At 39.0% G+C, this 60948-nt stretch overlaps 1 protein-coding gene and 1 pseudogene across 1 annotated transcript; one reads left to right on the top strand and one right to left on the bottom strand.

The window, feature by feature from the left end:
- Positions 1 to 2187: 2187 nt before the first annotated feature.
- Positions 2188 to 28013, bottom strand: LOC110300628 (shugoshin 2A-like). Its single transcript, XM_021170878.2, has 7 exons — positions 27890 to 28013; positions 25787 to 25962; positions 24812 to 24889; positions 23195 to 23280; positions 15148 to 15383; positions 10456 to 13062; positions 2188 to 2360 (listed from the first exon to the last, which is right to left on the bottom strand). The coding sequence occupies exons 1-7, from the start codon at positions 28011 to 28013 to the stop codon at positions 2188 to 2190; spliced, it is 3480 nt and encodes a 1159-aa protein (XP_021026537.1).
- LOC110300049 (DNA-directed RNA polymerases I, II, and III subunit RPABC5 pseudogene) lies at positions 16015 to 17349 on the top strand (annotated as a pseudogene).
- Positions 28014 to 60948: the final 32935 nt, after the last annotated feature.

Below are 60948 nucleotides of genomic sequence, written 5' to 3'. Positions count from 1 at the left end.
CCAGAACTGGCTTTGGGCAAGTGGCCTTGTTGGGAAAGAAGCCCATGTATCGTGGAGGTGAAAACAGTCAACAGTCACTATCAAGATGCTTAAGTCCTCTTCTACCCTCATGAGGAGAGTCTACCAATAGTGCTTATGAGCAGAACCCCCAGATAAAAACTCTTGAACTCTGATCACAGTATTAAGAGATGCTATCTTGAACACCAATTAGGCCATGCCTACACTCTGAAAAAAGAATAAACAGTACTATTTTCTAAGCTGCTAGATTTATGGCAATGCTATGCAGCAGTAGACAGGTAGTACTATAATGTCAGCTATGCGCAGATGTAGGACACAGAATCTGGTTGCTAAACACAATTTTACAATAAAAAAAATCAGAATTCCTAAGAAGTGTCTGATTCTAGGACCAAGATAGGGAAAGTATGATGATGGACCTGGAACATCGGTGGTTTCAGAAAGTAATGAAATGGTCAAGAGTATGATGTCTTGTTAAAGGAAATCAGAAGCTATTCTGAAGAAGCTTATACTACCAAAGGTGGAATCACTTGAATAATGAAATAAACATGGGCAATACTGGATTTCAAGGAGACTATAATGTAGGACTATTAGCTCCATAAGTGAGTATATCCTCACAAAATCAGAACATCAGCAATGGTGCCACACATCACACCGGTATTGGTTTCAAGCAAAATCTACTAATAAATACAAAAATCAGTAAACAAAATTTTGACACACAGGATGCCCAGACTCAAATAATCTCCTTCAATCCTTAAGGAAAAGATAAATTTCACATTGCAGAAACCCAGCAGATTTCAACAGTAGCTACGAAATCAAAGCTAGTCCTACCACGATAAAGGAACAGAATAACATAATAAATCCTTGGTATGATGCTAGGACATATCTTTCATCTGGAATTCATTCAGAAATGCATAACTACAGTATGATCATGGGGTGGGGGGAAGGTAAAAAAAAAAAAAAAGCCCAAATCTCAATTTGTGGATATCCTACAAATGAACTGCCTGGTAATCTTCAAGATGCCATGGGAGAGAAAGGAGTGGGAAATGACACAGGTATGATGAGGTTAAAGAGAACCAAAAGCTAAACACAATACAGGGCTCTGCCTAGTACACTAAAGCAGAAAACTGTATACCCATATGTGTTATACAGGTGGCCAGTTAGAAGAAATCAATGTAAATAGTCATCAGGGTGACTTTATGGCAATTAAGAAACTTTGAATAGATTAGTCATTAAAGGACAATAAGTATTTATTGATAGTTTTGTGAACTAGAGCCTCATGTGTGTGGGGCAAACTACTACACCTTGAGCTATAATCCCAGTCCTGCCTAATTCTAATGTGGTAAACATTGTTAAGATGTGTGTGTGTGTGTGTGTGTGTGTGTGTGTGTGTGTGTGTGTAGAGTAGAGGCCAAATGTCAATGTCCAGATGTGTTCAACTGATTCTCTTTGAGCTAGGGTCTCTCACTGAATGAAACTTTCAGATATGACTAGACTGACTGAACAGCGAGCTCTGGAGACCCCACTGTCTCTCCCTTCCCAGTGATGGGTTTACAGGCCCATTCTGCTGTGCCTGACTTTTATATGACTTAAGGGTCTACACGCAGGGCTTCTTCAAGTGCTTTACTGATGCAGCTATCTTTCCAGCATCAGAAAAATCGGATTCTTTATTTATCAATGAAATCACTCAGTATCTCTGAGTGCTTGTGCTTTAAAAGTACAACATCTGAATCAAATGGAGCACAATGCTGATAATTATACAACATGAGGAGTGGGTAAACTGGGAGAAGGCTAGAAGTCTTTCTTCACTACTGTAGTTAAAATTTTTTTTTAATTGTTATTCTTTGGGACCAAAGGAAATATAAAGTACACTGACTTCTAGGGAGCAACAAGAGAAATAAATGTATGTGATAGCTATGAAAACAGTGGTTGTTGAATACTATTTACCAAATTAAAAGAAATTATAGCTACCAATTAAAGTTTTTAAAATGACAGTAGTAAGATAGAAATTAAACAAAACTGAATTAATTTAAAACTAGAGAAAAATGCAGAAAAAGGGTTCATTTTGACTTAATCTCTACCAGGTTCACACTGTGCAGCAGATTCATCTGAGTCAGTGATATTCGGGAGTGTTCAAGTACTAATCCAGGCAAAATGTTCCTCCAAAGTACATTAACAACACTGCAAAACTTGCCTTTTAAGGCTTGGCTCTGTCAGGTTGAGAGGGACGCACTGTCTTTTCCTTCTCCTCGGGGGTGAAGACTGCTCTTCTGACTCATTCTCAGGGTTAGCAGTGTTACTCGAAACAGAACTGGTATCCACCAAGACCAGGGACGTTCTGCTACCTAAAAATAATATTTTCACAAATATCTGTACAAGCATATGTAAAGATATGGAAAAAGTATGAGATCAATAGAGTTTACCATTAAAAGTGATCAAATTTTAAAACTTAAAAAATTCAATTTTGAGAGAAAGAGGAGCTGAAATGTAAAATAAACCAATTGTAAGACATTACTTAGGTTTTCATTGCTGTGATAATGTCCATGATGGAAAGCAACTAGGAGAGGAAAGGGTTTTCTTCACTCTCAGTTCCAAAGCGCAGTCCATCACAGAAGGAAATCAAGGCAGGAACCTAGAGGCAGCAGCCTATGCAGGGGCCATGGAGGGTGCTGCTTACTGACCAGTTTGCTTTCTTATAGATTCCAGAACCAGCAGCCAAAGGACAGCTCCACTCACAGTGGGCTGGGCCCTTCCACATCAATCACTAATCTGGAAAATGCTTTACAGGATTTGCCTACAAGAGGCATTTTTCAACAGACAGTCCTTCACTGAAATTGACTCTACCTTGTGTCAAGCTGGCATAAAACTATCTAGGACACCAACAAAAAGATCTTGAATGTTTTGTCTCTGAAATCACAAAAGCTCTTTATGGCTCAAGTCTTCATCACCTACACAAATCTCTGCACACTCACTTCAAAACATACAGAACTGTGTGAACACTCATGTGTTACACCATGAGACAAGCAAAGATATCCTTATTCCTCTAACATACCTACTACTCAGACTCTTGGGATTCTTCTGCTTTGGGTCCCTTTTATCTAGATTAGCCTTAGCATCAAAATTCTAGTGTTCTATAGACACAGTGAAATGTTGGTTCCAAGAAGAAACACTTCTACATAAGAATGTCTCATGTTATAAAATCTCTGATGAAATCCTCATGACTGAACATTGAGGATAAGTGGGAGAATTAGTAGTATAGAAATATGATTTCAAGAATGTGTTTAAAGATTCACAAATTCGGGGTCACCTTGGGTGTGGAGTCAGCCAACACCCCCAAGGCCCCCTAGAGGACTCTCCACGTGATCTTAGGACCACTGGAGAGGGGAACACAACTTCTGTTCCAATCCAATCTCGCAGGACCTGAGACAGCATTAGGGAAGCAGGAAACCTGGCCTGACCAAAGTCACAAGTCCCTTCCGGTCGGTGCCAGCACTGGATCACCTTTGCCGCAGAGTCCACGGACACCCCCAAGGCCCCCTAGAGGACACTCCATGCGACCTTAGGATCACCGGTGAGTGGAACACAACTTTTGTTCCAATCCAATCCTGAGGGACTTGAGACACCATTAGAGAAGCAGGAAACCTGGCCTGATCAGGGTCACAAGTCTCTTCTGGTCTGCGCCAGCACTTGGTCACCTGGGAGCAGAGTCGGCAGACACCCATAAGGTACCTAGAGGACAGCTTCTGAGACAGACCCTGTTTCAGGCTCCAGACATCCAGGCTTCTTCCCTGCCAAAGGAGAGGTGTCCGATCTACCAGGGAGGGCTTTGCTAGAGCTCCTGGGGGAGCCATCTTGGTGCCCAGATCCTTCTGAGATTAGTCTGTGCAGATGAGAGTGTGGACTACAGAAGCTAACAGCTTCTGTGACAGGCCGAAGCAACACAGCTTCTGGGACAGGTCCTCTTTTGGGCCTTCATCTTCGGCAGGAGGGAGGTCCAAACGCCACGTATCTGTGCACCTTCCCTGTAAGAGGAGAGCTTGCCTGCAGAGAGTGCTCTGACCACTGAAACTCAGGGGAGAGATCTAGTCTCCCATGTCTGCTGATAGAGGCTAACAAAATCACGAGAGGAACAATCTCTAACTAGAGACAACTATAACAACTAACTCCAGAGATTATCAGATGCTGAAATGCATACATAAGAATCTTACTAACAGAAACCAAGACCACTCACCGTCATCAGAATGCAGCACTCTCCCCTCACCCAGTACTGGACACCTCAACACACCCGAAAAGCTAGACCCAGATTTAAAAGCATATCTCATGATGATGGTAGAGGACATCAAAAAGGACTTTAATAACTCACTTAAAGAAATACAGGAGAATACTACTAAAGAGTTACAAGTCCTTATAGAAAAACAGAAAAACACATCTAAACAGGTAATGGAAATGAACAAAACAATAGTAGACCTAAAAAGGGAAATAGACACAATAAAGAAAACCCAAAGTGATGCAACGATGGAGAGAGAAAACCTAGGAAAGAAATCTGGAACCATAGATGCCACAATCAGCAACAAAATACAAGAGATGGAAGAGAGAATCAAAAGTGCAGAAGATTCCATAGAGAACATCAGCACAACAATCAAAGAAAATGCAAAATGCAAAAAGATCCTAACTCAAAACATCCAGGAAATCCAGGACACAATGAGAAGACCAAACTTATGGATAATAGGAATAGATAAGAATGAAGATTTTCAACTTAACGGGCCAGCAAATATCTTCAACAAAATTATAGAAGAAAACTTCCCAAACCTAAAGAAAGAGATGCCCATGAATATACAAGAAGCCTACAGAACTCCAAATAGACTGGACCAGAAAAGAAATTCCTCCCAACACATTATAATCAGAAGAGCAAATGCACTAAATAAAGAGAGAATATTAAAAGCAGTAAGGGAGAAAGGTCAAGTAACATATAAAGGCAGGCCTATCAAAATTATACCAGACTTTTCACCAGAGACTATGAAAGTCAGGAGATCCTGGACAGATGTTATAAAAACACTAAGAGAACATAAATGCCAGCCCAGGCTACTATACCAAGCCAAACTTTCAATTACCATAGATGAAGAAACCAAAGTATTCCACCACAAAACCAAATTCACACATTATCTTCCCACAAATCCAGCCCTTCAAAGGATAATAACAGAAAGAAAAATACAAGGACGGAAACCACGCCCTAGAAAAAGCAAGAAAGTAATCCTTCAACAAACCAAAAAGAAGACAGCCACAAGAACAATATGTCATCTCTAACAACAAAAATAATAGGAAGCAACAATAACATTTCCTTAATATCTCTTAATATCAATGGACTTAATTCCCCAATAAAAAGACATAGACTAACAGACTGGCTACAAAAACAGTACCCAACATTTTTCTGCTTACAGGAAACCCATCTAAAGGAAAAAGACAGACACTAACTCAGAATGAAGGGCTGGAAAACAATTTTACAAGCAAATGGTCTTAAGAAACTAGCTGGAATAGCCATTCTCATGTGGAATAAAATCGACTTCCAACCCAAAGTTATCAAAAAAGACAAGGAGGGACACTTCATTCTCAACAAAGGTAAAATCCTCCAAGAGGAACTCTCATTTCTGAATATCTATGCCCCGAATGCAAAGGCAGCCACATTCATTAAAGAAACTTTATAAAAACTCAAACCACACATTGAACTTCAAATAATAACACTATGAGACTTCAACACACCACTTTCAACAATGGACAGATCATGGAAACAGAAACTAAACAGGGACACATTGAAACTAATAGAAGTTATGAAACAAATGAACTTAACAGATATCTACAGAACATTTTATCCTAAAACAAAAGGATATACCTTCTTCTCAGCACCTCATGGTACCTTCTCCAAAATTGACCATATAATTGGTCAAAAAACAGGCCTCAACAAATTCAAAAATATTGAAATTGTCCCATGCATCCTATCAGATCACCATGGACTAAAGCCGATCTTCAATAACAACATAAATAATAGAAAGCCAACATTCATGTGAAAACTGAACAACACACTTCTCAATGATACCTTGGTCAAGGAAGGAATAAAGAATGAAATTAAAGACTTTTTAGAGTTTAATGAAAATGAAACCACAACATACCCAAACTTATGGGACACAATGAAAGCATTTCTAAGAGGAAAACTCATAGCTCTGAGTGCCTCCAAAAAGAAACTAGAGAGGGCACACACAAGCAGCCTAAAAGCTCTAGAACAAAACTAAGCAAATTCCCCAAGAGGAGTAGACAGCAGGACATAATCAAATGCAGGGGTGTAATCAACCAAGTGGAAACAAGAAGAACTATTCAAAGATTCAACCAAATGAGGAGCTGGTTCTTTGAGAAAATAAACAAGATAGATAAACCCTTAAGCAGACTCACTAGAGGGCACAGGGACAGCATCTTAATTAACAAAATCAGAAATGAAAAGGGAGACATAACAACAGATCCTGAAGAAATCCAAAATACCATCAGATCCTTCTACAAAAGGCTATACTCAACAAAACTGGAAAACCTGGAAGAAATGGACAAATTTCTAGACAGATCCCAGGTACGAAAGTTAAATCAGGATAAGGTTAATGACCTAAACACTCCTATATCCCCTGAAGAAATAGAAGCAGTCATTAATAGTCTACCAACCAAAAATAGCCCAGGAACAGATGGGTTTAGTGCAGAGTCCTATAAGACCTTCAAGGAATATCTAATTCCAGTTCTTCACAAACTATTCCACAAAATAGAAGCAGAAGGGACTCTAACCAATTCATTCTCTGAAGCCACAATTACTCTGATAACTAAACCAAAGAAAGACCCAACAAAGATAGAGAACTTCAGACCAATTTCCCTTATGAATATCGATGCAAAAATCCTCAATAAAATTCTCAGTAACTTATCCAAGAACACATCAAAACAATCATCCATCCTGACCAAGTAGGTTTCATCCCAGGGATGCAGGGATGGTTCAATATACAGAAATCTATCAACATAATCCACTATATAAACAAACTCAAAGACAAAACCACATGATCATCTCGTTAGATGCTGAGAAAGCATTTGACAAAATCCAACACCCATTCATGATAAAAGTCGTGGAAAGATCAGGAATTCAAGGCCCATACCTAAACATGATAAAAGCAATGTACAGCAAACTAGTAGCCAACATCAAAGTAAATGTCAAGAAGCTGGAAGCATTCCCACTAAAATCAGGGACTAGACAAGGCTGCCCACCTTCTCCCTACCTATTCAATATTGTACTTGAAATCCTAGCCAGAGCAATTCGACAACAAAAGGAGATCAAGGAAATACAAATTGGAAAGGAAGAAGTCAAAATATCACTCTTTGCAGATGATATGATAGTATATATAAGTGACCCTAAAAATTCCACCAGAGAACTCCTAAACTTGATAAACATCTTCAGTGAAGTAGCTGGATATAAAGTTAACTAAAACAAGTCAATGGCCTTTCTCTACACAAAGGATAAATAGGCTGGGAAAGAAATTAGGGAAACAACACCGTTCTCAATAGTCACAAATAATATAAAATACCTTGGCATGACTCTAACTAAGGAAGTGAAAGATCTGTATGCTAAGAACTTCAAGTCTCTGAAGAAAGAATTTAAAGAAGATCTCAGAAGATGGAAAGATCTCCCATGCTCATGGATTGGCAGGATCAACATTGTAAAAATGGCTATCTTGCCAAAAGCAATCTACAGATTCAATGCAATCCCCATTAAAATTCCAACTCAATTCTTCAATGAATTAGAAAGGGAAATCAGCAGATTCATCTGGAATAACAAAAAACCTAGGATAGCAAAAACTCTTCTCAAGGATAAAAGAACCTCTGGGGGAATCACCATGCCTGACCTAAAGCTGTACTACAGAGCAATTGTGATAAAAACAGCATGGTACTGGTATAGTGACAGACAAGTAGACCAATGGAATAGAATTGAAAAACCCAGAAATGAACCCTCACACCTATAGTCACTTGATCTTTGACAAGGGAGTTAAAACCATCCAGTGGAAAAAAGACAGCATTTTCAACAAATGGTGTTGGCACAACTGGTGGTTATCATGTAGAAGAATGCGAATTGATCCATTCGTATCTCCTTGTACTAAGGTCAAATCTAAGTGGATCAAGGAACTTCACATAAGACCAGAGACAGTGAAACTTATAGAGGAGAAAGTGGGGAAAATCCTCAAAGACATCGGCACAGGGGAAAAATTCCTGAATAGAACAGCAATGGCTTGTACTGTAAGATTGAGAATCGACAAATGGGAACTCATAAAATTGCAAAGTTTCTGTAAGGCAAAAGACACTGTCAATAAGACAAAAAGACCACCAACAGATTGGGAAAGGATCTTCACCTATCCTAAATCAGATAAGGGACTAATATCCAATATATATAAAGAACTAAGAAGGTGGGCTCCAGTAAATCAAATAACTCCATTAAAAAATGGTGTGCAGAGCTTAACAAAGAATTCTCACCTGAGGAATACCGAATGGCTGAGAAACACCTGAAAAAATGTTCAGCATCCTTAATCATCAGGGAAATGCAAATCAAAACAACCCTGAGATTCCACCTCACACCAGTCAGAATGGCTAAGATCAAAAATTCAGGTGACAGCAGATGATGGCAAGGATGGGTAGAAAGAGGAACACTCCTCCATTGTTGGTGGGATTGCAAGCTTGTACAACCACTCTGGAAATCAGTCTGGTGGTTCCTCAGAAAATTGGACATAGTACTACCGGAGGATCCAGCAATACCTCTCCTGTGCATATATCCAGAAGATGTTCCAACCGGTAAGAAGGACACATGCTCCACTATGTTCATAGCAGCCTTATTTATAATAGCCAGAAGCTGGTAAGGACCCAGATGTCCCTCAACAGAGGAATGGATACAAAAAATGTGGTGCATTTACACAGTTGAGTACTTCTCAGCTATTATAAATAATTAATTTATGAAATTCCTAGACAATTGGTTGGACCTAGAGGGCATCATCCTGAGTGAGGTAACCCAATCACAAAAGAACTCACATGATATGTACTCACTGATAAGTGGATATTAGCCCAGATACTTAGAATACCCAAGATATAAGATACAATTTGGGAAACTCATTAAACTCAAGAAGAAAGAAGACCAAAGTGTGGACACTTTGCCCCTTCTTAGAATTGGGAACAAAACACCCATGGAAAGAGTTACAGAGACAAAGTTTGGAGCTGAAAGAAAGGACGGACTATCTAGAGACTGCCATATCCAGAGATCCATCCCATAATCAGTTTCTAAATGCTGACACCATTGCATACACTAAGAAGATTTTGCTGAAAGGACCCTGATATAGCTGTCTCTTGTGAGACTATGCCGGGGCCTAGCAAACACCGAAGTGGATACTCACAGTTAGCTTTTGGATGGATCACAGGGCCCCCAATGGAAGAGCTAGAGAAAATACCCAAGAAGCTAAAGGGATCTGCAACCCTATAGGTGGAACAACAATATGAACTAACCAGTACCCCCGGAGCTTGTGTCTCTAGTTGCATATGTATCAGAAGATGACTTAGTCAGCCATCATTGGATAGATAGGCCCATTGGTCTTGCAAACTTTACATGCCTCAGTATAGGGGAACACCAGGGCCAAGAAGTGTGAGTGGGTGGGTAGGAGAGTGGGGTGGGAGGTTATGGGGGACTTTTGAGATAGCACTGGAAATGTAAATGCAGAAAATACGTAATAAAAATAATAAATTAAAAAAAATTCACAAATTCAAGTCCATGTACAATGGTAAATGGTGATTCCCATTTTAGTGGGATTTCTCCTGATTTTTATTATTTATAATAACTATTATTTTAATAATCAGTTAAACAAAAGTAGACACTAATGCTAAAAATCTTGCTTATCCATTAATCTAAAACGCTACCTACTTGCTGTCTTTGCAATTTCCTCTAATCAAAATTTCTCGCTATACATCCTTAGCTTAGTGCTGCTTTTAAAACCATTTACCACATACTGCATCTGTTAACCTTTACATTTTTCTGATCCCATTAAATATAAGCTGCTGGACTAAGCCCCACTTTTATAAAACTTGTCTTCAGTAGAATAAATTCAATACAATTCCTGATACATTCATTTAAAACATTTCCTCCAATCTCATAAAGAGAGGCTTTATCTGCCTAATGTCATTATTAGATAACTTTATAGTAAAGGCTAACTCAGGTTTTATATTTCAAATGCCCAAGATAATCTGTTACCTTCTCAACGTACAAACTTTCACTTCTGTTTCTATAGATGATGATATTGATACTATCTTAAAATTTTCACTAAAATGCCTGTTTCAACTGAAAATACACCACTGGTTCCATGAAAAGAATACAGTTCTAAAACTCTGGCCTACCTGGTCTAGACATTTGTGTTCTGTGGGGATTATGAGTGCCTGCCTTTATCTTCTCATGAGTGTCATCACCTACTTGAAGGATGCATGTATTCTCCAGGGAAGAATTTTCTTCCAGAGTCAAGGTTTTACTAGAAGAAATACTCAAAGGTAGCGAACTCTTACACATACAGTCCAAGGAAGAATTCTTTATGTTAGATGAACATGTCTCAGTTAAAGGTTTCAACACCTTCGTACAGAAATCTGGCTTACTCTTGGCAATTTTATCATTCTCCAAATAGTTCTCCTTCTCAGTCTGTTGGGAGTCAACAGTCTTAGTGAGGTCAGTTTTGGGTGTTATCTCCACTGTTCCATGGATTTCAGGAGAACAACCTAGATGAGTCTTTCTTTTCTTTAATTTGGATGTCATTTCACTAACTGCTTTGGCTGGGTTGCTTCTTGCTTTTCCCACACTCACAGAGAAAGCATCTTCCGGTGAACTCACAATGCTTGGTTTCTGCTTCTTTGGCAGGTTAGTCCGCTCTCCAGGACCAGTATCTGCTTCATTTGGATGGTGTCTTAAGCCGGAGTCTAATGTGACCGACACCTGGGAAGAATCTGTTAACGGAAAACTACACCTGTTCTTGTCTCCTGCCAAACTGCTCCCTGCTTTACATGATCTCTTTCTCTTTGTTTTTTTAACCAGTGTGCAAGGATCTTGAATTGGATCACAATTTTCCTTCTTATTACTGTTGATTTCCCCCAAGTCACAACTTATAACATCTTGGCAATCTTTGACAGAGCTTTTAAGGCCATCCCCATCTTCAATAGTAGACTCATATATCTGGTTCATTTGAGAAATGATTTCTGACATATGAACCTTCTGACCAAGCTTCTTATTTAGTGGGTCATGTGCACTTCCTCCATCATTGCCATGTATTTGGGTGATTTTAGAAATTATTTCTGTCTTTTGATTTGCCTTTTGTCTAAGCTTCTCATCTATTTTTGAATCATCTTGACAAGCAGGCTGCATATCACGGTCATGTTTTTTCAACCCCAAGAGCATTTTAGACTTATATGGCTTTGCCCTATCTTGGTTACAAAGAGCAGGCATATCAGATTCACTGAAGTCTTTTAAGGTTCCAAGAATGTCTTTATCCTGTTGTAGCAAGAAAGACTCATCCTTTTCTGAACAATGAACACCTTTGTCACTACTAAAACAATTCACTCCAGAAATTACTTCTGTCTTGCGATTTACTTTCTGCCTAGGACTTTTGATAATTTGAAACTCATCATGAGCAGGGTATATACCAGTAATTTGCTTGTGCAGATCCATAACATTCTGGGTCTTACAGTCACGCAAGCTTCCATCATCTCTTGTGAAGAGAAGAGGTGTATCAAATTCTTCTGTAGCTTCTGGACTTCCACTGGTGGTCACTTTACCTGCTTGGGTTTGGAAGGGAAAGTTTCCTTTTTCTAGGAAGTGAATATCTTTATCGTTGTCCTCATATATTTGGTTCCTGATAGAAATTATTTTTGTTCCTCGATTTATTTTCTGCTTAGTCTTCTTTGTTTGATTTTGTTGAGCATTAACATACTTTCTCAAGCCCAATGTTGTCTGGGTCTCATGATCACATACATTTTCTCTGATGGAATGATCAGCTATATGAAATTCATTTGTAACTTCTAGGTTTTCAGAAATGGTGTCCTTATCTTCTTGATTTGGAAATAAGTTACCTTTTTCTGATGTATGAATCACAAATGTCTGTTGAGAAGGCTTACTTAAATTATGATATAGGGTTTTCTGACACAGATCAAATTTACCATCTTGAAGGAATTTGACTGAATGTCTGGAGAAAGGGTATGTTTCCTCTTGCTCATCTGTCGTATATGTTTGCCTCCTCTTTTTATTTTGAATGTTCTCCTGACCTGAGCTGTTCTGGAGGGCTATTTTCTTTTGTGTGTTTACCTGAGATGGCTGCTCAGTACTGGAAATGCAGTTTGGTTCTTCTGAATCCCCTCTGCCATCCAGGACACCAGAGCCTCTTTCTGCTCTGGTTTCATCAGTCTCTTCCTCAGCACCTACTTCTGAACCATCTTTACATTCTCTCTTTGAGCTTTCTCTCTTTTTATCAGGGCTTGCACCTTTCACTTTTCTGAAAGTCTCCTTTCTACAATCTGCCTTTTTCTTATTTTGATTTTTATTGCTTTTTGAAACTGTTACAATCTTGCCTACATCAATAGCAGTTAACTCCACATCAGCGGCTTCAGACACAGTGTTATGAAAATGAAAGTTGTCAGTTTTCTGCACTTGCTCCATGTGCTTTACATTTCGCTCACTGGAAGATTCAGAAGGTAAGTCAAGAAAACACTCGGTATTTCTTCGTGTGTTATTACTGGTTTCATTAGTATAGCCATTTATCTCATTATTCCAATTTGATCCTGGACTTGATATTGGTTGATGATCTAAATCTGTCACATACAGTATGTCTGCTGTTGAAGACATACACTTCTTCCTCTGAGTAATATTTTTAAGTGTTAATTTTTCTTCCCTTCTGAGGTTGGGAGATGGACCAGTTTTCATCTCACTTGGAGAACTCTTAGGACTTCCATCTGAGTGACAATGCCTCTCTACAAAATAAAGAAAAACAAAAAAATAAGGAATAATCTATAGTAAACAAAGCGGATACTTAGCTGTTTCACAGAGAGAACTTCTGAGAATCTGTTCTTCTCAGACCCTTATTCAGAATTCATGCTAATAAAAATTAGACTAACTGGAGTACTCCCAGGTCACATTTTACATCTAAATCCTTGAGAAATGCATACTACTGAGCATTCATTTAGCCTCCACCCCAAGATTGGAATGGGTATATACTACAATAGAGCCATTAATTCCTACTTCTAGAGCTGAAGGAGACCATGGCCACAAATAATAACAGTAACTCTGGTGGGGAGGATACCTAAGACTGTGAAAAGGAAAAATACTGTGCTCTAAGCTTAACAATTGCTCTTAACAATTAAGAGTTTCAAGGAAACTCAGCCTCCTGGAATCTTGGCATTCTCATAGCCTATATCCTCAAACCCCATCCCCCCGAGTTAGTATGATGTATGCTCTCTTTCAGTATTGTTTTATTATAAGTGCCTTTAAAGATTGAATTCTGACATAGGTAAGCCTCTACCACTGCTCCAATGTCCTAGAAAATCCTTGAAGCCTAAGGTCTTGGAATTCAGTAGGAATTCAGTGAGAAGGTTACCTATTCAGTAACATTCAAATTTACTTCTAGTACAGACATGAAACTAATTAGGCATTACAAAGAACTGAGCTAGAATAGCTCAGGGCTAGTCAGCAGAGTGATTACTTAGTCTCACCCAAACAAGGGAATACACAATGGCTTATGGAATAGGAAGAGGCGGGGTAACCATGAAAGAGTTAGGGAATCCCCCTGGGACAGTTTTCTTCACTAGGCCCAAAGGAACACATAATCAGGCATTTACTAAGAACCCCTGGTGGTGGATTTAACAATAGACTAGCATTACACCTATCTCCATTCTCCCCACCATCTTTTGACGAATGCATTCCTTTTGTTTTGTGTCACTGTAACTTAGCAGATATGTTCACCTGGTTTCTTGTTATTCTTCTGTATAAAAAGTTTGATGCTCGATTTGACAAATTACACTCAGATTCAACACACTCTCTCATGTCCCATCTGTTTGTCATCCCCATTCCTGCCCACTCTATGCCCATCTGTCCAAGACCTTGATTAGCAGGGATTGAGGAGGGTCCATTAAGCACTGGTCCATGGCAAATTAAGTTTCTGTATTCTAGTTTGTTAATATTTAACCAATGCGTAAGCACTATAGACTACATTACAGGATTATCAATAAGGAAGACCGTGTAATAAAATTAAGTGTTATCATGTTTCCTTACTAAGTCATTACTCAAGTTCATTAGCACTATGATATTTTCATTTCTGTTGCTCTGGTAAAATACAGACAATAAAACCTTAAAGGAGAATTTATTTGGTTCACAGTTCTGGGCTACAGCCCATCATTGCAAGGAAATCAAAGAGGCAGGAATTTGAAGCAGATAGCCACCCACACTCAGAGTCTTGAGAAGAGAGCAATGAATGATACAAGCTTGTACTCAGTTTGCCTTCTTCACTCTTAAATAGTTAAGGATCTCCTGCCAAGGATTTCAAGGTATCACCCAGAGTGGACAACTCTTCCCAACTCAGTAAAATCAAGATAATTCTCCAGTCATGTTCACAGGCAAACTTGATGTAGACTGTCTCTCATTGAGATTCTCTTTCCAGATGATTCTAGACTATGTCAGCTTGAAAGTCAAAACTAACCATCATAATCACTAATGGGTTATGACCTTGAAAAATTCACTATATTCACCTAGATGAACATTTTTCATATCCATGAAAAGGAGATGAAACTAAACATATAAATGTAATGGCATTTTCAAATTACAAGCTAAGCAAAATGGAAAGCTTAGTCCTGCTCATTTTTGAAGACTGCTTCTAGACTAACAGTATTAGGTGCCCATGGATCTCAGGACGTTTACTTCAAGTTGAAATTTTCACCAGCAGTTTTAAATGGTAGAAGTTAGCAAGTGCAAGTTACCTATATAAAAGATCTACCTAATGGATAAACTGTTTATACATTGTTGCGCTTAAGAAAGGCTACATAAAGTTTTAAAAACAATCTTACCATTAGGAAGTACATCAACACATGAAGTATGTTCTGAATGACCTGAACTACATGTTTTCTGATTACCTTCTTTAGGAAGGAATACTTCCAAATTACATTGATGTATGGATAAAGGTTGTCTTGATACCAAAGAAGTAGTATCAGGTGAGGTCTTTGATATAATTCTGTTGCTACACTTTGTATTCCATTTATCATCAGCACCATCATCATCATCATTTTCTGAAGTTAATAGAACCCTAAAGGCAAGGGAGAATGAAATAAGAAATTCTGTGTTTTACAAAAATTACATAGAAAGAAAAAGGTATCATTATACTTGTACCAATAGTCTGACCATTTAGAAAAAAAATTGAAAAATTATTTGAAGAACAAGTAAAAATGTGATAAATATAACATAGAGATTATTAAAGAAATGGGATAGGTACTGGAGAGATGGCCTAGCAGTTACTATTCTTCCTGAGGACCTGAGTTTGGTTCTACCACCTATACTGGGCAGCTCACAACTACATTTAACTTCAGCCCTGGGAGGATCAGCCTCTAGTCTCCACAAGCATCTGCACTCACACACACACAAATAATATATTTTTTTTAAAAAAATAGCATATTCTCAAAACTTCTTTGCATGAAAGCTATAGGCTGAGGTAACTTTTCTTAAGCTCTTAAAGAAAAATAATACCACTTTGTAATACACTTCCTGAATTAGAAAAGAATGTTTATCAGTCAGCATAACTGAAATACGTAAACCTGAAAAAGAATTGCAAGAAAAGAAAATTAATATTTTCATTATAAAACATATGTAACACACCGTTAAAGCAACGATAATAATTTTGTGATGCAGAGAAGGAATTCTAAAATAGATCATAGAGAGACATGGCTCAGCAGATAAGGTATTTGTCTTGGAAATCCTGATGACCTGGGTTCAATTCCTAGGACCTATGTAAAAATGGAAACAGACTCCACCAAGTTGTTTTCTGATCTTCACAGATATGCCATGTATTTGCACCCCCCTACACATATCATGTGTATGTATACACATGATATATATATGTATATGTATATGTATATGTATATGTATATGTATATGTATATGTATATGTATATGTATATGTATATGTATATGTATATGTATATGTATATGTATATGTATATGTATATGTATATATAATTAGCAATTATATATATAATTAGTAATGATATATATTACTATTAGTAATTAACCAATTCATTGTATTTTTATATGAATAGAGAAAATTAAGAATTCATTATAAAAATAAAAAAGTATCTTTTCAATAGCAAAAAAAGAAAACTCACATGATTAATTCAATAGCTATTCAGGAAGAAATTCTCAGCAACGAGTTTTTGAGCTTCCTTTTTTTCTGAGACAGTCTTATTGTGCAGAGCAGCTGCCCCTGACTCACTATAAATGACACTTTAGATGACTGAAAAATAGAAATGGAAGGATTCTTTAAAGAAAAGTTAAAAACCTGATCAAGAAATAAGAGATCTGAATGTCTAAATTTTAGCAAGAGGAATGGGATGATATCAAAAAGGTTTTGACAAAAAAAACAAAAACAAACAAACAAAAACTATAGGCTTCGGGCCAGTGAGAAAGTCTATTGGGTAAAAGTGGTTGCCATACAAGTCTGGGGACCTGAATTTGACCCCTAGAGCCCACAGTGGAAGGAAAACAAATGACCATTGAAAGTTGTCCTCTGACCTCTTACACATTCTGAGGCACAGCTATACTCACACCCACCTACCATATACATGCACATATACACAATAATAAAGAATGAAGGAATGCAAACAAACTGTGGGCTTAGATAACTTCTCCTAAGCTTTTAGTTTGCCTTGAACTTGTGATATTTTGTCTCATCCTGGAACTTTTTTAATCTGACAAGATCTAGAAAATCCAAGTGTTCACATCATCCCTAACAGTGGAATCACAGAATGCCTGTTGTTGGAAAAACTGCTGCCAGCAGCCTGCACACCAGATGCTGCCAAGATCATCCCAGTGCGCTGCTTCACCTGTGGAAAGACTGTCACCACAAATGGGAAACCTACCTGGGTCTGCTGCAGGCCAGGTACACCGAGGGGGATACCCTGGATGCTCTGGGTCTAAAGCACTATGGCTGCCACCACATGCTGCTGGCACATGTGGACCTGATTGCAAAACTGCTGAACTATGCACCCCTAGAGAACTGACTGCTGGAGCCTACCCTCTTCTGCTGGCCAAGGGCAGTTTGACATGTTGTATTCAAACTGAGATGTTGGGGATGTAGGTGTATTGCCTGGCTGTGGCACTGTGCCTAAGTCCTGTCACCCTGGCAGGAACTGTTTATGTAGAACCACCAACAGGTCTAAAAAAAAAAAAATTAAAAAAGAATGCCTGTTATGACTTTTCCAACTTTGAACAAGTAGTGATTGCAATAAAGTAAGAAAAAGGAAAAGAAAAATGGCTTGCAAAGGGGAAAGAAAATGGTTCTTATATACAAATAACAAAAGTATATTAATAGAAAATTCAAAGAGATAGTCCAATAAACTGTTAGAATTAACAAGTTCACTGGAAACAGGACAGTATCTGAAAATTAATTGTATTTTTGCTAGCTAATATCAAGAAGAAAACATAATTTAATAAACAACTGCATCAAGTGTTCTGAAACAAGCCTGAAACCCCAGCATTCCAGAAGTGGAGGCAGAGTAACAGTAATTAAAGGCCAGTCTCAGCTACATGAAATCTTGTCTCAAACAATCAAAACAAAGGAATTCATTCAATACAACACAAAACAGAGGAAAACACATAATAGCTAAGTAGACCAAGTGATACAGTGCACTTATAGATGAAACTATTATATAAAATTTCTATTTTCCTCAAACTGAACATAGTCTCAGTTATTGTTTATTAACAGAATGTCAGATGTTTTGATTTTACAAATAAAGACTTGGGAACCAGAAGTCTGATAGCTCAGAGAGGCAGAGAGAGCACTCACCTCACCTCCTTCCTTAGCTGATGTTCCACTCTATCTCAAAAACCCTTCAAACTGAATGACCCTCCCTTCTACTCCCTGTCCATCTCTCTATCTGTCCTCCTGACTTCCTCTTACTCTCTATGGTGTTTTCCTATGTTCACTTCTTGTCAACTGGTTGCTTGAATTGACCTATGGTTGACTTTATATAGTCATGTTTACAATAAGCAGAAAGTTCTTGAATATGTGTGTTAGGGCTGAGCCACACCACAACTAGAAACAGGTTTTTCCAGTAAATAACATAATCTCAGGGTTCACAGTGTGATCAAATTACCCTGCAATGCCTAGTAAATTGTCCAACTATCCCTTTGTGTGTGTGTGTGTGTGTGTGTGTGTTGGGGGGGGGGGTTGTGGCAAATTGCTAGACTACTTATGAAATGCAAAGGACCAAAATAGTCATACTAATATTTAGAAATGAAAAGAATGAAGAGACACAGACTGAAACAATAAGACTTATGTGAAAATTAATCATTTAGACAGCATGGTAGTGATAGGACCCACATACAAGAACAATGAGTTCAGAAACAGACTCTTACATATCCATCCAGTCAGTTCATTATGATACAGATGAAATAGTCATTAGGTAAGGAAAGGATAGTGTTTTCAATAAATAGTGCAAAGCCAATGAAATTTCCGCACTAAAACAACAAAACAACAATAACAACTCTGATCCACTGTAATGGTTTCTATAAGCCTAGACTTGAGAGTGGCACTATTAGAAGGTGTGGCCTTGCTGGAGTAGGTGTGTCACTGTGGGTGTGGGCTTTAAGACCCTCAGCCTAGCTGCCTGGAAGCCAGTCTTCTAGCAGCCTTCAGGTAAAGATGTAGAACTCTCAGAAACTTCTGCACCATGCCTGCCTAGATGCTGCCATGTTCCCACCTTGATAATAATGGACTGAATCTTAGAACCTATAAGCTAGCCTTATCCATATAAGAGTTGCCTTGGTCACAGTATTTGTTCACAGCAGTAGAACCCTAACTAAGACAGCCTTCCCTCACAACATACCCAAAAATCTAAGTAGGCTGAAGATCTAAATGAGGTAGGGAAGCTGATGTGATGGATAAGTAGGTAAAGCACCTACTATACAAGGCTGGAGACCTAACTTCAATCCCTAAGGACCCATGTGAAGATCAAAGGAGAGAGCTAACTTCATGAAGTTATCCTCTGGCCATCAAACATATGCTATGGCACATGCAAGTGCCTTTCCATCCCCATCATGCATGTAATAACAGTAATGATAATAACAATAAAGAATAATTTAAGTTTTTTATTTAATGTATGAGTATCTGCATGTATACTATACCTTCATGCCAGAAGAGGGCCCTAGATTTCACTATAGATGGCTGTGAGCCACCACATAGTTACTGGGAATTGAACTCAGGACCTCTTAAAGGGCAGACCATGCTCTTAACCACTAAGCTATCTTTCCAGGCCAATAATTGTTAAAACAACAATGTAAAAGGGAAGTGTTGAAATCCTGCTTCTTTTAACATAACTACAGTCATTTTGTATTCAGTCTACATTTTGTTCGTAAGGTGAAATTAAGTTCAAGTTCTCAGACTTTACTTTCCAGGACTAATTATCCAGGGTTGACACTGAAAAATTCTCCCAAAAAGCCATAACACTATGTTTGCATTACTAATGCTCTGTTAGCTCAGTGCTCTGAAACTCCCCTGTTCACCACCCATCCACCACCCCTCTTACCTCTCTTAGGATCAATCAGCTTAAATGTCAGCTGATAATACTTTGTCAAGTTAACCAAAATGCCATGCTGCCTCTAGCTTTCTGACCTACTGGATTTGGTTTTTCTTATAAAAAGCTTGCCCAAACAGACTGGTACCACAATTAGGCTCACAAGTCCTTTTTTTATAGTCCTAATCAATTAGACTTGGGATGTATGTTCAATAAAATATTCTTGCTTAACTGAGATCAGTGCTCACATGGTCTATGTGGCAATTCCTGAACACCAACAGAAAATATTACACTTTTGGTAGGAAGCAGAATAATGACTTTGTAAACAGTAAAGATTAATAAAGGGTCACAGAAAGTATTAATCAGAACACTGGGAGAGTGTTGCAGGAATTTTCCTGTCCAATTTCATCAGTACAGACAGGGTCTGTACTTTGGGAAATAGGGGGCAAAGCTAAGAGCTGTAGAAGAGGCCCATAGGCCTGAGAGGAGGGAGGCTAGAGAGGTCTGAGAAATGGCTTCTGACATTTTTCTTGTATTTTTAAAAGGTTAGAAATACTGGGATAAGGCTTTTTACTCTATTGGCTTTTTGTTAGTTAGTTAGTTAGTTAGTTTGTTTGTTTGTTTGTTTGTTTGTTTGCTTTTCAAGACAGTGTTTCTTTGTATGGCTGTCCTGGAACTCACTCTATAGACCATGCTGGCCTCAAACTCAGAAATCCACCTGCCTTTGTCTCCCGAGGGCTGGGATTAAAGGCATGTGCCACCACTGCCCGGCCTGTATTGGCATCTTGTAACTGTGTTTCTATTGTTATATAAATCTGATTAGTTAATTAAGCCTTAAGAGTTTTGATTTACTTGGTTACTGAAATGTGGGTCTGCTGATGGTAGAGAGCTGGCGGCCCGTGGGTGTGTGGGATTTGTGTGGACCCAGCTAGGACAATAGTTTTGAAACCACCAGTGTCGATACCAGAGTAGGACCATAGGTTGGGCGCAGGGGTTGGGGGCAGGAGAGTTGTCGAGAGTGGCCAAGAGCAGTCTTCAGCCTGTCTGGCACCACCGCGGAGAGTTGGCAGGGCGTTCATTTATAGTATTTGCCGCAACAGGAGGGAACACAGATACACACACATGCATCACATGCATGTACGCACACACACACACACACACACACAAACACACACACACACACAAACACACACACACACAAACACACAAACACACACACAAACACACACACACAAACACACACACACACAAACACACACACACACACACACAAACACACACACACACACACACACAAATTGGGCTTTATAAAGAACTGTTCAGCTAAATATCCCAAGGAAACAAAAAAAGAAAAGATGTGAGCCAGAGAAAAACACTTGTGATACACAAAGTAAAAATTAATACTACTCAAAAGAACACATATGAGCAAGTATTTAACTTCATTTGTCATCAGAGAAGTAAAGATAAAAACTAAAATTTAACACCACTACACACTAAGGATATAGGACAGGAATGCTCACACACTGCTGCTAGGACCGTTCTCCAGAAACAATTTGGTACTCTATACCAAATAGAATGTGGATTCATTCACCAAGCAGGAGATACCTATATCTCTCTATGTGGCGGCCTTATTTGTAACAGATCAGAGCTGGAAACACAGCAGAACGGCAGAACAGAGATGCAGGTGGCATACTTAATAGCAATGAGGAGGACTTACAGCTACAATATAGATAACTCCTACAAACAATGATAAGCATAAGTCACATTTTTAAAAGTACTTTTTTATCACTAGAGGAATCACGCAAAATTGATGTATGCTGTTTTAAGGTCAGAATCCTTGGGTAGGCAGGCATTGGGTGATGATCAGGGAGGAAGCTACAGGGATATATCTGAGATCATTGGTAACTTTTGTCCTTTAGGGTCTTCTGGATGAGGTCATATAATGCTGTTTATGTGTGAAAACCTACCTTTAATGTATATAAAATATTCCAAACAAAATCTCATTAAAGGACATAATGAAATTTTTTTGTATGGCAAACAAATATACTTGATTGTGTGTTTCTGGATTGTTTACTGAGATAGGGTCTAACTGTGTAGCCCAACATGGCCTGGAAATCATTATGTAGCCCAGGCTGGCTTCAAACTCTTAGAGATTTTACTGCATCAGCCTCCCAAACACTGGAATTACAAGTCTGCACCACTACACACCCAATGTGTTCTTGGAAATATAAAGATATAAGATAATACAACTCACTACTTTAAAAATACATTAATAAAATGTACTGGCACAAAATGGTGGCAATTCAGATTGTACGTAAATAAAATAGAACAAACTGGAATAAATAAAAACAGACATAAATGGCATGATCCGAGAGTTCTTCCCCTCCTGTAGTAAAGACAGTATTCATATACGAAATGCCTCTACTTATTTAATGTTTTTACTGAAGTGCAAAATTTCCCCCTTAACCAAAATACCCAATGGACAATCACTACTAATGCTTATTTAAGGAACGTTCTAATTTTCTGCTACGCATTGGAATATACACATGCATATACCTACACAAATACAAGATCTTTACACTTAGGCAATTCATGTCTACATATACATTATGCAATATCTATAGACTGTATACACTTAAACACATTAAACTTATTAAGTAGATGGAAAGATTCCAGTCACTCCTTAAGTCATTTCACATTTCTCAGCCTCAGGGTTTACTGTTTAATATATCCAATTTGAAATTGGGTATGCTTTGATGACTTGTAACCAAGTCAATCAAAAAAGGAAAGAGACTTTAGACTAGAGAATAGCCAAAATGAGAGTTAATCTCACAGATTAGGACAGTATACATGATATGAAAGGTGGAAAGAGTTAATCAGATTTGCTCAGTAAGAAAAAAGGCCAGAAGAAATGTAATTAAAAGTAGCAATTACTACAATCTACTTAGTTTATCTGCATTTGAGGACACTGTCCTCAGAGTCCTGAAGAGCCAGCCTTAACAAGACACCACACACGATTCCCATTTCCACCATAGCAGCACATCTAGGGGCTGACCGAGAACACTGATTATTTTATGCAGTCTGTGCTCTGAGCCAGTGTCAATCTAGCACAGGTAACTAAAGGTGTACTGAACTGAAGTATACAATAGAAGTCTATGAAATGTTTAACTCAACCAAGCAACATTATGCATTATTTATTTATAAGTCATTATCTCTAATTGTTTTTTTCTGTTTTTAGAATGTGAGTAAATAAAACCACTCAAAGACCAATCTCTCATCTTCTAAGGCACAAACACGTAAGCCAATTCGTAACCAAGCTTTAAACAGTTACCTTGCACATGGAAGATGCGCAGGCTTGCATTGCTTACTCGGCCTTTGTTTCTTGTTAGCTGACAGGAAAGAAGAACTTTGATGGAACTATTTTTGAGTAAAACAAAGAAAATGGTAAGAAATAATCTATTATATTAGACTTGCCATTAAAATAGCAAATTATACCAGGATACTAACAGAAACAGAACAAAATTCTTGAACTGTATATGTGTATTTCTGAAGAATAACTCAGGACCCCATTCATGCCACCTAATTATTCTACCACTGAACTACCCAGCCTTTACTTTGGGCTTTAAGAGGTAAATAATTATAGTATAAAGATAAGATTAAAATAGGTCATCCTTCATCATACTTTACAGTGATAATCACTCCTGATATTTTTGTTAAGTAATCCTTCGAAACTTCCTATAAATAGAAATACAAAGATATACACTAATATATATACAAGATAGTTATAATTATACATAAGTTGTTCATGTCTACTACATATGTGTTATGTAGTATGGAAACAGACATTTGGAAGTTATCAGTTTAGGTTAGTAATTAAAAAAAAGAGTGGTAAAATTACCTAACAAGAATGAGTATAGACAAATCTAATAACTAAGTCTTGGGCACTCTGAAACTTAGCAGTTAGGGAAGGAAACCAAAAAAAAAAAAAAAACAGGCTGAAAGAACATGCAGACAGGAGGGGAAGGCTCTTAGTGAGAACAGTGTCCTGAGAGTCCAAAGATCAGCAACAGCTGCCTCTGGGATCTGGTCACCCTAGTACCACTGGTGGCTTACAGAAACACCATAGTGATGTAGAAGTTTAGAAGTGTGAATCAAAAGGAAGGAGAACGTGGCAATAAGTCTCTGAAAAAGTATGAATGAGACAGTGGCTGAGGAGAATGTGCTTTTGTTGGTGCTTTCAAGAGGAATTATAATAAGTTTTTTGCATACTGACACAATATAATCCAGAAAAGAAACAAATATAATGATATAAGAGAGAAAAGTACTCTACACTGACATCAAGGTAACAGCAAAAGACAACCCATGTGCCTAACAATAGGAAATGGCTCAATGGGGGAGTGGACCAAATCCTGAGAATGTGTATCACTGACATGAGGGACTTGACCTTAGCCCACAGGAATGGTAAGTTCTTCCTTAGGTCAGGCTCAGAGGCACAGAAAAACTTTCCCCTGACTCATGTATGGATGATAATGACTCTTAGGTATGTCTGTGCTTTATTTTGTGTCAATATTTTAAATGATCTGGAATTTATACTGGTATAAAATAGGATCTACCTATTTTCACACCAATAATTTTTTGATTTTTTTTATTTTAAAATAAGTTCCATTCTACTAAGACTTTGTTTCTAAATCCTTTGGGTGGGTCATGTTCCAAAGAGAAATTTAATCTATTATTTTAAATCAAATTTAATCTATTGTTTTAAATCAAAATTAGATTTTAATGAAATAATTTCAATAACCAATTATAAAGCAGATGCATTCTACATGATTACTATTAGTTTTTTGCACATTTGAATATCTTACACCTTGATGCTATTTAATCTCAACTATCTTTAGTATTGCTAAAAAAAAAAAAAAAAAAAATGGCCTACTCACATGAATTCACTTACCTCAGAAAGACTGCTCATTTCAATTGCAGCTAACAAATCATTGGCCACATGTGATTCTATCTCTTTAAGCTTCTCATTCTGTGCATGTAAAATAAAGACTTCTTTTAACTAAGGTTTGAAATTTGTTATGATACATTTATAGATACCATCAATGTAAGAAGACGTGAATTAAAAATGTTTTGATTCTATTCTTATTTTTGAGGCAAGTTCTCACACTGTAACCCCAGTTAGTCTAGAACTACACAGTGGAGACTGTTAGTGGCAAGCTCTTGCCTCAGCTTCTAACTACTGGGATTACAGACATGAAATCATGCCTGGTGACTGTTTTCAACTGAGATCACATTACACTCAAAAGCTACACTAGTGCTCAGTCAGAATAGCCATGAACACACAGATACACTGAACATTTGACACTAGTTATCAATTTTCTGATATTTTTCTGTTTTCACATAACCATATATCACATGGAAAACAAACATAGTTGGTCAGTAATATGAATTAAATCAAAGTATTAAAGGCTATTTTTTTCCATTTTAAACCAATTTCTACTCATTTTAGACCTAAAATGAATAACCTAAGAAAGGACAATCTCAATTCTATTTGGCTTGTAGCCAAAGAAATGCAAGATTAAAGAAGAACAGAAATATTGTGCAGACTCTTTCAATTATTTAGAGGAATTATACTCACCATTTTAAAATGTATGAATGGGTCAAGTTTTGCTTATGGTGAGCAAGCAAATGTTAATCATGGTGTTACAGTGGTTTATAGTACGCACAGCATGCATTTAGAGCGAGATTTAAGATGTCTATTCTATCACCAAGAGGTATATATCCTTTAGTATAGACTACACAGCATACTGATGTTAAATAATTCTCTACAACAACTAAATTTAAGAAACATTTTTAGAGTTTCTATAGTAAAGTAGTTAAAAGATTCCATTTTAATGGAGAGTCCAAAACAATACAATTTCCATACCAAGTTATTTAGCTTTAAGCGAAGAAAGGTATTCTCAAAATTCAGTTTCTCTACTTCTTTCTGTAATTGCATCTTTTTGGTAGTAATTTTTCGAGAGTTCTCTTTCTCTTTACTAAGGGCCCGAGCTAGTGCTCTGTTGTTGTGCTTTAGAGAGATCCTGAACATAGAAGAATTGTCTGCAAAAATATTTTTAAAAAGTTAACACTCAACTTATACCTTATATTTCTTGAATAAAATTCCACATTCCTTAGCAAAATTATTTCAGAAAAAAATACAGTTTACTTTATAGACATCAAATGACAGTTGGAAAAGAGGGCAATATAAGTACAGTTTAGAGAGAGAAAAAATGTGCCCAGATCTTAAAAGTGAAGAAAGAAAAGCTAGAGAGAAGACAAAAGTGGAGAGGCATGCAGCTGGGACCAAGTGAGTGGAGCCCTGCAGACAAAGCAGCCACAGATGAGCAATGATACTGCCCCCATCTCTGCCCTCCCCACCTTGACTGGAGGCAAGGTAGGACAATGACCCCACAGGAGGTAGGGTAGACAATCTGAAATGTTTGCACAAGTTTCTGTGGCTCCACAACTCACTAAAATTGCCTCTGCTCCCAAATGCCATTTCTTAAACTTCAAATGAAAGGACTAATTCTCTAGGCTCTTCACTTCTGCCCAAATGATTATATCTTTTGTAGTAACTGACTGCAATCTTTGTTACTATGATTTAAATTGTTACTGAAACTGTAGCAAAGACATTTTGGTGAGGAGTTAATGATTAAACTCACCTTAAGAGTATTATGTTCTTTATTATGATTAAATCATAATTATATTTTCATAATTTAAATTAAGAGTTACTACATGCCAATAACATACTTACTCCATAGTAACACACACACACACTTGGTCTCTTGAGTGCTAAAATTATAGGCCTTTGCTAACATATCTTTCTAAAATAAGTTTTGTTAAATATAACCTTTTTAAGTATTCAGAGAAACATTTTGTGCATCTAAAAAAAAAAGAAAGAAAAGTGGGGCAATAGTTGGACTGTACAAAAGTAAAAGTAACAATAAAAATGCAAGAAAGAAAGAAAGAAAGAAAGAAAGAGAGAGAGAGAGAGAGAGAGAGAGGGAGGGAGGGAGGGAGGGAGGGAGGGAAAGGAAGGGAGGGAGGGAGGGAGGGAGGGAGGGAGGAAGGAAGGAAGGAAGGAAGGAAGGAAGGAAGGAAGGAAGGAAGGAAGGAAGGAAGGATCCATAACAGACTTTATCTTTGGTACAGAGTACTTTCACTTGGCTCTCCTTGGCATACTCAAGAGAAACAGATCACAACCGGTTAGGACATCCAAAATCTAAAATAACATTTTCCTGCTGTTTTCCAAATGGTCCTGACTAATGAAGCAGAAAATAACCATTGTAGAAAGCTGGCTAATTCAGATTTACCTACAGATCCGGGTAGGTGCAATGCCCTGATTTAAAGATACTTAGACATTTTGGCTCTGTCGTAAGTAATGGGTGTAACATCAGCAGGCAGACAGTACATTCCCCAGTGTAGCCAACATGGGCATAAACCATTGAGACAATTTTTGAGAGCAAAAAAAAGTTTATTCTGGGGAGTTTCCCATCTTCATGGGCTTTTTGTTTGTTTATTTGTTTTTGTTTTTCTTCTTGTTTTTGTTGTTTGAGGTTTTATTTGTCTGTTTGCCTTCCTAACACCTTACTGCTGGGATTCATTTCATCTTCAAAGTGTGTAGTGCTTTCTTGGTGAACTCTGGCCTATATAAAATCATGTACTACCATACCTGATCTTGGCCAAGCATTTCTACATGACTTATCACCTGACTGCCACAGAATGCAGAGCAAATCTCTTACTCTATTTAGCTCTTTTCTAGAGAAGTCATATTGGTATTGTCTTTGCAAGCTGAGAGGGAGCTGCCTGGGGACAGAACAGCCATGGGCTGCTTACAGTTCAGCTATCACCAAGGGCAGATTAGCAAAACCATTCAGCAGAATCGCTGAAAGTCTCAGACAGAAAAGATCAAACAGAAAAAGTACCAGCTAACAAAGTAGTCATTTTCGTAGTTTTCCATATTTGCTAAAATAAGGTAGGTACTTACTGAATATTTTTGTTTTGATCTTTGAAGCAAGAGAAACACTCAACTTTGTCTTTGCAATTCTGTCCTTCACACGTCTCTGAATTCCAGAGGTAACAGCTTCAACTTCTATCCCTGGGTACTCCATTTCTAAAGTGAAAGGAAAAGAAAGGATGGGGTAGAAGACTATAGTACTGATTAATAAGAGTAAAAACTGGTAAAGATCCATTCTAAAGCACAACCACCATGACTTAAAATACACTGTCTACATAAGTATTTGTAAAGCCCTTTGCATAAAAATCTCAAGATACAAATTTATATGATCAGGAGAATTAGTAAATTCCAAAAAGGTAAATACTTTTGTTTTTCCATTCAAACCTATATTACATCTACATTCCCACCGGACACAATGGGCTACCAGGAGATGACAGGATAAGGTCCCTGCTGTCATGGAAGGAAAAGTCCAGTGTGAGACAGACACTGTTCTGTTACTATGCCAAAGTATAACCGTAGGCAGGTAAGTGGACCTTCATGGAAGCACAAAAGAAATGACTCATTCAAGGAGTGGAAGAGGGCTGGAAAGATAGGAAAGTATAAGCATAATTAAGTCTAGATTTATGATCTACACTGGTTAACAATGTAATAGAAACAGGGAGATAAATAATTAAACAGTATGACGAGAACAATGACTTTAACACACAAGATGTTAAAGAAGTGTTAATGCTACCTGGGCAGAAAACAGATCAGAAAAATCTTTACTGAGGTGCAGATGCTGCTACTGAGCTATGTGCTTGAATGGAGTCAACTCCCCAAACCTACATTCCCTCCACAAGTCACTCTGCTCCTTGCTTTGAGTTCACAGAACAATCTCATTATTCTACTCATGTCCCCTAGGTTCCACATTATCTTTATCTTCCTCACCCTAACCACCCTAACCACCCTCCCATTCTTCACATCCTGTAATCAGTCCTATAGTAGGGTACAAAGTGACCCAGTCAGGTACTTACAATTCTCAATCTATACACAGTCTGCAGATTTAATGTAAGGATCCAATGATAAGATTCTCATTTATCTGGGCATCCATAATGCCCTCACAAGCATCTTCACAGAGAAGAGCAGAGATTGGGCAATGCTGACCGACAGACACAAGTTTCTGTCAAATTTGTTTTCTGCTGAACTCTTAAAGCCTCTTAATGCCTTGCACATAGCAGCTCCTTGGATAAACATTTCTGATAGAAATAAATATGAGCTTTTGTCTGGTCCTTGCTGCTGGGGCAGACTCCTAGTCCCACCCTGAGTCCTGCCTGAGTGGACTCAGGACCCATCACCCAACCCCCCCTCCCAAATACCATTCCCCTTCCCTCTATCCCTTCCACCCCTTCCACCTGGTCCTTGCTGCTGGGCCAGACCCCTAGTTGGTCTGCTCCCATGAAGGTTTCATATCCCAATCCATCCTACAGCATCCTCTGCACTAAGAGCAGTTGAGGATCTGCTGCTCTCAGAGAAGTTGAGGCTCAGCTGCACTCAGGGCAGTTGGACAACAGCTTGACTACTCCACAGAAGACCTAACATTCTGAAGACTCCCCAGGAGATCTACTGCACCCAGGGCAACAGATCCGCACCTTTTCTGCCTCTGTGAAGAGCCCAGTTGGAAGTCCCCACAGTTGGTCTGATATAGCCAGGGCCACAAGCCTAACAGGAGACCTGAAGCAACCCAGGGACAAAAGTAGAAGACTCCACAAAGTCATCCAGCTCAACAAACACCAGGGATATTCAGATGGTGAAAGACAAGCACAAGACCATAAGCAACAGAAGCCAAAATATGTGGGTATCACCAGAACCCAGTTCTCCCAACACAGCAAGCCCTGAATACACCAACACACCTGAAAATCAGGAATCTGTCCTAAAATCCTATCTCATAAACATAATAGAGTCCTTTATGGAGGATATCAATAACTCACTGAAAGAAATACAGGAAAACACAGACAAACAGGTGAAGGAATTGAGTAAAGCGATCCAAGACTTAATTGTGGGAGTAGAAACAATAAAGAAAACACAAATGAAAGCAAACCTGAAAATGGAGAACCTAGGAAAGATGTCAGGAATTACTGATGTATTATCAACAGAATACAAGAGAATGAAGAGAAAATCTCAGGTGTGGAGGAAAGGGTAGGACCCAACTGTCAAAGAAAATTCAAAACATAAAAATCTCCTAACCCAAATCATCCAAGAAATTCAGGACACAATGAAAAGAGCAAATCTAAGAATAATTGGAATAAAGGAGAACAAAGATTCCCAGCTGAAAGGACCTGAAAATGTCTTCAACAAAATCATAGAAGAAAACCTCCCCAACCTAAAGAAAGAGATGGACATACAAGTACAAGAAGCCTATAGAACACCAAATAAATGGGACCAGAAAAAAAAATCTTCTCATCGCATAATTATCAAAACATTCAATGCACAGAGCAAAGAAAGAATATTAAAAGCTGCAAAGGGAAAAGGCCAAGTAACATACAAAGGCAGACCTATCAGAATTACACCAGACTTCTCAAGAGAGACTATGAAAGCCAGAAAAGCCTGGTCAGAATGTAGACTCTAAGACAATACAAATGCCAGCCCAGGCTACTATAGCCAGCAAAACACTCAATCAACACAGATGGAGAGAAAAATATATAACAGGACAAAACTAAATTCAAATAGTATCTATCTACCAACCCAGCCTTAGCCTTACAGAGGATCCTGGAAGGAAAACTCTAACACAAGGAAGATACTTGCACCAAAGAAGAACAAGATATTAAGCATTTCACAACAAAGTCAAAAGCAGAGAGTCACAAGCACATAAAAACACCTACAAATACAAACATATCATGAACCAACTGTCATCTCTTTTAAATATCTCTCAATATTAATGTACTCAACTCACCTATAAAAAGACATAAGCTAACAGACTAGATACCCAAACAAGATCCAGCATTTTGCTGCATACATGAAACACACCGCAACAACAAAGACAGGCACTATCTCAAAGTAATAGGATGAGAAAAGATCTTCCAAGCAAATGGTTCCAGGAAACAAGCAGAAGTTGCCATCCTAATATCCAATAAAATAGACTTTCAACCAAAAGTTATCAAGTGTGATGAAGAAGGTCACTTCATATTCATCAAGGGGAAAATCCACCAAGACAAAGTCTCAATTCTGAACATCTATGCCCTAAATGCAAGAGCACCCAAATCCATAAGAGAACCTTTACTAAAACTCAAAACACACATTGAACCCCACACAATAATAATATGGGAGATTTCACTATCTCACTCTCACCAATGGACAGGTCATTGAAACAGAAACTAAACAGAGATAGAGTGAAACTAAGAGAGGTTATGAACCAAGTGGATTTAACAGATATCTACAAAACATTTCACCCTAAAACAAAAGAATACACCTTCTTCTCAGCACCTCATGATACCTTCCCCGAAATAAATCACATAATTGGTCACAAAACAACCCTCAATAGATACAAGAAGATTGAAATAATACTGTGCATCCTATCAGATCACCATGGCCTAAGGCTGGTCTTCAATAACAGGAAATACTACAGAAAACTCACTTACACAGGGAAACTGAACAACTCTTTACTCAGTGATAACTTGGTCAGGGAAGAAATAAAGAAAGAAATTAACGACTTCCTGGAATTTAATGAAAATGTTGACACATCACACCCAAACCTTTGGGACACAATGAAAGCAGTACTAAGAGGAAAGTTCATAGCACTAAGTGCCCTGGTAACTTACCAGCACACCTGAGAGCTCTTGTAAAAAAAGAAGAAAACTCACCCAAGAGGAGTAGAAGGCAAGAAATAGTCAAAGTCAGGGCCAAAATCAACCAAATAGAAACAAAGAAAACAGTACAAAGAATCAGCAAAAACCAAAATAATTATCAGATCCTACTATAAAAGTCTATACTCAACAAAACTGGAAAATCTAGATGAAATGGATGGTTTTCTAGACATATGTCATATGCCACAGTTAAATAAAGAGCAGATAAACTATCTAAACAAGCCCATATCACACAAGTAAATAGAAGTCTTTAAAAACCTCCGAACCAAAAAAAGCCAGGGCCAGATGGATTTAGTGCAGAATTCTATCAGACCTTCAAAGAAGACTGGATACCAATTCTCCTCAAACTATTCCATAAAATAGAAACAGAAGGAATACTACCTAGCTCATTCTATGAAGCCACAATTACTCTGATACCTAAACTGCACAAGGACCCACACAAAAAAGACAACTTCAGAGCAATCTTGCTTATGAATAATGATGCAAAAATAATAAAATTCTTGCAAACTGAATCCAAGAACACATCAAAATGATCATTCACCATGATCAAGTAGGCTTCATGCCAGGGATGCAAGGTTGGTTTAATATACAAAAATCCATTAACGTAATCCACTATATAAGCAAACTCAAAGAAAAAAAAATCACATAATCATCTCCTTAGGTACAGAAAAAACATTTGACAAACTAAAACACCCTTTCATGTTAAAAGTATTGGAGAGATCAGGAATTCAAGGCCCATACCTAAACATAATAAAAGCAATTTACTGCAAACCAACAGCCGATATCAAGTTAAATGGAGACATACTTGAAGCAATCCCACTGAAACTAGGACAAGACAGGATGCCCACTCTCCTCATATCTATTCAATATAGTATTGGAAGTGTTAGCTAGAACAATAAGACAATAAAGAGATCAAGGGGGTGCAAATTGGTAAAGAAGAAGTGAAGGTATCACTATTTGCAGATGATATGATAATATACATAAGTGACCCCAAAAACTCTACCAGAGAGCTTCTCCAGCTGATAAACAACTTCAGCAAAGTGGTGGGATATAAAATTAACTCAAATAAGTTAGTAGCCTTCCTTTATACAAAGTATAAACAGGTCAAGAAATTAGAGAAACAATTCCCTGCACAATAGTCACAAATAGTATAAAATATCTTGGGGTAACTCTAACCAAACAAGTTAAAGACCTGTATGAAAATAACTTCAAATCTCTCAAGAAAGAAATTGAAGAAGATCTCAGAAAATGGAAAGATATCTCATGCTCATAGATTAGCAGAATTAACATAGTAAAAATGGCCTTCCTACCAAAGGCAATATATAGATTCAATGCAATTCCCATCAAAATCCAAACACAAGTCTTCAAAGACATGGAAAGAACAATTCTCAAATTCATCTGGAAAGGCAAGAATACTGAAAACAATTCTTAACAATAAAAGAACAGCTTGGGGAATCACCATCCCTGAACTCAAGCTTTACTACAAAGCAATAGTGATAAAAACTACATGGTATTGGTACAGAGACAGACATGTTGATCAATGGAATAGAATTGAAGACCCGGAAATAGAACTACACACTTCTGCACACTTGATCTTTGACAAAGACACCAAAAATATACATGGAAAAAATAAAGCATCTTCAATAAACAGCGCTGTCTTAACTGGATGTCTGTATGTAGAAGAATGAAAATAGATCCATATTTGTCACCTTGCACAAAGCTCAAGTCCAAGTGGATCAAGGACCTCAACATAAAACCAGATACACTGAATCGAATAGAAGAAAAAGTGGGAAAGAGCCTTGAACTCATTGGAACAGGGGGAAATTTCCTAAACAGAACTCTAATGGATCATGCTCTTAAGATCAAGAACTGATAAATGGGACCTCATACAACTGGAAAGCTTCTGTAAGGCAAAGCACATAGTCAATAAGACATATCGGCAACCTACAGATTGGAAAAATCTCTTCACTAACCTCGCATTCAATAAAGGGCTAATATCCAAAATACATAAAGAACTCAAGAAGTTAATCACCAAAATACCAAACAACCTAAACAAAAGATGGGGTATAGAACTAAACTGAGAATTCATAACTGAAGAATCTCTCAAATGGCTGAGAAGCACCTAAAGAAATGTTCAAAGTCCTTACTGATCAGAGAAAAGCAAATCAAAACAACCTTGAGATGCCATCTTACACCAGTCAGAATGGCTAAGATCAAAACCTCAGGTGACAGCAGATGCTGGCGAGGATGTGGAGAAAGGGGAACACTCCTCCATTGCTGGTAGGATTGAAAACTGGTACAACCACTCTGGAAATCAATCTGGAGGTTCCTCAGAAAATTGGAAATAGATCTACCTGAAGACCAAGCTATACCACTCTTGGGAATATACCCAAAAGATGCCCCACCATGCCACAGGGGCACAAGTTATACTATGTTCATAGCAGCCTTATTTGTGATAGCCAGAAGCTGGAAACAACATAGATGTCCCAAGACAAAAGAATGGATACAGAAAATGTGGTTAATTTACACAATGGAATACTACTCAGCTATTAAGGAGGTTATCCTGACTTTTGCAGGCAAATGGATGGAACTAGAAAATATCATCCTAAGTGAGGTAACTCAGACATGCATCCAAAAGGACGTGCATGGTATGCACTCACTAATAAGTGGATATTAGCAAAAAAAGAAAAAAAAAGAAAGAAAGAAAGAAAAAAGAAAAAGAAAAGAAAAGAAAAGAAAAAAGAAAATACAGAATACACAAGGTATAGTCCACAGAATTCAAGGCTCAACAAACTGAAGTGCCCAAGTAAGGATGCCTCAGTCCCACTTGGGAGAGAGAAGAAAGCAATCATAAGTGGGGAGGGAGGGGAGGACTTGGGAGGGAAAATGGATGGTGGGGGGGGGCGCGGGGGCAGGAGAGGGGAACCTGATCTGGTATTAGGTGAGGGAAGAGGACTGAAGCCCTGAGGGCCAGCAGAAAGAATGTAAACAAGCAACCTCAGGAAATAGGAGGTTGGAGGACTGGAATGCACCAGATGGGAGGTGAGAGACTACCAGGACTCACAGGGATGGACCTTTGATAAGATGCCTGACAGTAGGGAGAGGGAATTTATAGAGCCCACCTCTAGCAGGAAGACAGGACATCAAGTGAGGAATGGGGTTGTTATCCCATAGCCATACATCTGACCCATAATTGTATCTGTTTGAAAGAATTACAGGGATGGAAATAGAGAGGAGGCTACGGAGAAAAGGTCCAACAACAGGCCCAAAGTGGGATCCAGCTCAAAGGGAGGTCCCAAGACCTGACTCTATTACTAAGACTATGGATTGCTCACAAAAAGGGACCTATCATGACTGCACCCGGAAAGATCCAAGCAGTTGAAAGAGTCAGATGCAGATATTTGCACCCAACCAATGGACAGAAGCAGCTGCCCCCTGTTGTTGAATTAGGGAAGGCTGAAAGAAGCTGAGGAAAAGGACGATCCTGTAGGAGGACCAGCAGTCTCAATTAATCTGGACCTGCAAGATCTCTCAAACACTGGACCACCAAATAGGCAGCATAGACCAGCTGATATGAGGCCCTCAACACACATACAGTAGAAGACTTCCAGGTCTGTGTTCATTCAGAGATGATACACGTAACCCTCAAGAGGCTGGAAGCCCCAGGGAGTTTAGAGGTCAGCTGGGGTGGGGGTATCCACGTGGAGATGGGGTGGGGTGGGGTGTAGAGGAGGTGTGGAATGTGGAGCAGTCGAAGGGTGGGGAAGGGCGGGGAATGGAATATGGAGTGTAAAAAATGAATTACAAATAAAATTAAGTAAATAAATATGAACACATGAAAGAACTTTTCAGTAGAAAACAATCTGCCCCATATTAAAATGGTCATGTTTGAAAGCATTAAGCAGATGTGGAAAGAAAGGTGTCAAGCAATTGACAGAAGATGGCTTGGGGGATGAATTTCTGCAACAGGGAAGAAGTTTCCTCTCAACGTTTCAATATTAAAGTTCAATTTTTCTGAAGTTTTGCCCAAAGGAAAACGTAAAACTGCAGGGAAGTAGGTAGGCTAAATGCAGGTTTTCACTTCGAAATCTTAGCAGGGAAGCAAGGAGGCTAACTGCAGATCTTCAAATTTCCCTCCAGTCCAATGCTCCAGTCTCATCCACAGCTGTGTGGCAGACCTTCTGCTGTGACCTCTTCTTATCCTCTGACCCCACTTCCCAGGGGGGAAATAAACAGACCCTGATGGAACAACTTTGCTTTCCTCCCTCCCGTGTACCCCCCTCCCCCCATGCCATCCCCTAGTTTATAGTGCCTCTCTATTCCTTAAGTGTCAGCTCCCAATACCCAGATCGGAGCCAAGCTATTAGTTCTGTTCTAAACAAGCTAGGCAGAGACCCTGCCTGGTTATAGCATCCTTATCTACACGCAAGCAGCCTTTTCAGACCTGGTCACAGGGACCTAGATCCCTTTCCCTCCCAAGACTGACCTGAAAGCTACTGTGACCCCCTGCCCAGCTAGGAGCTCAAAGGCAGAACAGAGATTAGCGCCCTGATCCAAAGCCTGCACCGCGTCCGGCCTGGGCATCCCGGCTCTCCAAGCCGCCGCGCAAGGTGCCTGGAGTAGCTGCTGAGAAGGGTTCGGGCTCCGCAGGCCTCACTATCCCCGCAGCCTGGCGACCCCTTCAGCTGTGGGTGCCCACACTTGCCTGAGGACCTCGACAATTCCGGAAGCCTAGGAGTCAGGTTTAAACTCCGCGGGAGACAGAAGCAGCCTCTCCAGCCAATCAGATTCCAAGAAGGCGGCGCATCGGTGGAAGATGTAAGAGGCCGGATGCCCTGAGAGCTTTGAGTGGTGCTCCGTGAGCCTGGATGCTACCCGCTGCCAGAGAAGGTTCTCAGTGCCTCTCTGAACCTCTGGTAGCCATCTCCACCAACTCTAACAGAAAAGGCGACGCCACGGATAAGTCTGACACCCTAAGGGTTGACAGGCACCTCAAGTCCTTCGCAGGGCTTTGTGTTGTTCACTGTGAGATTACTTGTCTGAATCTGGTTTCTGCACCCTTGCCCTCCAATCGTGATCCTCGCTTCTTTACACTTCACTTAAAAAGCCTTTCTTAATTTTGTACTTGGAAGAGCAGCAGTGATAACTCCATTTTAGCAGAGTACTCAGAGTGGCATTTGTAACTATCACAACTATATTTTAAAATGTGCTAGTCTTCTTTTTCAAATCAGTTTGGTTCTTTTCACAAATGGTATATATATATATGTGTGTGTGTGTGTATACATATATATGTATATACATATATATGTGTGTGTGTTTATATGTATATATGTATATGCAGATTTCTGAGTTAGAAGCCAGCCTGGTCTACAGAGTGAGTTCCAGGATAGCCAGGACTATACAGAGAAACCCTGTCTTGAAAAAAACAAAATATATAAATAAATAGATAAATAAACAAATACAAATAGGGAGTTTAGAGGTTATGAGCATTTGTTACTCCTACAAAGCAAGCTTTTGTTTACAAAAGCAGAAACAGTGATTTTTGTTAAAGTCGTACAAGACCAGGAAATTACAAAGATTATCCCTTAAGAGCCATTGACATTTGGATGTTCAATTTTGCTTTATAGTTCTCTTAAGCACAAAAAAAAAAATTAAACTTTTTTTCCTTATGGAATTCTCTTTTAAATTTGGGAATTATTATAGGATTAGTTATTCTCCTTCTGTTTCTTCTTCCAGTCATCTTCAAGCACTTAGGGTCTTCTATCAGGACTGCTCTAAGGGAGATATATATGCTTCATTTATAGTATTCAAAGGGAAGAGATGTCAGAAGCCATAATGGGACAAGCTAAATACTAGCAGGTGATCATCCTGAAATTGCCTGCTTCAGATTATTATATAATCTGCAACAGGTGAGCCCTTATTAAGCAAGGCTGTAAGGGACTCATTTTAGGAAAGAGTCCTGCTATTAATATGTTTTCCTGTTATTATTTAACATACATAATAATCAGTAAGTAATAGCACAGCCCTTTGGAGCAGATCTCTGCAGATCCACTGTACTAGCTTATAGTGATGCTATGTAGACAAATAGATGACTTAAGTCATAATAATGATCCTATAAGAATTCCTAAAATTATATCTGTGATTGTTAAGCTCTTTTATAATGGAACTGCTATTAGGTCCTTTTCTGATAGTCAAAGGTGCAATGAGAACTCTGCCAGTCTCCCGTGTCACCACTTAATTGCTCTTAGATGATAACCAGATTTTCTCCTACTCAGAGTACATTCCAAGAGGTTGTAAAACAATTAACCAAAGGTTATAAAAAGGGAACTAACAATTTATTACAGGTGCAAGTCAGAAGATAAAATATCAACTGGGTTTATCTATACAAAACTTCACTAATATCTTAGTTATGGTTTTAAACCTTCAATGAACTTGTGAATCTGAGACAGGTGATGGATGTTTTGCCAGATAATTACTCCTAATGGAATGTAAACATTCTCTGTTGTAAACTTCTAATTCAATTTGTGATATGATTTTTTTTGTGTAAACTTGTGATGAACTTTGCAACATCTGATCATGTAATCTGAAAGCTATATAAGTACTGAGGACTCCGGGCGGTGGTGGCACACGCCTTTAGACCCAGCATTTGGGAGTCAGAGACAGGCAGATTTCTGAGTTCGAGGCCAGTCTAGTCTACAAAGTGAGTTTCAGGACAGCCAGGACTATACAGAGAAACCCTGTCTCGAAAAAACAAACAAACAAACAAACAAACAAACAAACAAACAAAATAAGTACTGAAGACAAAGAAGAAAGAGGAGAATCTTTTTCTCTTTCCCCACTTAGGATCTTTCCACTTTTCCCCTTAGATAGCATTCATAGGAAACATTTTACAACTTAGTAATAAATGCTATAATAACATCTCTAAGTGTCCCCTTTTCTTCCAACTAGCAGGCTGAAAGTTAGAGCCCAGCAGTTCCTTCTGGCATAGAACAAAGGCTGTATTGCTTAATCCTCCCATAAGGCTACAGGTGTTAACCTGAACCTGCAGTCTTTTACCCTCAGAAAGCTCAAGAAAGTTTCTAGGACGTTTTAGAAGTTATCAGCATTTAATACAATTAGAGAGCTAGAAACCCCTGAAACCCTCAGACTTTAAAGCCATCACCAGAATCCTACTCTGTGACCCCACCACTACCCTCTCTGGGCATGAAGGCTCCTGACATTCTAAATTGGCACCTTGGAACAGGGACTTTGAAGAAGGTAAGTGGACACAGATAGGACTCTGAGCTGGGTCTTGCAAACCCCTTGGACAAGGAGTGTACAGTTATGGAGGGTAAGATATAGTTAAATTGCCTGCTGCCATCAGCAGAGGTGGATAGTAGCTGCAATCAGCAGAGGCGGATAGTAGGTGCCATCAGCACCTAGTCGGGTGCCGTCAGTACCTGGGTGAAGCCAAGAGCCCTCAGCTCTGGCTTTAAATTGCCTGCTGCCATCAGCAGAGGCAGAGAGTAGCTGCCCTCAGCAGAGGTGGATAGTAGGTGCCATCAGCACCTGGTCGGTTACCATCAGTACCCAGGTTCAGCCAGGAGCCCTGAGACCCTCAGACTTTAAAGCCATCACCAGAGTTCTACTCTGTGACCCCACCACTAACCTATCTGGGCTGGGAGACTCCAGGCAGTGGTGCATTTTCTCATGTTGTGATACATGTAGGAGAGTCCTGACCATTGTGTGTGGTGCTACTCCTGAGCATGGTTCTATAAGAAAGCAGACTGAGAAAACCTTGTAGCACAGGCCTGTAAGCAGTACCTTCGATAGCCACTGCATCAACTCCTGCCTCTAGGATCCTCCCTACCAGACTTGTCCTGACTTCTTTTGATGGTGGACAGTGATGTGGAAGTGAAACAAACCCTTTCTTCCCCAAGTTGTTTATGTCCATACTGTCTTATCACAGCAATCCTAAGACATCCTTTGATTGTACATACACACACATGTATGTATATATATATATATATATATATATATATATATATATATATATATATATATAGAGAGAGAGAGAGAGAGAGAGAGAGAGAGAAAGAGAGAGAGAGAAAGACTTTTCCAGTATTTGATGATCTGATATGACATCAGAATTGTTGACAATAAATTTGCCCAAAGATAAAGCATTAATATTAACCAGAGTCACTCATATCCATTTAAAGTGGCATTTACCATATCTTCTTTAATAATACAGTAACATGTTCTCCATTGCAAGGGCTTGTTACCTGTCCTTTGTAAGTTTACATCATCACAAGGTGATGTAGTAGATTTCCTTCACTCTACCCAGGAAAGTCAACCTGTATAACTAAGGCTCCTCACAGTCCTTGAAATTATGTATTTTCTTGTTCTTTCTGTTAATTTTTATTAGCACCAGTCTCTCAGTTATTCTGTTTCTATGTTTAGGAATCACCCTTTTCAGCTGTCGAGGCTCCCAGCATCCGCCCCTGTTTTCTTCCCTCTTTTGATTCTGAACATGCTGTGCAGTCACAGAGATAGATGGTGAATTTCTATCATAGTTCTCTTTAGCTTAATTCTCCTCTTAGCTAATGACATTTTTTTTTCCTAGTGCTCTACTTGGAGATCTCATCAGCTCATCAGTTCATCCATTCCATAACTACACTGGCCATCTCTCTTCCTCCTGACTCTACATCATCTTCCAGAGCTTGTCATCTGTAATCCGTGAATATGTCAGAATATATCCCCACATTGCCTCATCGCTTGATTGGACATATCATTTTGAGCGCTGACATTTCTGGTCTTTATTCTTGATGCTTTCACTTATGACTATAGCTATTTATCTAATGTGTTTCTTAGCCTTTGTTTTTGATTATCTATAACTGACTCATAAGCGCATTGATTTCTCTCTTCCTTCTGTGAATGAATTTTTGGGTTTGTTGATTTGTTTGTTTGATTTTTTGTTGTTGTTCTGTTTTTTGTTTGTTGTTTTGTTTTTGTCTTTCTTTCTACATGTCTACCTGATTCTGCCAGGACATTTTTTAATACTCTACTTTTGTCAATTCCATAAACAATGCTGATGCTTTCCAGGTAGTCTTATCTCAACTTTTATTCCATTCCATTCTTTGTAGCTTGGAAAAGTACCAATATTCCAGAGACTTCTGTGACCACCTCTTTGCTAGAAAATCTGAATTTTATATTTCCTGTCCATGTTTAATATTAATTTTTTCTCTATGTAGCTAGAAATATGTAAATATTCCACAGGAATATTTTAGCATATTAAAAATGAGCACAGCATTTTCTTCAAAATATAGCTCTCTTTTGAAATTTCATCAGAATGAAAATATAACAAGCCACTGGGCTGCCCTGCCAAAGATTTTGTTTCATGTTAACAACTTTCAGTTCCACACTTAGTCCATTACCTCTCCTAACTATACTACTACCACCATCTTGCATAAGATAGCTTCATCTATCAGAATTACAGCTGATGGGCTGGTGAGATGGTTCAGTGGCAAGAGCACTGACTGCTCTTTCAGCAGTCCTGAGTTCAATTCCCAGCAACCACATGGTGGCTCACAACCATCTATATAAAATTTGGTGCACTCTTCTGGCATGTAGGTAGGCATGCATGTAGGCATCATACTATATAAATAAATAAACAGAATTGCGCGCGGGACCTGAGACTGCATTAGTTAGGGAAGCAGAAACCGGCCTGAGTAGGGCCACAGGCCTCATCCGGCCGGATCAGCACCAGGGTAGCTAGAGCGCAGGGTCGGCTGACACCCGCCAGCTACCCACGACCCCCGCCACAGGATTTTGAGACTGCTGGTGAGTGGAACACAGCTTCTGCTCTAGTCCAATAACGCGGGACCTGAGACTGCTCTGGTTGGGGAGAGAGAAATCCGGCCTACATAGGGCCACAAGCCTCTTCCGGTCAGAAAAGCACCAGGGTAGCGAGGGCGCAGGGTCAGCTGACACTCGCCAGCTACCCACAACACCCGCCACAGGATCTTAAGACTTCTGGTGAGTGGAACACAGCTTCTGCTCCAATCCAATTGCTCGCGGAACATGAGATTGCATTAGTTAGGGAAGCAGAAACCGGCCAGAGTAGGGCCACAGGCCTCATCCGGCTGGACCAGCACCGGGGTACTGCCAGCTACCCACGACCCCCGGCACAGGATTTTGAGACTGCTGGTGAGTGGAACACAGCTTCTGCTCCAATCTTTAAACAGTGACAAGGACAACAACTAACCCCAGAGATTACCAGATGGTGAAAGGAAAACGTAATAATCTTACTAACAGAAACCAAGACCACTCACCATCATCAGAACCCAGCACTCCCACTTCGCCCAGTCCAGGGCACCCCAACACACCAGAAAAGCTAGACACGGATCTAAAAGCATATCTCCTGATGATGGTAGAGGACTTCAAGACGGACTTTAATAACACATTTAAAGAAATACAAAGGAACACTGGTAAACAGGTAGAAGACAATAAAGAGGAAGCACAAAAATCCCTTAAAGAATTGCAGGAGAACACTGCTAAAGAGTTACAAATCCTTAAAGAAAAACAGGATAACCTAATCAAACAGGTAGAAGTCCTTAATGAAAAAGAGGAAAACACATCTAAACAGATGATGGAAATGAACAAAACCATACTAGACCTAAAAAGGGAAGTAGACACAATAAAGAAAACCCAAAATGAGGCAACACTGGAGATAGAAACCCTAGGAAAGAAATCTGGAACCATAGATACCAGCATCAGCAACAGAATACAAGAGATGGAAGAGAGAATCTCAGGTGCAGAAGATTCCATAGAGAACATCGGCACAACAATCAAGGAAAATGTAAAATGCAAAAAGATCCTAACTCAAAACATCCAAGAAATACAGGACACAATGAGAAGACCAAACCTACTGATAATAGGAGTGGATGAGAATGAAGATTTTCAACTCAAAGGACCAGCAAACATCTTCAACAAAATTATAGAAGAAAACTTCCCAAATCTAAAGAAAGAGATGCCCATGAAAATACAAGAAGCCTACAGAACTCCAAATAGACTGGACCAGAAAAGAAATACCTCCCGACACATAATAATCACAACAACAAATGCTCTAAATAAAGATAGAATACTAAAAGCAGTAAGAGAAAAAGGCCAAGTAACATATAAAGGCAAGCCTATTAGAATTACACCAGATTTTTCACCAGAGACTATGAAAGCCAGAAGATCCTGGACGGATGTTATACAGACACTAAAAGAACACAAATTCCAGCCCAGGCTACTATACCCAGCCAAACTCTCAATTAACATAGATGGAGAAACCAAAGTATTCCACGACAAAACCAAATTCACACATTATCTCTCCACGAATCCAGCCCTTCAAAGGATAATAACAGAAAAAAACCAATACAAGGACAGGAACCACACCCTAGAAACAACAAGAAGGTAATCCCTCAACAAACCTAAAAGAAGACAGCCACAAGAACAGAATGCCAACTTTAACAACAAGAATAACAGGAAACAACAATTACTTTTCCTTAATATCTCTTAATATCAATGGACTCAACTCTCCGATAAAAAGACATAGACTAACAAACTGGCTACACAAACAAGACCCAACATTTTGCTGCTTACAGGAAACTCATCTCAGAGAAAAAGATAGACACTACCTCAGAATGAAAGCCTGGAAAACAATTTTCCAAGCAAATGGTATGAAGAAACAAGCTGGAGTAGCCATTCCAATATCTGATAAGATTGACTTCCAAACCAAAGACATTAAAAAAGACAGGGAGGGACACTTCATACTCATCAAAGGTAAAATCCTCCAAGAGGAACTATCAATCCTGAATATCTATGCTCCAAATACAAAGGCAGCCACATTCATTAAAGAAACTTTAGTAAATCTCAAAGCACACATTGCACCTCATACAATAATAGTGGGAGACTTCAACACACCACTTTCACCAATGGACAGATCATGGAAACAGAAACTAAACAGGGACACAGAGAAACTAAGAGAAATTATGAATCAAATGGATCTGGCAGATATCTACAGAACATTCTATCCTAAAACAAAAGGATATACCTTCTTCTCAGCACCTCATGGTACCTTCTCCGAAATTGACCACATAATTGGTCACAAAACAGGCCTCAACAGATACAAAAATATTGAAATTGTCCCATGCATCCTATCAGATCACCATGGACTAAGGCTGATCTTCCATAACAAAATAAATAATAGAAAGCCAACCTTCACGTGGAAACTGAACAACACTCTTCTCAATGATACCTTGGTCAAGGAAGTAATAAAGAAAGAAATTAAGGACTTTTTAGAGTTCAATGAAAATGAAGCCACAACATACCCAAACTTATGGGACGCAATGAAAGCATTTCTAAGAGGAAAACTCATAACTCTGAGTGCCTCCAAAAGGAAACTAGAGAGAGCACACATTAGCAGCTTGACAACATACCTAAAAGCACTAGAAAAAAAGGAAGCAAATTCACCAAAGAGGAGTAGATGGCAGGAAATAATCAAACTCAGGGGTGAAATCAACCAAGTGGAAACAAGAAAAACTATTCAAAGAATCAACCAATCAAGGAGCTGGTTCTTTGAGAAAATCAACAAGATAGATAAACCCTTAGCCAGACTCACTAGAGGGCACAGGGAAAGCATCCTAATTAACAAAATCAGAAATGAAAAAGGAGACATAACAACAGATCCTGAAGACATCCAAAACACCATCAGATCCTTCTACCAAAGGCTATACTCAACAAAACTGGAGAACCTGGATGAAATGGAGAAGTTCCTAGACAGATACCAGGTACCAAAGTTGAATCAAGATCAGGTTAATGATCTAAACAGCCCTATATCCCCCAAAGAAATAGAAGCAGTCATTAATAGTCTCCCAACTAAAAAAAGCCCAGGACCAGATGGGTTTAGTGCAGAGTTCTATCAGACCTTCAAAGAAGATCTAATCCCAGTTCTTCACAAACTATTCCACAAAATAGAAACAGAAGGTACTCTACCCAACTCATTCTATGAAGCCACAATTACTCTGATACCTAAACTACAAAAAGACCCAACAAAGATAGAAAACTTCAGACCAATATCCCTTATGAATATTGATGCAAAAATCCTCAATAAAGTTCTTGCTAACCGAATCCAAGAACACATCAAAACAATCATCCATCCTGACCAAGTAGGTTTCATCCCAGGGATGCAGGGATGGTTCAATATACGGAAATCCATCAACGTAATCCAGTATATAAACAAACTCAAAGACAAAAACCACATGGTCATCTCGTTAGATGCGGAAAAAGCATTTGACAAGATCCAACACCCATTCATGATAAAAGTCTTGGAAAGATCAGGAATTCAAGGCCCATACCTAAACATGATAAAAGCAATCTACAGCAAACCAGTAGCCAACATCAAAGTAAATGGTGAGAAGCTTGAAGCAATCCCTCTAAAATCAGGGACTAGACAAGGCTGTCCACTTTCTCCATACCTATTCAACATTGTACTTGAAGTCCTAGCCAGAGCAATTCGACAACAAAAGGAGATCAAAGGGATACAAATTGGAAAAGATGAAGTCAAAATATCACTTTTTGCAGATGATATGATAGTATATATAAGTGACCCTAAAAATTCCACCAGAGAACTCCTAAGCTTGATAAACAGCTTCGGTGAAGTAGCTGGATATAAAATTAACTCAAACAAATCAATGGCCTTTCTCTACACAAAGAATAAACAGGCTGAGAAAGAAATTAGGGAAACAACACCCTTCTCAATAGTCACAAATAATATTAAATATCTTGGTGTGACTCTAACTAAGGAAGTGAAAGATCTGTATAATAAAAACTTCAAGTCTCTGAAGAAAGAAATTATAGAAGATCTCAGAAGATGGAAAGATCTCCCATGCTCATGGATTGGCAGGATCAACATTGTAAAAATGGCTATCTTGTCAAAAGCAATCTACAGATTCAATGCAATCCCCATCAAAATTCCAAATCAATTCTTCAACGAATTAGAAAGTGCAATCTGCAAATTCATCTGGAATAACAAAAAACCTAGGATAGCAAAAACTCTTCTCAAGGATAAAAGAACCTCTGGTGGAATCACCATGCCGGACCTAAAGCTCTACTACAGAGCAATTGTGATAAAAACTGTATGGTACTGGTATAGTGACAGACAAATAGACCAATGGAATAGAATTGAAGACCCAGAAATGAACCCACACACCTACGGTCACTTGATCTTCGACAAGGGAGCTAAAAACATCCAGTGGAAGAAAGACAGCATTTTCAACAAATGGTGCTGGCACAACTGGTTGTTAACATGTAGAAGAATGCGAATCGATCCATTCCTATCGACTTGTACTAAGGTCAAGTCTAAGTGGATCAAGGAACTTCACATAAAACCAGAGACACTGAAACTTATAGAGGAGAAAGTGGGGAAAAGCCTTGAAGATATGGGCACAGGGGAAAAATTCCTGAATAGAACAGTAATGGCTTGTGCTGTAAGATCGAGAATTGACAAGTGGGACCTCATGAAACTACAAAGCTTCTGCAAGGCTAAAGACACCATCAATAAGACAAAAAAACCACCAACAGTTTGGGAAAGGATCTTCACCTATCCTAAATCAGATAAGGGACTAATATCCAATATATATGAAGAACTCAAGAAGGTGGACTCCAGAAAGTCAAATAACCCCATTAAAAAATGGGGCTCAGAACTGAACAAAGAATTCTCACCTGAGGAATACCGAATGGCAGAGAAGCACCTGAAAAAATGTTCAACATCCTTAATCATCAGGGAAATGCAAATCAAAACAACCCTGAGATTCCACCTCACACCAGTCAGAATGGTTAAGATCAAAAATTCAGGTGACAGCAGATGCTGGAGAGGATGTGGAGAAAGAGGAACACTCCTCCATTGTTGGTGGGATTGCAAGCTTGTACAACCACTCTGGAAATCAGTCTGGCGGTTCCTCAGAAAATTGGACATAGTACTACCGGAGGATCCAGCAATACCTCTCCTGGGCATATATCCAGAAGATGTCCCAACCGGTAAAAAGGACACATGCTCCACTATGTTCATAGCAGCCCTATATATAATAGCCAGAAGCTGGAAAGAACCCAGATGTCCCTCAACAGAGGAATGGATACAGAAATTATGGTACATTTACACAATGGAGTACTACTCAGCTATTAAAAAGAATGAATTTATGAAATTCCTAGCCAAATGGATGGACCTGGAGGGCATCATCTTGAGTGAAGTAACACAATCACAAAAGAACTCACACAATATGTATTCACTGATAAGTGGATATTAGCCCAAAACTTAGGATACCCAAGATATAAGATACAATTTGCTAAACGCATGAAACTCAAGAAGAATGAAGACCAAAGTGTGGACACTGTGCCCCTTCTTAGAATTGGGAACAAAACACCCTGGGAAGGAGTTACAGAGACAAAGTTCGTAGCTGTGATGAAAGGATGGACCATTTAGAGACTGCCATATCCAGGGATCCATCCCACAAGCAGCTTCTAAACGCTGACACCATTGCATACACTAGCAAGATTTTGCTGAAAGGACCCAAATATAGCTGTCTCTAGTGAGACGATGCAGGGGTCTAGCAAACACTGGAGTGGATGTTCACAGTCAGCTATTGGATGTATCACAGGGCTCCCAATGGAGAAGCTAGAGAAAGTACCCAAGGAGCTAAAGGGATCTGCAACCCTATTGTTGGAACAACATGATGTACTAACCAGAACCCCGGAGCTCTTGTCTCTAGCTGCATATGTATCGAAAGATGACCTAGTCAGCCATCAATGGAAAGAGAGGCCCATTGGACTTGCAAACTTTATATGCCCCAATATAGGGGAATTCCAGGGCCAAAAGAATGGGAATGGGTGGGTAGGGAAGTGGGGGGCGCTATGGGGGACTTTTGGGATAGCATTGGAAATGTAATTGAGGAAAATATGTAATAAAAATATTAAAAATTAAAAAAAAAGAAAGTAATATGGAGAAGGATAGAACAGAACACTTGATGTCCTTTTCTAGCCTCAGCATGCATGTATGGGTGTGCACACTCACAGATGTGTGATGAACCATGTCAAATACACATAACACCGTACATTAAAGAGATGCACTTAAAAAAAATTAAATAAAATAAAAATAAATAAATAAACAAATAAATAAACATAAATATTTTTGTAAAAGAATTGCAGCTGCCTTCTAGCTCAGTTCTACGTGTCCAATTTTACCCTTAACTCTACATATGATCTTTCCAAATTTCAAGCATTATATGATTTCTGTGTATAGATCATTTAAAAATACTCAGTGTCTGCAGAATGTGGAATTCAAACTCCTTACCTTGGTGTGGCTAACCCTTTAGTTACTGATGCACAATTGAGGTTAGCATAGTTTCTTGCCATTTCTCATTTTCTTTTGTAACCCTTAGTTGTACTGAACTTGCTTTTGCAACCTGAGTCCCATGCTGTCTATAGCCCTAGTTTAGGAAGTCCAGATGCCTCTCTCACTGCGTGCAGTCTTTCATGCACACTGAAACAACAACAACAACAACAACAACAATAACAACAAACCATTTCACTGTGCTTTCATGGAATGGCTGAGAGAATATTTCAAAAGCAACATCTGAATTCTTTCTCTTGAATTAAAAAAATAACTGTACTTCAATGCTTATTGCACTTTTGACTTTTTTATTCCATTTGAAACCTGTTTTTCTAGAAATACATCATATGGTGGTTTTCCTGTTGCTATTGATGCTATTTATTCAATCAATGTTAATTGATGGAATTGACAGGTTTTTCTAGCATGATAAAGGGAGTAAGTATTGACACTCTGTGTATTCCATATGTTGATTTGCTGTCATAACTGCTCCTTTATCAGTTTGTCAAGTACAAACAATAGACATATGTTGTTCCTGCCTGTTGTCAAGGTAATCACATATAATTGCTTTTAGTGAGTAAATTATTTTCCACACATGAGCAGAAGGCCAGGAGTTTTAAACCCCAGAACCAATTTAAAGGCAGTAAGTAGTATTTGTAATTCCAGTGCTTCTCTGGCCATGTGCAATCAGAGAAAGGAGAATCTCAGGGCATGCTAACCACTCAACCTAGTTTGAACAGTGAATTTCCTATTTAAAAAAAGAGACCCTATTGCAAGGCAGTGAGGCAGATAATTTGTCTTGTTAAAATGGCAAACTTTGTTATACATATTTCATCATATTTAAATACCTAACAATGTAATGCACTCAAAGCCATTGTGTTGTGTATTTAAAATGTGTGTATTGTAAACCCTGTAAATTATAGTTCAGTTGGTTCTTTAGAAGCTCTGTATTAATTTCCCAGGGTTGCCAATTAATCTAAACTGTGAGGCTTAAAGTAACAGAAATGCATTGGTGTGTGGGTCTAGAAGCCAGAAAATAAAATTGAGATGTCAATAGATCCATGGTCCCTCTGAAACTCTAGGGAAGACATTTTCCTTGCTGTGCCCTACCTTTTGGTGGCTTCTATCATTCTTGGGTTTGTGAGGTATCATTGCCAGCTCTGTCACCATCTTTACACCTGCCTTCCTCTTTACCTCTTCTGTCTTTATATGTTAGACTTCACACTTATTTGGCTTGTCCAGGAAAGTATCATAGTGGCATCCATAATCATAGTTGCAAAGATTACTATTTCTGCATAGGATAATATTTGCAGGAGATGGAACAGATACACACACACTTTTTGATGCCACCATTCAACCTTCAATAAGTTCTGGCAAAATACGTTTCATCTGACTTACTTAACTTTTCAAACCAACTCTAACTGAAATAGAAACTATATTCTCTATCTACATACCACTGATGAGAACACTGGGTTAAGCTACTTGCTCATTGTCATACAATAAGCACAATTTGACAAGCTGTAGAGTTGAAATGGGATTTGGCTTCGGAGTCTGACCACACAGCTCAACAATGTAATTCTTCTCTATTGAACAGAACAGTATACAGGACAGGCATAAATATATGTCTTCTTATCTTCCCCCATTTTCTGTCTCTTGCAAAGTTTCATAATTACTGTAGAGTGAAGAGCAAGGCCTCTTTTTCCCCTTTATCTGCTAGGATAGCCCTTTCTATTTGCCTCACAGTCTGGTATTTTACTCAAGATAAAAGTGTAAGGTGAAACTTGTCTACCTTTGATCTTAAACTCTCTCTGAAAATCCCTCTCACAAAGAAGTTAAATGTCATAAATTGAGGTTTGTAAAAATTTATGCAACCTGGGCTAATTATGCTAAAAAACAAAAAACAAAAAACAAAACAAAGAAAACAAACAAAAAAAAAAAACTTGGGTCAAGTATAGGCTCTTAATTCTTTCCTGACCTTTAAATGATGCAATAACTACCCTACTGAAGAGAAGTTCAAGCCCACATACATGTAAGTGAACACTGGAAAAAGAAATAACTAGAGTTAGGTGGGTTCTCTCTCTTTTTTTTTCCCCTAGATCATTTTATTAAGACAGCTTTTGAAAGCCATTTCTGTTAAAATTTACAGCAATTCATCACTACATCTTGTAAAATCAGAAAGCAAGTTATATGTTTCCAACATACAATGGCACAGAATATACCTTCTCATTCCAATAAATAGGGATGTACATATACTGAGAGAATGTTGAACCAAATCAAGAAGCACAGCATTCAAACACCAACTCCTGCAGCTTTGTTTCGTATACATTGGACTTGAATTTCTAAGGGTTTAGATAGCCTTATTCCAGTAACGTCTTATACATCTCTGTTTGAGTACTTTCTCCCCCTGTATGCATATCTTCACGGAAGATTTCTCAATGCCTTGAGTATTTCAACCCCTTGTGGTCACAAAATGCAACTCAATCTTCATCCTCACAATTGGAATGTGGGTCTCAGTTCACCAGGCCACAGGAAAGAGCCTCCGGGGACGTAATTCTACCCTTTACCTCCAGGTGGGTGTTGGGAAGCACCTCCCCAGCAACACTTTATGGGGGATTGGAAAAATGCAATATGAGTTGGGGTAGAGAAGCCCAAGCTGGTTTGTGGGTCCCTGGGTCCTGCTACAAGGCCAGAGCCATTGGGGTTCTCTAACTCTTAGTCATCCTGGCACCTTGGGAGTGGAGGAAGAGTCAATAATGGAGTTGGGCCATCCAACTGAAGGCTGGCATCTAGCCTGGGGCCAGGGAAAGGGGAAGCTCTAGCTTAGCTCAAATGTGATTGTCCTCAGTTTGCTGGAGGCAGGCTGGAAGCATAGAGAGGACTACTATGGGAAATTTAGCTTCGGCTCTGTAGGCCAAGACCTTTTTCATGTTCCCCATGGAGGTGATAGATGAAAGAGATAGTCTGTGCTTCTAAACTATTTATTAACTGTTCATGACAGAAAATGGATGTATGTACCCCACTTCTCAGAGTCTGGCTGAGATTAAATACAGAGAGGAATGAAATGCAGGGAGGAATGTCTAGGAAGGGAAGCTTATTGGCAAGGTCCTCAGGACCTCTAGGTACCTCAGTAGCATGGAAAACTCTGTTCTGGCCTATGTGACCACAAGTCACGTTTCTTTATATAAGGAACATGGCTTGTGTTCCAGGCCAGGAGTCTGTCAGGGACCAGGGAGTTCCTTAAGTCTCTGGTGTGTGTTCACTACATCTTCCGGATCTCAACCCACTCTACCCACCAAGCATCCTGGTATGGTTTTTCCATTCCACATGTCAATGCAATGAACTCACACAGAATCTTCACTGGGGCTCTGACTCTACCAAAAGAAGGCTGGAATAATGCTGAACTGAAACCATAGAGGAATTGTCCATAACCTTAAATTTTTCATCTTTCAATTTCCAGAATCACCACAATATGGATGATCCTGTCAAGTTTGACTTCTTAGTTGATGGATCCTGCCACGCTTGGACCATAGTTGCAGCAGATTTTATTAAAGTTCCTTTCTGGGACTACGAATCAGTTTGCCTTCTCCTACCATTAATTTAAGCTTTAGCAGAAGGGAGTGTTATCCTTAGAGCACATTCTTTGATATAAACCCCAAAAATGCCTCACAATACCACAAGGGTATGTGCTCCACTATGTTCATAGCAATTTTATTCCTAATAGCCAGAAACTGGAAACAACCTAGATGTACCTCAACGTAAAAATGGGTAAAGAAAATATGGCTCATATACACAATGGAATATTATTCAGCTATAAAAAAAACAAGGACATCATGAATTTTGCATAAAATATCCATGCTCTACCCCATAGACCCAATGAAGTTAAAGAAGAAGGAAGGAACAAGTGACAATGGTTGAATCTCACTTAGAAAGGAGATTAAAATAGTCATAGGAGGAAGATGGAAAGAGAGAATCGGTGGAAGAGGAAATGGAAAATTCAATTAAAGAATGTCTAGGTAAATTATATTTAATCTGTCCTGAATATCCTTGTAAAGCTATTCTCCAATCATCATTTTGTAATAACTGTTCAGATTGTTGCCTGTTATATGGGATAAGCATATTTTGCATTTCTTTTCCAAACAATACCTTGGAACTAGTTGAGCCTAAATAATTAACATTAAGCACATAAACAAGTAAGAGGACACCATTCTAGTTTGTGTGTGAGGTAGATAAATCCATTCCAGTACTCCCCCTTGCCAAAGGCACCCAGTAGGTGTATAGGAAGTCTTGAGGATAAGAAATTCCATTCCCTCATATAATTCAACTGCTGTACTTTGGCTTTTGTAATTTTCTCTTCTACCAGAGCAATGACCTATAAGGCTTCTGGAGTTAAAACTCTAGGTGAATTGGGATGAGTATCGTCCTTTGAGATATTAAAAAAGGGACTTAAATCTCCTGTGGTAAGCTTCAAATATGGCCTAACCCAATTAATATCCCCTAACACCTTCTGGTAATCATTTAAAGTTATTAATGTATCCAATCTAAGGACAACCTTTTAAGAAGAGACATAATCTTTGTATATTAAGTGCCCCAAAGAGTTCAAAGGTCTATTATGCTGAATTTTTTCTGGAGCTACTATTAGCCCATACTTAGTTAAACATTCTATAGTCATTTGCAAAACTTGTTCTGTTTGTACTTTACTCTCTGTAGCTTGCCTACAGCTGCTAAACTCAAGGGCCTCTCTCATTGGGTCCATTTGTCTCACCTCAAACCTTTCATTCCTCCACCTAAAAATGATCCTTCTTCATACACATTGACCCTAACAGAACCAAGCTCTGTTAAGTTCCCGAAGACATCAAGACCACTCATCTTGTCCCCAGTCCCAGACAATGAGGCTCTACTCCGGCATTCAAACTCAATATCAATGAATTAGACATGGATTTCTCATCCTGCTCCTATTGTTCATTTCCATCCAGGGTAGCCCTTACATCTGGAGATCTGAGGTCCAAGAAATACCCACAGATAACGGTTTTTCCAAATAGGGTCAGGAAACTACTCCAGAGCCAGATGCCAGGAACCAATCCAAACTGCTATCATCCCTGTATCTGTTATCCCATCTAAATATTATGATCTCTATACTTGCTTTATCTTTAACAAGACAAAAGATTAATGTAGAAAATGGCCAGATGAATATGGGGGCTGCCCATATTGGTTTTGTCAGATACATATGCCAGGATCACAGACCAATCATTTTTTCTCTCAACACTGCAAGATGCTCTTTTTCTAAATACAAGACCCATGGAATTCCAGGTGGGAGACAGGAGTTGTTGGTAAGCTCTACCTTAAAAATCAGCCTGGGTCCCGAGTGAGTACCTTCCATATCCAGAAAAAATATGTCTCAATTGCCCAATCCCTAAATATTCAAAAAGTAGGGGAGATAATCAAACACTCCTCTGAGGTCCTTAACTCTTTGACATCACACCTCATAAATGGCACTAACTTGTAATTTTACCTTTTGCTTCAAATCTTCACCTCGGCATTCCAAGTCCTTAATGTCATTATGAGGAAATTCTTGACCAAAACAAGACCAAAATCCAGATGGGAAATCTCCAAATTCTGCTTCTCCATGTCTGATGTCAAAGTGTTCTTCAGATCTCCAACTACTTTCTGCTTTTTTTCATTGCAGCATAATTCTTTCTCTTTGACTGGTTTTATTCTCTGAAAGTTTTCCTAACCAGGCAACTCACAGCTCTGGTATCTCAAAGATCTTAGGGTTTCCAAGGTAAACTCAGTGTCACAGTTTCTTCTTCCAATGTCTGGGATCTACACATGATCTTCTGGGCTCCTCCAAAGAGATTAGGTCACTTCTCCAGCTCTGTCCTCTGTATCACTCTAAGTTCTGATTTACTCCACTCAACTGATGCTGCTGTTCTTTCTGCTCATTCCATAGGACTGGCATCTCCAATATCATGGGTTCTTCTGCTGCTGAATTTATTTTCCCTAATAAAATTTCTGTAGAGCCCTGACAAGAGGCATTTCTGCACTTTACAGATGGTTTCTCTAATGGAAGGGCAGTGGTGTATAGAGAAAACCATCCCCCTATAATAAAAAGGGTAGCAGAACTTTCTGCTCAACAAGTGGAAATTGCTGCGGTAATTCTAGCTTTAGAAAATTTCCCGCGGATCAGCCCTGGGGTAGCTAGAGCGCAGGGTTGCCTGACACCCGCCAGCTACCCACGACCCCCGCCACAGGATTTTGGGACTGCTGGTGAGTGGAACACAGCTTCTGCTCTAGTCCAATCATGCGGGACCTGAGACTGCTCTGGTTGGGGAGAGAGAAATCCGGCCTACATAGGGCCACAAGCCTCTTCCGGTCAGAAAAGCACCGGAGTAGCTAGGGCGCAGGGTCGGCTGACACTCCCCAGCTACCCACAACACCCGCCACAGGATCTTAAGACTTCTGGTGAGTGGAACACAGCTTCTGCTCCAATCCAATTGCACGCGGGAATAGAGAATGCATTAGTTAGGGAAGCAGAAAACCGGCCTGAGTAGGACCACAGGCCTCTTCCAGCTGGAACAGCACCGGGGTACCGCCAGCTACCCACGACCCCTGCCACAGGATTTTGAGACTGCTGGTGAGTGGAACAGAGCTTCTGCTCCAATCTTTAAACAGTGAAAACGATAACAACTAACCCCAGAGATTAACCGATGGCGAAAGGTAAACATAATAATCTTACTAACAGAAACCAAGACCACTCACCATCATCAGAACCCAGCACCCCGATTTCGCCCAACCAGGGCACCCCAACACACCGGAAAAGCTAGACACGGATCTAAAAGCATATCTCAGGATGATGGTAGAGGACATCAAGAAGGACTTTAATAACTCACTTAAAGAATTACAGGAGAACATGGCTAAAGAGTTACAAGTCCTTAAAGAAAAACTGGATAACAAAATCAAACAGGTAAAAGTCCTTAAAGAAAAACAGGATAACACAATCAAACAGGTAGAAGTCCTTAAAGAAAAACAGGATAACACATCCAAACAGATGATGGAAATGAACAAAACCATACTAGACCTAAAAAGGGAAGTAGACACAATAAAGAAAACCCAAAATGAGGCAACACTGAAGATAGAAACCCTAGGAAAGAAATCTGGAACCATAGATACCAGCATGAGCAACAGAATAAAAGAGATGGAAGAGAGAATCTCAGGTGCAGAAGATTCCATAGAGAACATCGGCACAACAATCAAGGAAAATGTAAAACTCAAAAAGATCCTAACTCAAAACATCCAAGAAATACAGGACACAATGAGAAGACCAAACCTACGGATAATAGGAGTGGATGAGAATGAAGATTTTCAACTCAAAGGACCAGCAAACATCTTCAAAAAATTATAGAAGAAAACTTCCCAAATCTAAAGAAAGAGATGCCCATGAACATACAAGAAGCCTACAGAACTCCAAATAGACTGGACCAGAAAAGAAATACCTCCCGACACATAATAATCAGAACAACAAATGCTCTAAATAAAGATAGAATACTAAAAGCAGTAAGAGGAAAAGGCCAAGTAACATATAAAGGCAAGCCTATCAGAATTACACCAGATTTTTCACCAGAGACTATGAAAGCCAGAAGATCCTGGACGGATGTTATACAGACACTAAAAGAACACAAATTCCAGCCCAGGCTACTATACCCAGCCAAACTCTCAATTAACATAGATGGAGAAACCAAAGTATTCCACGACAAAACCAAATTCACACATTATCTCTCCACGAATCCAGCCCTTCAAAGGATAATAACAGAAAAAAAACAATACAAGGACAGGAACCACGCCCAGGAAACAACAAGAAGGTAATCCCTCAACAAACCTAAAAGAAGACAGCCACAAGAACAGAATGCCAACTTTAACAACAAAAATAACAGGAAACAACAATTACTTTTCCTTAATATCTCTTAATATCAATGGACTCAACTCCCCGATAAAAAGACATAGACTAACAAACTGGCTACACAAACAAGACCCAACATTTTGCTGCTTACAGGAAACTCATCTCAGAGAAAAAGATAGACACTACCTCAGAATGAAAGGCTGGAAAACAATTTTCCAAGCAAATGGTCTGAAGAAACAAGCTGGAGTAGCCATTCTAATATCTGATAAGATTGACTTCCAACCCAAAGTCATTAAAAAAGACAGGGAGGGACACTTCATACTCATCAAAGGTAAAATCCTCCAAGAGGAACTATCAATCCTGAATATCTATGCTCCAAATACAAAGGCAGCCACATTCATTAAAGAAACTTTAGTAAATCTCAAAGCACACATTGCACCTCATACAATAATAGTGGGAGACTTCAACACACCACTTTCACCAATGGACAGATCATGGAAACAGAAACTAAACAGGGACACAGAGAAACTAAGAGAAATTATGCATCAAATGGATCTGGCAGACATCTACAGAACATTCTATCCTAAAACAAAAGGATATAACTTCTTCTCAGCACCTCATGGCACCTTCTCCAAAATTGACCACATAATTGGTCACAAAACAGGCCTCAACAGATACAAAAATATTGAAATTGTCCCATGCATCCTATCAGATCACCATGGACTAAAGCTGATCTTCTTTTTTTTTTTATTACATATTTTCCCAAATTACATTTCTGATGCTATCCCAAAGTCCCCCATAGCGCCCCCCACTTCCCTACCCACCAATTCCCATTCTTTAGGCCCTGGTATTCCCCTATATTGGGGCATATAAAGTTTGTAAATCCAATGGGCCTCTCTTTCCAGTGATGGCCGACTAGACCATCTTTCGATACATATGCAGCTAGAGACAAGAGCTCCGGGGTTCTGGTTAGTACATCATGTTGTTCCAACAATAGGGTTGCAGATCCCTTTAGCTCCTTGGGTACTTTCTTGAGCTTCTCCATTGGGAGCCCTGTGATACATCCAATAGCTGACTGTGAACATCCATTTCTGTGTTTGCTAGGCCCCAGCATCGTCTCACAAGAGACAGCTATATTTGGGTCCTTTCAGCAAAATCTTGCTAGTGTATGCAATGGTGTCAGCGTTTAGAAGCTGCTTATGGGATGGATCCCTGGATATGGCAGTCTCTAAATGGTCCATCCTTTCATCACAGCTACGAACTTTGTCTCTGTAACTCCTTCCCAGGGTGTTTTGTTCCCAATTCTAAGAAGGGGCACAGTGTCCACACTTTGGTCTTCATTCTTCTTGAGTTTCATGCGTTTAGCAAATTGTATCTTATATCTTGGGTATCCTAAGTTTTGGGCTAATATCCACTTATCAGTGAATACATATTGTGTGAGTTCTTTTGTGATTGTGTTACTTCACTCAAGATGATGCCCTCCAGGTCCATCCATTTGGCTAGGAATTTCATAAATTCATTCTTTTTAATAGCTGAGTAGTACTCCATTGTGTAAATGTACCATAATTTCTGTATCCATTCCTCTGTTGAGGGACATCTGGGTTCTTTCCAGCTTCTGGCTATTATATATAGGGCTGCTATGAACATAGTGGAGCATGTGTCCTTTTTACCGGTTGGGACATCTTCTGGATATATGCCCAGGAGAGGTATTGCTGGATCCTCCGGTAGTACTATGTCCAATTTTCTGAGGAACCGCCAGACTGATTTCCAGAGTGGTTGTACAAGCTTGCAATCCCACCAACAATGGAGGAGTGTTCCTCTTTCTCCACATCCTCTCCAGCATCTGCTGTCACCTGAATTTTTGATCTTAACCATTCTGACTGGTGTGAGGTGGAATCTCAGGGTTGTTTTGATTTGCATTTCCCTGATGATTAAGGATGTTGAACATTTTTTCAGGTGCTTCTCTGCCATTCGGTATTCCTCGGGTGAGAATTCTTTGTTCAGTTCTGAGCCCCATTTTTTAATGGGGTTATTTGACTTTCTGGAGTCCACCTTCTTGAGTTCTTTATATATATTGGATATTAGTCCCTTATCTGATTTAGGATAGGTGAAGATCCTTTCCCAATCTGTTGGTGGTTTTTTTGTCTTATTGATGGTGTTTTTAGCCTTGCAGAAGCTTTGCAGTTTCATGAGGTCCCACTTGTCAATTCTCGATCTTACAGCACAAGCCATTACTGTTCTATTCAGGAATTTTTCCCCTGTGCCCATATCTTCAAGGCTTTTCCCCACTTTCTCCTCTATAAGTTTCAGTGTCTCTGGTTTTATGTGAAGTCCCTTGATCCACTTAGACTTGACCTTAGTACAAGGAGATAGGAATGGATCGATTCGCATTCTTCTACATGTTAACAACCAATTGTGCCAGCACCATTTGTTGAAAATGCTGTCTTTCTTCCACTGGATGTTTTTAGCTCCCTTGTCGAAGATCAAGTGACCATAGGTGTGTGGGTTCATTTCTGGGTCTTCAATTCTATTCCATTGGTCTATTTGTCTGTCACTATACCAGTACCATGCAGTTTTTATCACAATTGCTCTGTAGTAGAGCTTTAGGTGAGGCATGGTGATTCCACCAGAGGTTCTTTTATCCTTGAGAAGAGTTTTTGCTATCCTAGGTTTTTTGTTATTCCAGATGAATTTGCAGATTGCACTTTCTAATTCGTTGAAGAATTGATTTGGAATTTTGATGGGGATTGCATTGAATCTGTAGATTGCTTTTGGCAAGATAGCCATTTTTACAATGTTGATCCTGCCAATCCATGAGCATGGGAGATCTTTCCATCTTCTGAGATGTTCTATAATTTCTTTCTTCAGAGACTTGAAGTTGTTATTATACAGATCTTTCACTTCCTTAGTTAGAGTCACACCAAGATATTTTATATTATTTGTGACTATTGAGAAGGGTGTTGTTTCCCTAATTTCTTTCTCAGCCTGTTTATTCTTTGTGTAGAGAAAGGCCATTGATTTGTTTGAGTTAATTTTATATCCAGCTACTTCACCGAAGCTGTTTATCAGGCTTAGGAGTTCTTTGGTGGAATTTTTAGGGTCACTTAGATATACTATCATATCATCTGCAAAAAGTGATATTTTGACTTCATCTTTTCCAATTTGTATCCCTTTGATCTCCTTTTGTTGTCGAATTGCTCTGGCTAGGACTACAAGAACAATGTTGAATAGGTATGGAGAAAGTGGACAGCCTTGTCTAGTCCCTGATTTTAGAGGGATTGCTTCAAGCTTCTCACCATTTACTTTGATGTTGGCTACTGGTTTGCTGTAGATTGCTTTTATCATGTTTAGGTATGGGCCTTGAATTCCTGATCTTTCCAAGACTTTTATCATGAATGGGTGTTGGATCTTGTCAAATGCTTTTTCCGCATCTAACGAGATGACCATGTGGTTTTTGTCTTTGAGTTTGTTTATATACTGGATTAAGTTGATGGATTTCCGTATATTGAACCATCCCTGCATCCCTGGGATGAAACCTACTTGGTCAGGATGGATGATTGTTTTGATGTGTTCTTGGATTCGGTTAGCAAGAACTTTATTGAGGATTTTTGCATCAATATTCATAAGGCATATTGGTCTGAAGTTTTCTATCCTTGTTGGGTCTTTTTGTGGTTTAGGTATCAGAGTAATTGTGGCTTCATAGAATGAGTTGGCTAGAGTACCTTCTGTTTCTATTTTGTGGAATAGTTTGTGAAGAACTGGGATTAGATCTTCTTTGAAGGTCTGATAGGACTCTGCACTAAACCCATCTGGTCCTGGACTTTTTTTTAGTTGTGAGACTATTAATGACTGCTTCTATTTCTTTGGGGGATATAGGGCTGTTTAGATCATTAACCTGATCTTGATTCAACTTTGGTACCTGGTATCTGTCTAGGAACTTCTCCATTTCATCCAGGTTCTCCAGTTTTGTTGAGTATAGCCTTTGGTAGAAGGATCTGATGGTGTTTTGGATGTCTTCAGGATCTGTTGTTATGTCTCCTTTTTCATTTCTGATTTTGTTAATTAGGATGCTTTCCCTGTGCCCTCTAGTGAGTCTGGCTAAGGGTTTATCTATCTTGTTGATTTTCTCAAAGAACCAGCTCCTTGATTGGTTGATTCTTTGAATAGTTTTTCTTGTTTCCACTTGGTTGATTTCGCCCCTGAGTTTGATTATTTCCTGCTGTCTACTCCTCTTGGGTGAATTTGCTTCCTTTTGTTCTAGTGCTTTTAGGTGTGTTGTCAAGCTGCTAATGTGTGCTCTCTCTAGTTTCCTTATGGAGGCACTCAGAGCTATGAGTTTCCTCTTAGAAATGCTTTCATTGCGTCCCATAAGTTTGGGTATGTTGTGGCTTCATTTTCATTGAACTCTAAAAAGTCCTTAATTTCTTTCTTTATTCCTTCCTTGACCAAGGTATCATTGAGAAGAGTGTTGTTCAGTTTCCACGTGAAGGATGGCTTTCTATTATTTATTTTGTTATGGAAGATCAGCCTTAGTCCATGGTGATCTGATAGGATGCATGGGACAATTTCAATATTTTTGTATCTGTTGAGGCCTGTTTTGTGACCAATTATGTGGTCAATTTTGGAGAAGGTACCATGAGGTGCTGAGAAGAAGGTACATCCTTTTGTTTTAGGATAGAATGTTCTGTAGATATCTGCCAGATCCATTTGATTCATAATTGCTCTTAGTTTCTCTGTGTCCCTGTTTAGTTTCTGTTTCCATGATCTGTCCATTGGTGAAAGTGGTGTGTTGAAGTCTCCCACTATTATTGTATGAGGTGCAATGTGTGCTTTGAGATTTACTAAAGTTTCTTTAATGAATGTGGCTGCCTTTGTATTTGGAGCATAGATATTCAGGATTGATAGTTCCTCTTGGAGGATTTTACCTTTGATGAGTATGAAGTGTCCCTCC

Source organism: Mus caroli, unplaced genomic scaffold (assembly GCF_978045245.1).
Source record: "Mus caroli unplaced genomic scaffold, Mus_caroli_1 scaffold_10, whole genome shotgun sequence".
In the NCBI taxonomy this organism is placed as follows: domain Eukaryota; kingdom Metazoa; phylum Chordata; class Mammalia; order Rodentia; family Muridae; genus Mus; species Mus caroli.
This window is presented reverse-complemented; position numbering and strand designations above follow the sequence as displayed.

Bases quoted from the DNA above. Each gene is read 5' to 3' on its own strand.
- LOC110300628 (XM_021170878.2), bottom strand. From the start codon at position 28,013: ATGGAGTACCCAGGGATAGAAGTTGAAGCTGTTACCTCTGGAATTCAG. The intron at 23,281-24,811 runs GTAAGTGAATTC...ACTCAAAAATAG, and splicing joins AAATGAGCAGTCTTTCTGAG to TTCCATCAAAGTTCTTCTTT. The intron at 13,063-15,147 runs GTAAGATTGTTT...TTTATTTTGTAG, and splicing joins TGTTGATGTACTTCCTAATG to AGAGGCATTGTCACTCAGAT.